The sequence below is a fragment of the Silene latifolia genome, chromosome Y (assembly GCF_048544455.1).
Source record: "Silene latifolia isolate original U9 population chromosome Y, ASM4854445v1, whole genome shotgun sequence".
Classification (NCBI taxonomy): Eukaryota; Viridiplantae; Streptophyta; class Magnoliopsida; order Caryophyllales; family Caryophyllaceae; genus Silene; species Silene latifolia.
In genome coordinates, this window is record NC_133538.1 from 407,159,264 (window position 1) to 407,231,352 (window position 72,089).

Below are 72,089 nucleotides of genomic sequence, written 5' to 3' on the forward strand. Positions count from 1 at the left end.
ATATCCCTCGAGACTTGCATTTCCCTACTCAACACTTAGCATTGTTATTTACTAATCTACCCTTACTTAACCTAATGATGTACCACTATATATACTCCATTTGTAATAATCAAAGGATCAAGTTTCCTTAGATTAGATTAAGTCCTCTTAGACTAGATTAATCCTTTATTAAGAGTAGATTAGAATAGATTAGCATTTAATCTTTCCACAAATTACACACTAATCTTTCCTTAATTATTATTCAAGTTTATTATTGGGTAATTGAAGATTAATTGGATATTATTGGAGAATTGACAACTTTTCATCAATCAATCAAGTTTTCTTCTATTATTCTTTGCTTTATTATTTGGAATCATCTACATAGGTATAATTCTCTTTACCCTTGTTTAATTATTGTTAATCACTTTCATTTATTCATCATGTTTTACTTTGTTAATATGATTGACAACCTTATTAGTATGTTGAACTTGATAATGAGTGAGTAGTTTCCTTAGCTAGGGTTAATGGGTAATTAAGGGAAACCAACATGGGGAATTATTCATGCTTAATCTAATATGTTCACATAATTTATTTGCTTGCTTGTTGTGATTTCAACTTATGCACATGTTATGTTTGATGAAATGCGAGCCTATGAATCCTTACATTTTTTACCCATCACTTATCTTTTCAATGAAGCTTGCAAGACATAAACCAACTCGAGCCTCATTAGACCATGCATGTAGTTGAATAGGAAGGATTAAGTCGACTTGTAGATGTTGTACAATCTAATTGATTCGGCTCCGGGACCAAAACCTTCTTAGGGATTGTAACATATACACTAACTCGATCCCATCACAACAATAATTGTTTGCTATATAATTGAGAACATGTTTGTATGATCAACTCCCATGATTCCTTTATAAACCTATGATATCCTAGCACTTTTAGTCATTTGTTTACATCTTCCCTTTTGTTGTTTGTTTACTTTCCATTGCTTTCCTTAGATTAGAATCATCAACTCATTACAATTGGGACAACCCCAAGCACAACCATAATTAGATTGAACAATTTGAGTACCCCCGTTCCATAGATCGACATTGACTTAACCACTAACTAGTTGTTTGTTGAGAAATATCAATGTGTTTGACTGAAAGCCCCAACGACACTCTCATCAGTTTCCCCAATCAAATTCCCGAAAACCCTAATTTCACAAACATAATTCATCATTACGAATGTAACACATTAATCAAGGCCTAAATTCAACTAATTTAATCGACAAATTTAAAAATTACAAAGCGAAAAAGACATAAACCCTAATTTCACTAAAATTAATCATCAATATCAAATTACCTCGTCAAATTACCATGAATCGTTGTTGGAAGAATCTTGGAAGATTTTGATTGTCAAAGAGTATGATCAGAATGTTTGTGACGATCGAACGCAGAGGAAGAAGGAGCCAGAATATTGTAAGGTAAAACGGTGAAGGTAGAAGAGTGATGTTCGGAGAGGACGATCGGAGACGATGATCGTCGAAGAGAGAGAAAAAGAGATGAGTGAGAAAGTGAAAATGGGAAAGTGAATGAGACTTATGGGTTTGGGGGGATGTCCATTATTTTCAATTTTCTTAACCAACACTGTTCATCCCACCGTGTAATTTAGTCAGATCTGAGGGCTATGAGTGGTTCTCATTATCTTGACAATTCTGACAGGAACCCGAATATATATATATATATATATATATATATATATATATATATATATATAACGTTTAATGTTAACGCATCTAGTATAGATTTTATGATACCCATGATTGATTTTTTCCAATTCAAATTTCTTCCATCTCTTAGAGCTGCTATAAAGCTCTCAGGTAGGCCTTCTAAGGTTAGTGGTTTAAAAGCCACTTGAACCAGGCCAATATGAATAAATTTGTGATCTGACTTTTTATAAGGTTCTAAATCATGGTTATTTAGTAATTGTAGCAACATCTCTTCATTATTAAGTGAGACTGCTTCTTTTGTAGTTTTGACTATCTATTTTAAACCCAACTTTTCAAAGGTGCCTAATTTATAAATTGTTTTAGCACTTACTCTAGGAATAGTCCATTTATTAAGTAAATCCAGATCTTGAGGTATATCAACCTCGTGACTAATACTTTGTTTTTAACGGTTTTTTTATTGCCAAGAAAGTGTTTAACTATACTCATAAAGGTTAGAGCAACATTGTGTTGAACTATATCTAACTATTCCAATTAATTATCACCACCATGGCTCTGATACCACAAAGGGAGCTCAGCATACACCAATATCCAGCCAGATAGGTCAAGGTTTTTACAAAAAAATTAACTATCGTTTATTATAACTCAATGTCCACTTCACAATACCCCAATCGCCTATCTTTCGGCAGAACGGGCAAACAGAACGGACCTAAGAGAATATAATAATTGGTAGTAACAAAATTTTTAACTATCAACCGGACCATATCAGAGTATCAAAGCACCACCACCTTTTGTAATATTATTACCATTGTACTTTTAATTAATCGGTTTAGTAAGACATAGTGCAACACAAAGGATTTAGCCTACAAGGCTCATCCTTAAAATAAATAAGATAATTAAAAAGAAAATAAAAGTACAGAATTAAAATACTTACAAAATCAAAGGTTGTGCTCAGAAAAGGATTTTATTGATTAACGGAGATGGTTTTTTAACAAGAGAGAGAGGGAGAGAGCTAGAGAGAGGGGTTGGAAGAACCTGCCTCTGTAAGAAAACTAGAGCCCCCTTATATAGGAAAGTGGGGGTACAAACAAACAAAAACGCAAACGTAAGCGCTTACGTTAGAAACTACATAATTATACAATAGTGTAATAGCATTATAAAAATGCCTTACAGTATAAAGACTATAGCATTATAAAAATGCCTACAGTAGAAATAAGTCTTTTAACAACTGTTTTAGTTTTAAATAATTAATTTCCTCCTTGTAAAAAGGCTGTGATTTTATCAATTTGAGAATTGTCATCTGGGTCTTGAGCATCTTGCAGAAGAGTGCTGAGAGAATTATGGCTATTGTTTGAAGCCATTGATGTGTCACTTTTTGAGGATCTCTTATCTCCTTCTTTCTTCAGCTTAAGGGTCTTTTTTAGACCATCCATGTATGCTTTGATAATTTCTTCCTCAGAAGCTTCATGGATATCCATGGATTCATCATCATCCAAAATCTCAAGGAATCGAGCTTTTTCCTTTTCCCTAAATTCTTTATCTTCAATTTCTTTTAAACTCGTATAAGAGCTAATTCTTTCTTTAAGAAGTTCTATGGTAGGAGTGCAGTTTAACTATCCTTGGTCATTTTCTCTTACCATCGTTTCCCAAAACCGAGAATATGATCTTCGTTTGAGGCAAAAGAATCTTTGGTTATAACCTGTTACAGGTCAGGTTCTCCAGATCCATGGAATAGATAATTCTATGAAAAATCTCATATTCTCAGGAACCATATTATGTTTATCTTGTGCTGATGGTATTACCATCATCCATTTATCAAAATATTCTCTTAGAACGGATGGTAGAATATTCTCTGAGGTGCCATAAAAACGCCACCAATTAACGAACCATATTGAAAGGTCATGATTATAAACATCAGAATTAATTTTAATAAACCAAGTATGACTTTGTTTATCGTTTTCATAAAGAAATACCTTATCAAAGGCCTGGATATAATCCCAATAGTTATATTTAACTGGTGCATTTCTTATCACAACTGTTTTTTCTGTTAATGGAGATATTCCCCAGTCGTTCATGGATATTACCTGTCCAATAATTATTTTAGAGAAATTATAAATTTCCTTATTTGTCCCAGTAAAATGGGTAAAAGTGCAACCATTACTAGAGAGTATTGTCTCATAGAAATGTCGTGGTTTATAGGTTTCCATAGTATAACCATATCCTCTTAAATATCTATCATAGAGTATCCATGGCTTGTCTTCCCATTTTTTATCCGATTCATTGAGTAAGTGTATTACTCTTTCATTTTCATTTTGAAGCATTTCATCTTCGTTTTGGGTAGTGTTTTGAACAACTGAAGAAAATGAGGGGTTGGAAGAAGAGCTGGGAATATCAGTCTCTCTTCTTTGAATTTGCCTCCATCTTGTGAATTCCTCGAGCTCAGTTTGACTAGCTCCAGATAAGTCTACTGCTATTAGCCTCCTATTACCATATTGAGCTATGGTATGTCGAGAACTATTTCCTCCTCTATATGAATAGTTACCACGTCCTCTACCACGTCTATTAGAGGGGTCGCCTTTTTCATGTAAGCATTCTGAAAAGAAAAGAATATTATAAATATTCTCTTGTCAAAAAATCAGGAAGGTGATTATCTTCACCTTTCTTGTAAATAATTGTAAAATCGAAAGGGGCTAAATGGGCCTGCCATCTGGCATACATTTGTTTAGAATCATCATGTTTGAAGTCTTTTAGAAACATAAACTTAGCTGCTTTGCAGTCAGTTTTAATAATAAAATGTCTATTATATAAGTCATCTTGGAATTTTAAAACACATTTGACTATAGCAAGAATTTCTTTTGCTATAGTAGCATAATTTTTTTGAGCATTATTCCATTTGCTAGAATAAAATCTGACTAGAAATTCTTGTTTGCTGGTGGGATCAACCTGTTTTAAAATACCACCATAACCTATATCAGAGGCATCTGTTTCAATTATTTTATCCCAATGGGGATTTGCAAGAGATAAACAAGGTAAAGAAATAATTTTTCTTTTAATTAATCTGACAGCATTAGAATGCTCTTCAGTCCAAGGCTGGGCATTTTTCTTTAACCTTTCATAAAGAATTGCCGTGTCCTGGGCAATGTTCTTGTAGTAGGGGGAAATATAGTTTAAGCTTCCTAAATATCTTTGTAACTGAGTTTTATCAGTTATTTCGTCAGGAAATTTTGACCCGAACTCTATACTACGATTGATAGGGATTATATTTCCTTTTTCAATATTATGACCTAGAAACCTGATTTTCGTTTGAAATAAAATCATTTTTGGCTTGGATATTACTAACCCGTTATTTATAACAATCTTTTTAAAGATTTCTAAATGCTTAAAATGCATCTCAATAGTTTTTGAGAAAACCAAGATATCATCAATATAGACTATATAATAAAGTCACTGTAAATATTGAATATCTCATTCATAATTTTCATAAATTCTGATGGAGCATTTTTAAGTCCAAAAGGCATAACATGCCATTCATATTGTCCAAAAGGGACATTAAAAGCTGTTTTATAACGATCAAATAGGATCAATCGAATCCGCGATAACTTGATTTTAAATCAAATTTAGAGAATATGATAGAATCATATAGTCTATCTAAAAGATCTTCTTTGTTAGGTATTGGATATCTAATCCATTTTAAAACTTTGTTCAAGGGTTTGTAATTGATCACAAGTCTAGGAACTCCTCGTTCCTGTTCAGAATGTTTATTAACATAAAAAGCAGTACACGACCATGGAGATTTTGATGGCCCAATTAATTTTTTCTCTAATAAAGAGGTTATCTCATTCTTACAGAGTATTAGATACTCTGAATTCATTTTACATGGTCTAGCCTTGGTGAGATATTATCTTCTTTAAAATCATCCTCATAAGGTAAATTCACCACATGTTTCTTTCTATTCCAAAAAGCATTAGGGTGTTCTCCACAAATATCCGCGGAAAAAGAATCAGATAAAATTTTAATCTTGTCCTTTAATTTAGGATTTTGAAGACGTTCTTCAATAGTTAGTACATTAACTTCTTGTTTTAAAAACCCCAATTGGTTTTCTTTTAAGACCAAATGATCATACATTTGATGCAAAATCTTTAGATGAGGTTTTGTTATAAATTTAAAAGTTATTGTAGCATCATCATAAGTTGCAACAATTTTTTCCTTGTCTACACAAGTAAAAGGATAAATTTTATTGAGAAATGGGGTTCCAAGAATAACTTGGGTAGATAATTTGTTTTTGACTAAAAGAAAACTCAATGGAATACATTTTCCATCAATACAAATAGAAGCTCTATGAAGTTTAAATTTAATATTTAATTTTTCTCCTCCTGCATGAGAAAGAGTATGGGATGTTTTTTCAAAATACCTTGTAGGAATTAATCCTTCTTGAATAACATTTAAATCTGCACCGCTATCTATAAGAGCAATAAATTCTTTTGAAAAATAATTATCAATTTTTAGGATAATTTTGATATACCATTTTTGACTAACAACAGTCTCAAGGGTTTGAAGAAATTCATTATTAAGATTTAAAGAGTTCATAGTCTCTTTATTCTCAACAATTTTGTTAGGTATGTCAGAATTCTTATTAGTGCTTTCGGAATTTATCTCACTTTCTTGAGTCTCTTTATTCTTGGGAGCTTGGTCTAGAAGACTAAGAATTTCAAGATTAGATATTCTGATATCCTGACTTTTAGACTCCTTCTTTAAATTTTTTATTTCTAGTTTAAGATTTTCAATTTCAGATAAAATATCTTTTAAAGAAGTAGGGTGAGAATTTATTTGTCGTGTTTTTAAAAGATTATAAACTTCAGACATAGTATAAGGTTCTTTATAATCTGTTTCCGTACGAAGACTAATCTCAGTATTAGAAGTACTAGGTTCATTACCTATTTGTTCTATTATCTTAGACCTCATTTCAGGGTCTTTGATGGTTCTAAGTAATTCAACCCATTGATTATTATCAAGAACATTTATCTGATTTTCTTGAAACTGAGATACTAGATTATAGTAATCATGATTATTAATGTTATTTTTGTTACAAGATTCTCCCTTTAAACAAGGTTCACATTCTGAGCTTTCAGATTCAGAGAGATAAGAATCATTATCCATAATCTTAACCTCATTATTAGAGCTGGAACTAGATTCGTCAAATTCCTCATCAGAAACTAGGAAAAGTTTGTATAACTTGTCTTTTATTCCATTATCAATATCAAGACTAGCAATTTTATTTTTGGTCCAACAGTCTTTAGCAAAGTGGCCAATCTTATTGCATTTATAACAGACAACCTGTCTGTCTAACTTTTTATTTTTCTTATAAGATTTTCTAAAGGCTTTTCTTTCAGCCTTTTTATCCAGCTTGTCTTTAGAGTAATATCTCTTTTTTCTTTTTTATAAGTATTGTAAGAATTATCAAAATGTTTTTTCTTCTTATGGAAAGAAACTGGCACATCCATGCCAAATTGGTTACAAAATTCACCTAGTTGGTTTCTTTCAATCAAATTCTGGCATTTTAACTGTTGATTTAATTTGATCTCATTACAGAGATTCAAGCCTTCTTGGGTACAAGTGCCTATAAGTTTACCATAAGTATAACTATCATAAGGAATAGAGGTCATATTACCTCTGAGGGATTTTTTAACTTTTTCAGCAAATAAATTGGGTAAACCATCCACAAATTTAGCTTTCCAATGGGTACTATTAGATTCGGGGAGTTCCATAACCCTGCTAAGGAAAGTATCTTTATACCACCTAAAGTCAGTAAGTGTTTTACACTTAAGATTCTGTAATAAAGTTTTGATATTTTCATGATTATCAGAATATCATCCAGTAAAGTGTTCAACAATATTTATGGCTAGTGTATAAACTGCGTTTTCTTTTTCTTTAACATCAACATTGGTTGTAATGCTAAGAATAGCATTCCTTCCTGTGGAAGATAAATAATTGTCCCACCAACCTTTAAGTTGGCCAGTGAATCCTGCAGCTATCATCTTGGCTATATTGACATCAGTATTACCAGAACTTTTGCAAATTGTTGAATACATGAGCATTCTATGAATTTGATTATAAATTTGTTTATCAGTATAACCATCGATATTCCATTCATAGATAGATTTACCACTGTAACTATTATTCAACTGGTATTCTTGTTCTTCATGAAGAACATCTATGGGGGAAGGACGATTATAGTAATACAATCTCTGAGTAGGTTTATCAGCCCACTTTGTATCAAGTTTATTGAACTCATCCTTTATGACCTCCTTGTGGTCAGGGTTGTTATAAAAATGACTAGTGAAATCGTCACTAAGAGTTTTTAAAGATAAACTTTCCATTTTTTCTTTAAGAAAATTTTGAACTTGTTCGCTTAATTTTACTTGTTCTGTTAATTTGGTCTCCCATTCTGGCTTTTGTTTTAACACGAAGTCCTTGATTTCAGAAGGACCTTGGATACTAACAGTTGAAGAAGATGAATAAGAAGTTGACGAATAAATGTCTCCTTTAGACGTAGTTCTTTTATTTAAAAGAGAAATGATATTATCTATTTTTTCATGTAGAGAACCAATTTGTTCCCCTACTATTTTTAAAAATAGATTAGAATAGTTTTGTTGTTGTATTAAAACATTTAGATGAAAAGCTGTCATAACAGTATCTTTATTGTCAAATAATTTTGCCAGAGCAATAAAAGTATAATTTTCCATCCTAAAAGATTGTAAAGGAGGGTAAATATCATTTAACTCGTCTCCATTAGACAAAATATAATTTCTTTCTAAAACAGAAATGTATTGTTCTACATACGTAGCACAAAACCAAGGTACAAAATATGTAATTTGGTTATGAAAAGTACAAAAGTCATAAAATTCCTTTTGTATAGTTGCTTTTTGATTATCATCAAAATTTTTTAGGAACCATGTCCTAAAAATCTCCCATCTGGGTAGCTTAAATTCTTCTTTAATCTCATATCTAGCTTCAGATCCGAAACTAAAATCTATTATAGAAGTTTTTCTATCCATTACCAAAACTAAAACTCATTTGAGACATAGTCTCAACATTCTCTTCATTAGAATGTCCCCTTAATATATTATCTCTATGGAGTTTAAATTCATCCATTCTAGGTTCCTTAGGATCATCAAGAGATGAATCATCATCTCTAATTTCTTCTCTTATTTGAGAAGTTGAGTGTCTAGATGTACTTGGGTGATCTAGTATATAGTCACATGGAGATATATAAGATCTCACAGAATTATACCTAGTAAGCCTAGAAGGGCTGTTACTATTTCTTCTTAGCAATCTATTAGTTTGATTATTACCAAAGTTTAGAGTAACGGATCCATCACCTGCATGTGTTACATCTAAAAGATCTGTGTAAATAACAGGTTTAGGTGTCATAGCCCTTTCAATTTTCCAATTTCCAGGAAAGGATATTTCTTCCCATTTAATCCTTCTTCTGGTCGTTATATCAGACTTATGAAAATTAGTTTCTATGACAATGGTTTCATTAATTGGTTTATCAGCCAATTTACAACAAGGGTTCAGAGTATATAAAGGTTTAAAATATATTCTATAACATATACAAATAATTTCAGATCCTGAGCATAGTTATAACCATGTGTTTTAACGTTTAATGTTAACGCATCTAGTATAGATTTTATGATACCCATGATTGATTTTTTCCATATATATATATACATATATATATATACATATATATATATACATATACATATACATATATATATATACATATATATATATATAGGGTCAGGATTCGGTGAGAACCACTAACATAATGAGAACCGTGAGAACCCTTACTAAATCATCATCAAATCTTGTTCTAAAAGTTTTCATGGATCGTTTACCCTTAGTTTAGTTTATTCTAACACATTTTTAGTATAGCTAATCAAAAAAATTGATTTTATTAACAAAATGTAATCTTAATGTACAAAAATACAATTAGGTATACTAAAATGGCTATAGATGCACGAAAACCAATACTAGGTGCATGAAAATTGTTAGATGCATGAAAATGATTACTAGGTGCATGAAAATAGCAGGCTCTAGATGCACGAAAACGAGTTCTAGGTGCGTGAAAATTGTTAGATACATGAAAAATGAGTACTAGGTGCATCAAAATTAATAAAATGTTTCTCTTCTCGATTCCGAATAATAATTTATACTTTTTGGACCAAAAAATATGTTATCTAGACATAAAATTCTATGCTGAATCCAAATATGTTATTATTTTTTAGAAATGAAATCATTAAGGTTGAGTTCTCACGGTTCTCACTATGTAGGTGGTGCTCACCGGATCCCAAATCTATATATATATATATATATATATATATATATATATATATATATATATATCATTGCATTGTTTTAGAATGTTGTTAAAATTAGTTACATATCATATACATACACAAGATTAATTATGTTGTTATATTTTGATAGATGTTTAAAAAGGAGAAATGTTATCTTATGAGATACCCCAACGAGGATAACTCCTTATAGGAGCTTCTTATAAACGATCATCAAATGACGATGTTTGATTAATTGAGTTTTGGGAACTCATTATTATATATGAACCTCTACGACACGATTGAAAGGTTATCGTGATTATTTCCAAATTGGAAAATTCAAACTCTTGTAGAGTTAATTGAAGGAAATTATTATTGTCTTAACCTTAAGTTTGAGCATATGAGAATAATGATTTAAATGAGCTTCTTGCTAAACATGTGAAATTAGTTTATGGTCCAGAAATATTATAATGATTGGAAAATAATGTAGTCAAAGTCTACATTAAGGATGTCAATCCAATGGTTTAGCAAAGAAAATCACTGAATTTATTAAGTGAATTATTATTCAATATTTGAGTTGGTTCTCCAGTACAGATCCAATATATGGATGATTGCTACAATTTTTTTCCCTTTGACTGGGTTTTTGTCCCTATGGATTTTTTCTAGCAAAGTTTTTAACGAGGTAGCACTGTAAGCGCATTGTTATGCTACTTTTGGGATGACTTTTATTCTTGACATAATATACTATGTCATATATTGAGGAGAAATTCTATCGTAATTATGGAGGAATTATTTGAAATGAAGATCCAAGAGTTATTATGTAACCATCATATCCAGATTGTGAGTTCCGATGTATTATGATGATTGAAATTATCAAGAATTTCTACTAATTGAAGATATCAAGTTATCAACGAAGATGGATTATATTTTAACAATCGAGAAGTTATGTCTAAGCATGGATCATTTTAAGATACATCAAGTTACGTAATCATCAGGGGAGTTACACGCGTTGTCCTCTTTTTCCTTATCCATGACTTTGTTCCACTGGGTTTTCCATGAAAAGGTTTTAACGAGGCAACTATTATTATGCGTGTTTTAAGATTATTGTACTCTTTTCCTTTCTAGCGTTTTTCCCATAGGGTTATTCTAGTAAGGTTTTAACGAGACTTGGACATTCAAGGAGGAATGTTATGAAATATTATTATATAGATGTCCATATCTTAGAATACTCTAGAGTATATTATCTTATGAAAACTCTATCCCATTGTATTGTATATATCTATATATATATATATATATATATATATATATATATATATATATATATATATATATATATATACTTCATAATGGAATAAGAATATAGTTTTGTCTCTTTAATATTCACTCGAACTTCTCTCTACAATTCCATGCTCTCTTTATTTCACAACAAGTACTATATTTTTGAGTTTATGTGCATTTTTTTTAGCTTTTTGAAGTTTATTATAAGTAGATTTTAATTTTTGTCGTCAAAAACTCAAATTTAATTGAGCTTATATGTAATGTTTTGAGTTATAATTTAATTTTTTGAGATTAAGGTTTAAGTGAATGAACTCAGAAACCTTATAGTAAAACTCATACTTTTGAAAACAAAACTCAAAAACTTTATTATAATGCTAAAAAAACTATACAACAGGTGGTAGTATATCGGATGTATAAATTACTTACTACCGTATTTCCGTGTGTATATATTTGTCGAAAATAATATTTTGTGAAAAATGGTTTGCTAATGATATGAGTTGCGTTTTTATTCCCCTAATATTCTTAGGTCATCAAAAAGCAAATAAGGAAAAAAATAAAATAAAGTGAAGGAATAGTTTACTTGAAAAAAAATCGGTAGACTTTTAACATTGAGCTTAGAAAAGGTTGATTTTCTTTTTTAGAATTCTTGTAAAAGCCCATTTGGTAAAATAGTCGCTTTACGCTTGCATACAATCCTTGATTTTTACCTTCTTAAAAGACTAGACTTTAATTTACTCTCCATTTTAGTCCAGGAGAGTTCTTTTTAGTCCCATGTCTTAGTTAAAACAAGGTTTAAATTGAGGATTAAAGAGCAATATTTCAAGATTTATCTTCAATGGTACTAAATCATTATTGATAATAGAAATATAAGAGTGATATTTCAAGAATTTTTTCTATACATTGCATTTGGGGTTTGAATCTCCTTGGCTCTCCTCTAGCATTTTTTGTGATTACAATTTTAGATCTTAAGTTTATTCATTTTATACTATTCTTTAACTTTTTTGTTTGGGCTTTAAGGAAACACTCCTTTCTAATGATAAAAAGGAATTAAGAGGGTTTCTTGTTGTTGCCCTTTTACTATATGCTTGCTTCTTTTTTTTTTTTTTTTTTTTGGTAGAATGTAAGAATTCTCATTAAGCTCAACGACTATTACAAACTAAGAATATTGCATTACATTATATAGGATTAACTATAACCAAGCTAATCCATGCTCTATCACTTGCACTAACGGTATCCAATCTTAGTTGCTGAATCCTACTTCTAATTAAGCTCTTAATTTGTGCAACCAAAACCCTTGGACTCAGCAAAACTCCTTCCAATCTAGCTAAATTTTGTTGATGCCACACATTGTAATACACAGCCATAAGAGCAGCAATACAAACGCTCATCTGAATTGGCGCACAATTCCTTCTACCAATCCATATGATGCCATTGTCAGTAGGTACATTAATATGGAGCCACGAGCACACTCCCTGCAATATCAGTCTACTATACCTACATTGTTGAAAGAGATGGCGGACAGTCTCTTTTCCTGCATTGCATACACAACACTTATCATCTGAACACACTCCAAACCTGAATAATCTGTCCTTCAAGTTCAAAGAATTTCTGAAAATTAACCAAGCCATAAACCTGTGCTTAGGGAGGGCCCTGTTATTCCATACCAGTTTAACCCACCCTACTTTCTGTTCCTTATTTCTTATCCATTCATAACCAGAGCTAACACTATAGCCTTTCTGATCAGCAAGCCATACCGCCATTGTCATATCCATCTTTAAAAACATCCTTAAATTTACAAATAGCCTTCCAATTCCCACTCATATGATTTTTAGGAAGGTAGCTGTCCCATGGAGCGCCTTTCAGGTAAATTTGGTGAACCTCTTTAACCCATAAACTATTTAGCTTGCCAAAAATCCACCACACTAGCTTCCCAATAGTAGCAATGTTCCAATCTAAGATGTATCTTATGCCTAGGCCACCTTCAGTTTTAGGGGTGCACACATGTTCCCAACTTACTAAAGGTGTTCTCACATAAATACTAGTCCCATCCCAGAGATAGTTTCGACAGATACTATCAATTTTCTTCAGCACACCCTTAGGGATTAGGAAAATATTAGCCCAGTAATTAAACATAGAAGTTAGCACTAACTGCACCATAATCAACCTGCTAGCATAAGAAATCTTCCTTGCACCAATTGACCAAATTTTCTCAATTATTTTTTTAATCAAAACCTGGCAATCTTTCTTTCCCAACTTGCCAGCTGTAACAGGTACACCCAAGTATTTAAAGGGAATCTGACCTTCAACACACCCTGGCAGCCTAATGATTTGCTCTTTGATTGTACCCTGGACTCCATTAAAATAGATATTAGATTTTTGCTTGTTCATGTGAAGTTCAGAAGCTGCAGAGAAAGTGGCAAAGGATCTTAACAAAACCATAACAGACTGCTTATCACCCCCTAGAGAATAGAAGGAGATCATCAGCAAACATGAGATGATGGATCCTCAATCTTCCACATAAGGAATGGAATTTAAAATCTAGGACTTCAATAGTAAACTGCAAAATTCTAGTGAGATATTCCATAGTAATTATAAAGAGCAGTGGGGAGAGAGGGTCACCATGCCTCAATCCCTTTTTCCCTTGAAACAGTCTAAAAGGTTCCCCATTTAGTACCAAAGAATAAGAGGCAGTAGATACACACTCCATAATCAGTTGTGTAAAATGAGGAGGGAATCTTAATGCCACCATCATCTGACTCAAGAAGCTCCAATTAATAGAGTCATAAGCTTTATTGAAGTCCACTTTAATCAAACATCTCGGAGTTACAGATGCTCTGTTATAAAGTCTAATGATATCTTGACATACTAATATATTTTCTAAGATATTCCACACTTTGATGAACCCCCCTTAGGTGTGGCTAATAATATGAGGGATGACCTTGGCTAATCTGGAAGATAACAATTTGGAGATAATTTTGTAGACCACATTGCAGCAAGATATAGGTCTGAACTGTGTGACATTTTCAGGTAGATCAACTTTGGGGATGAGGCTAACCAAAGTATGATTCACCTGCTTAAGGAGCTTACCATGTCTGGAAAAAATCATTAACCACTGTGCACAGATCCTCCCCAATTACACTCCAGGAATCCTTATAAAATGCACTTGAGTATCCATCAGGGCCAGGATCTTTAGTACTAGGAATTTGAATCACTCTCGACATTAGTTACTAGTGTCAATTACATATTCCAATGCTCCTCAGTGAAAACCTGGCCTCTCTGCACTAACTGAGTATTAATATGTCTTAGATCTTTAGTCTCCCCTAATAATACTTTATAAAATGCCAGGAAAGCCTGCTGAATATGATCAGGTTCAGAATGCCAAATCCCTTGCTCATCAGCAATTCTGAGGACCTTATTCTTTTCATGTCTCCCTTTCATATAACTGTGAAAAATCCTGGAGTTGTTGTCACCCTTAGTAAGCCAGGTGGCCTTGGACTTTTGCAATAAGAAGCTCTCAGAAGCTTTCTGGAGTTCTTGGAATTCTTTTGCAGCTGCAATTTCAATCCCAACCAACTCAGGGTTAGTAGGATCAGACCTCAATTGCTCTTGGACAAATTCTAGATGCTGCCATGCTCTCATGGCATTATTCTCCACATTAGCAATTAGTTCCTTATTAATTCTCTTCAAAGGTTGTTTCAACATTTTTAGTTTTTTCACAAATTGATACATGGAAGTACCGTGTATTCTAACACCCTAGACAGACATACTTGATACATACTTGATACAAGGAATGAATTGCTCAACCCCACTCCACATGTTGATGTACTTAAAGCATCTTTTCTTCTACATTGCATTACTGGTTCTCTAAATAAGACATGGAGTATGATCAAAATAACCCTCCATATGGAAATCAGCATAATAATCAGGTCTCTGCAACAACCAGGTATGATTAACTAGAGCCCTATCCAATCTACTATAGACTCTAGTATAGGCTTTCTGCTTATTATTCCAAGTAAAGTATGACCCTGTAGCATCCATGTCAACTACATTACACTGATCAATACACCTCTAGAAGTAATCCATTTCCTCCTCAGTTGACATCCCTCCAAATCTTTCACAAGGTCTAAGAACAGTATTGAAATCTCCATAAATCAGCCAAGGACCTTGAATTTGAGTTTGAAAGTCACTTAACCTGGCCCATAAACTTTTCCTCTCCTGAACTCCATTAAATGCATAGATCATAGTAAGATAAAAAGACTCATTAGTACTTAATTCATTCACTGGCACATGAATAAACTGAGCACTATACTCAATGAAATGAATTTGGTAAAGACTAGGCTTCCAAAGGAGCCAAATCCTGCCACCTTTATGCCATTGAGCATTAGTAGATATACACCAGCCATTACATATATTCTACCTAACTATATTTAGAGAAGAAGGGTTTTACCTTCGTCTCAAGGAGGCCAAATAATCCAATATTATGTTGATGCAAGAACCACTTAATGTGTTTCTATTTTGCAGGACTATTCAACTGCCTTGCCTGATAAAGACCAGGCAATGTTCAAAGCCAAGACCTGAGCAGGAAATACTCCAAGTCAGGCATTAAGAGTATACAGACAGACACCAAGCAGGAGAGAAGCACAGAACAGGCAACTACTAAGCCTGACCTAAAAGGAAACTACATCAGGCACAAGAGAAATATTATCCAAGCTGACAGGCTACAAGAAAGACATGACCAGGCCATATAAGTAAGGTCCCTACAAACAAGGAAGACCAATTCAAAAGAAGAAGATGGAAGAAAGAGTCAAAAGCAACGGCTGAAATTCTGCTACAGTCAATTAACTACTTCCGGGTAAATAGGGCACGAGTCCTATTTACCAGGTAACCCTAAACAGACGAAAAGAAGCTACTTTTGGAGGCTAATATAAATAGAAGAGAAGATAAAAACAGAAGGGACATTGGAACATACACTGATATACTCATACTATCACTCTCATTCTTGTATTCAAAATATATTAAAGCAATATCATTTACCTGTCACGCCTGATACACCAGTACTCTGTTAGGATACTCAAAATCATAGTAACAATCTCTCCTGGCTTGGTGCCCGTGGTTTTTTCCCTTATTCCCAGGGTTTTTCCACGTATTTCTATCTTTACTTTTTACTTATTTATTTACTTAGCAATACTAGTCAGGCAAACTACTTGAGTTAGATCACCCCTCCTTAATTCCCCTGGCAGGACGTTTCTGTTCAGTGAAATCCCTGCCGAAACAATTGGCGTCCACCGTGGGGCATTTTGCTCAAAAATAATCAAAAACCCAAAAACAAACACAAAAACTTGAGAAATGACAGGAGATAACATTGAACAACAACTGGCTGCCGCCCAACAACAATTGTTGGAAATGGAACAGCTGAAACAGAAAATGGCCCAGGCTGAAGCTGAAGTTGCAAAATTAAAGGAATCAGAATCCAACCTTAAACTAAGGCTAGGAGAGAAAACTTCAAGATCAAAGTTGAAAGTTCAACCTGGCACACCATTCTCCTCAATTATCAGGAACATTGATTTCTCCAACTTTGGCACTCCTACTCCACCAAAGTCCAAAGCAGGAGAAGAAACAGACTCGGAGGAAATCCAAAATGAAGAAACCCCACCAGATCAAACCAACACAACAATCATGATGGCTATGCTCCAGGAAATCCAAAAACTCCATGAAAGATTTGAAAAGATTCATGGAGTTCCTACCCCAATTGAGGAAGCAAATCCAGAAAGTTATGGTGATTCACCCTTTGTGGATGAAATAGCAAGAATAGACCTACCAAAGAAATTTGTGGTTCCCTCAATGAGAATCTATGATGGGACCACAGATCCACAAAATCATGTAGCCTATTACAAGCAAAGAATGTTGGCAGCATCTATTCCCAGTGAACTACGACAAGTCTGCATGTGCAAGGGGTTTGGGACAACCCTGAATGGGTCTGCCCTGCAATGGTACATAAACCTGCCAAACGGAAGCATCAAGTCCTTTGCCGACCTGGTCAACTCCTTCAACCATCAGTTTGCCAGCAGCAGGGAACTAGAGAAGAGATCCAGTGACTTATACAGGATCAAGCAAAAGCCTAGTGAATCAATTAGAATTTACATGACAAGATTCAACAAGGAAAAGGTGTCAATCCCCAAAATGTGATGTTGGAACAGCCGTGGAAGCTTTCAGGCAAGGGCTACCCCTGGATATTTACTTCTACGATGCAATGACCATAAAGCCATGTCATACCTTTGAAGATGTCCAGTCATTAGCCATAGGCTATATTCGGCTGGAAGAAGATAAAGGCTACAAGGCAGACAACACTAACAACAATTCAGGATATGACAAAGTCAACAGAAAAAGTTCCAACCACAGAGGGAGCAGTTCCAGGCCATCCCCTTACACAAGACCTGACAGATCAGAAGTCAACTACGCACATGAACAACGAGGTAACTCCTATACTTATCCACCTATCCAAGAATATAACTTCTCTGTTGATATTGCAGAACTAATCAAGAGACTTGACAATATGGGAGACATTGTCAAATGACCAAAGAAGTCAGATAACCCCAACTCAAGGAAGGATACTACAAGATGGTGCGAATTCCACATGGATATAGGGCACACAACAGAAGAATGCCTGGGATTGCGCAGGCAAGTGGCCTACCTACTAAAGAAGGGATATTTGAAAGACCTGATGCCAACAAAGAACAGGGAAGATGATGGAACAAGAAAGAACCCAGAAAGGCAACAACGTGACCTACCCCCAGCACCACCCATCTATGAGGTCAAATTCATCAATGGAGGATCTGAAATTTGTGGCTTGACCAGTTCAGCTGCAAAGAAAATTGTCAGGGAGTCAAAAATGAAATCTCCTTTTAAACCTAGAAATTTACCTCAAATTAATTTTGACGATACTGATATGCAGGGTATTCCTGATCTACACCATGATAGCCTAGTTATCACCATGCAAATAAGAACTCCACGTGTTCTGAGAATCCTGGTGGATAGAGGCAGCTCAGTGAACCTGATCATGCTTGATGTCCTTAAAGCAATGAAGATTGATGAAAGTCAAATCATAAAGAAGTCCAATGTCCTGGTAGGATTCAGTGGAGAAACAAGGAATACACGGGGAGAAATACACCTGCCAACATATGTGGAAGGACTCTCCTTATACGAAAGATTTGGAGTCCTGGACTGCCTGTCCTCCTACAACGCCATCCTAGGAAGACCATGGATCCACAATGTGAGGGTCATACCCTCCACTTACCACCAATGCATCAAGATACCAACAGAATGGGGAGTAGCAACCATAAAAGGTGAACAAAAATATGCCCAGTAATGTTATACTATGGTATTGAAACCCTCCAAGGCAGGTAAGTCTCTCGTCTAGCAATTACAGTACCCTGTCAAGACAACTTATGTGGCAGAAACCAAAATGAAGACAGATCAAGTAATTTTAGACCCTGAGTATCCTAACAGGCATGTACTGGTAGGATCTGATGTCCCTGACAACATCAGACCAGAATTAGTAAGCTTTCTTAAAATTTAAATCTTCATGTTTTGCCTGGTCTCATTTTGATATGACTGGTATAAATGCAAATATCATTACACATAAACTAAATATTGACAAATCTTATAAGCCTGTGCAACAGAAAAGAAGAGAGTTTGCCTCTGAACGTAATGCTATTATTAATGAAGAAGTGGACAAACTACTGTATATGGGGATGATAAGGGAAGTCATATACCCTGACTGGCTAGCCAATGTGGTAGTAGTACAAAAAATTAATGGTAAATGGAGAGTTTGTGTAGACTACACAGACCTCAACAAGGCCAGCCCAAAAGACCCATTTCCACTCCCTCACATAGACGCAATGGTAGATGCTATAGCAGGACATGAACTCCTAACATTTATGGATGCCTCAAGTGGATTGAACCAGATTAAGATGCACCCATCTGACCAAGAACACACTGCATTCATCACGGAAAGAGGCATATACTGCTACACAGCAATGCCCTTTGGCCTGAAGAATGCAGGGGCAACATACCAACGCCTGGTTAATATGATGTTCAAAGATCAAATAGGGGATACAATGGAAGTTTATATTGATGACATGGTGGTCAAATAAAAAAAGGCTGAAGACCATGTCAGGGATCTGGAAACAGCTTTCAATATCCTGGAAAAATTCAACTTGAAACTCAATCCTTCAAAATGCCATTTTGGAGTTTCTTCAGGAAAATTTTTGGGATACATGGTAACCAAAAGAGGAATAGAAGCCAGCCCAGAACAAATAAAAGATATACTGGAATTAGAATCTCCCAAGTCAGTCAAAGACATTCAAAAGCTGATAGGACGAGTTGTAGCCCTGAACAGATTCATATCCAGATCATCATAAAGATGCAGATCTTTCTATGACCTCCTCAGGAAAAACAAGTCATTCAAATGGTTACCTGAAATGAAGCAGCCTTCCAAGATCTTAAAGCATACCTGACTACACCTCCACTACTTGCCAAACTAGAAAAAGGAGAACACTTGACGGTCTACCTATCTGTCACAGAGACAGCAGTAAGTAGAGTCCTGACCAAGGACATTGACGGCCAACAGCATCAAGTCTATTATGTAAGTAAGAGTCTCCTAGATGTAGAAACAAGGTATGGCCTACTTGAAAAGTATGTACTTGCTTTAGTCATGTCTTGCACCAAACTTTGACCTTATTTTGAAAGTCACCCAATCATTGTCAGAACTAACCTGCCTATCAAATCTGTCCTGAGAAAGTCTGAGTTGTCAGGCTAAATGGCAAAATGGTCAGTACAAATCAGCACCTATGACATAACCTTTGAACCTAGGACAGTGATTAAGTCTCAGGCATTAGCAGACTTCGTGGCTGAATTCAGTCCTACCCTAGAACCAGGCCTCATAAAAGCGGTCAACCACCTAGACACCCATAAATCAGACCAGGAATGGACCCTACATGTAGATGGAGCAACAAATATGAGAGGGACTGGCCTAGGACTAGTATTGAAATCACCACAGGGAGACCTAATTGCACAGGCTATTAGTTGTGAATTCAAAGCTACAAACAATGAAGCTGAGTATGAAGCCCTGATTGCTGGACTAAAGGTATGTATAGAACTCGGTGTAGCAAAGCTCAAGGTAAAAACTGAGTCTCTCTTAATTTCCAACCAAGTCAAAGGAATATATGCAGCAAAAGATTCAAAAATGATGCTTTATTTAGAATATGTCAAAAACCTTTTGGCCAACCCTGAGAGCTGACTGCTGACTGCATAGCATACAACTCTAAATGTGAAGCCTGTCAAATTCACTCTCCTTATATCCACCAACCATCAGAGCTACTACACTCCATCTCAGCCCCCTGACCATTCATGAAATGGGGCATGGATATAGTAGGCAAGTTACCTCAAGCACCTGGACAGAAAGTTTTCATGCTGGCCATGACTGATTACTTTTCCAAATGGATAGAGGTAGATTCATACAGGCAAGTCAAAGAGAAGGATGTCATATCATTCATCAAACGAAATATCATATGTAGATATGGAATATCTTTAGAAATAGTCTGTGACAATGGTACACAATTTGTGGGAAAAAGGACAGCAAATTTCTGTGCACAATGGAATATTAACCTGGTCACATCCACACCAGGCTACCCAAAAGACAACGGTCAGGCAGAATCCAGTAACAAAGTAGTAATTAGCTGCCTGAAGAAAAAGTTAAAAAGGAGAAAAGGAAAATGAGCTGAAGAACTCCCCTTATAACTATGGGCTGACATAACTACACTGTGGTTTCTGATACTACCGTATGGAGGAACTTTTATACGAAATGCTTAAGTGTTGAAATCCTTTACAAATTACATATCCTCAAAGATTTAACATTTGAATTATCAAAGTTTGAAAACAAATCTGAAAATTGAAATCACAAATCTCCATTGTTAAATTCTCTAAATTTGTGCACTTGCTTTTTACCAAAATGGTAAGGTTGGACTTGTCAAAGTTTTAAAGCTTGAAAAGTTTTTTGCCAATTTGGTAAAGTGTCACATGTTGAGTGTTTTGGAAAGAGTTTTCTGATTTTGATTAAAAACTTGTGCTTTAGTCTAAAACCTAATACTTATCATCATTCAAAGGCTACCTATTTTATAATTGATTTAATCACTCTAAGTTGTACTTCTTAGATGATCAAATCCACTATAAAGAGAGAGCCTTAGCATAATTTATTTCTTAAGACTTTCCAAAGCATTTATTGAGAAAACTTGCAAATTATTTGTGCATTTAAAACTTTGTTCTTTAAGTATTTGCAAAACGTTTTTCTGATTTAAAAGTTTTCGTTTGTTTTTCAAAAGCTGTAAACCTCTAAGTATCAGTTCGCTGCACTGTGACATAATGAGTTTGTTCCATGATTCTCGTGTTTAAGTCTTAATCATGATCTCCATGTTCATTAAGTGAACCCTTGAGATTCAAAGACTCTATAAACCTGTGAGATAGAACCCATAAACTCTTGAAGCGGAATAACTTTAAGTTTGAGTGCAATCGGGGTAGATTAGCGAGTTATTTTCATTGTAAGGGTTTAGTTGTTTGAATAAATTCCTAAACAAGCAATAAAATAACGGTTGGACGTAGGCCTCGGAGTAGAGGCTGAACCAATTTTTAAAACATCGTTTGTTTGTTCATTTACTTTTACGTTCTCTTACTTTGCTCTTTCTCTCGTTTGTTCTTATTGCCAGTTCTGAGTCACAGTCATCAATACTGTGACATAGAACTGTTGTACCTTCTTGTGAACTTACATTCTATTAAGTTTCTCAAGTTTTGTACTTCAAGGTTCTTCACTTACGTTATTAATTAACTAAGTTAAGAACAAATTTTAAAAAGGTACGCCTAATTCACCCCCTCCCCCTTTTAGGTGTTTATCGTTCCTAACTCTTCAGGGACTAGAAGGGGCACTTGCCACCAATGAAATGTGTTCCACTATGTACAAGAATGAACTTCCAAGATACCAACTTACAATAGAATTACCTGAGAAAGCTGAGTAATGAAATTGGGCATATTGGGTTTGCTATCTCCGATTTGACCAAACGTAAGAGCAATAACAACAGCTGCCAGGAAATTTGTAATGGAGTAATCAAGGTAGGTATATGAAGCCTCCCTCTTCTCTCCAGAAGAGTAAGAATCGCCAGTCGTGTCCCTAACAGAAGTAGGGATAATAGCATGTAGGCGATGGCTCCTGCTTTGCTCTCGACCAGAAACATCTTTCAAGTTAAATTTTCCTACAAAATTATAACCACTTTTTAAGTTCCAAACAATGCTGCAACTTGCAACTGATAAATCATAACAATAACTTTCCACAGGGACGGAACACAAATTAAGAATTAAATGGCAAGTTCATGGCAAACGTCGGTCGTGGGTGGCAACTCGTAAGCTCATCATATACATCCGATCGTCTTATTACATAAACAGGATGAAACTAGTCAAATCTTATGACACCTTAGCCGAACTAGAAATCCTGAATGACACATGTCAAAGAGAACACCACAAAACACCTTAAAAGACGCCCATGAACACAATGAAGCACATGCCTTCTTCTAATTTAAGAACTATGGCACACGGCCAAAAATAACCGGGTACAAGACTAAATTTCCATGCCTCGTTTCAAATAATCACACACATAATAACTACTAAGAAAATTGACAAAGACTATTCCAAAATGTCACTTAAATACAGTTGCTTTGCACGGTTAGAACTTGTTATTCGTTAATGGTTGATTCAGTCATTCAACTAGTCCATAATTGTCAAGGTTTTATACAAGAATTTGTACGTAAATCTTCGCTTTCTTTCCATCCACTAATACTCCCTCCCTCCGTCCAGCTCAATAGTTATTTATTTCTATTTTTAGGTATACCAATCAATAGTTATCTATTTCCCTCTTTGGAAGTCTTTTGTGGACCATCTTTCATATGCACGTGGGGTTGCAGTTTTGTGTGGTTCAAATTCAGTCATTTCCTTTTTCTTGGTCCTTGTACCAAAAGCAATAGATAACTATTAATCGAGACGGAGGGAGTAGACTATAGCATACTTTTGTAAGTTATTAACCACCGATTTTGTACCACTGCAAAAAAAACGCGGGTTAGTTACGGCCCTACCGACGGAAAAAAGAGGCTGTCAGAAAACACGGGTTACTGGCGGATTTGTGACGGAATTCCCGTCGGTAACGTTTCCTGGCGGACATTCTGTCAGTAACTATTGGCGCGTTGACAAAGTCAAAGGCGCCAAAAAACCTGTGACGGAAATTTCGTCAGTAATTCCATAAAACTGACGGAATTTCCGTCATTGCTATTCACACGCAAAAATGGAGTACAGCTGGAAAGCATTTAGCATAACTGACGGAAATTCCGTCAGTATTTTGAAAAAACTGACGGAATATCCGTCAGAGGGTCAATTATTATTTGAATTCAGTTGTGACAGGGTGGCACAATAATTGAGACAGTGACGGATATTCCGTCAGAATCAGAAAAAAAACCGACGGAAATTCCGTCGCTTTTTCATATTATGTGACGTGTCCACTTTATGAATTATTGGTCGATAAAGTTGTTCGATGACGGAATTTCCGTCGCTTTTTGGAAATACGACGGAATTTCGATCGATTCTATTTAACTGACGGGATTTCCGCCAGTCCTTCCTTTTATCTCAAACACGGGGTTCATTCATATCACTTTACCAATTTTCCCACAAAATCAAAATCGCCAAACCCTTCTCCACCACCTTAAAACCCGACACCACCACCACCCTCTTCCACTTCCGGCGCCGCCACCACCACCAACACCACCACGCCGTCGCCATCACTATAAGGTAATTTTATTTGTTTTTCTTCTTTTTTCCTTTCTCTTTTTCCTTTTCCTTTAATTATTTTTAATTTTTTTTTTCTCCATAGCCTCCCGCCGCCACCCCTGCCGCCACTTTCCTCTTTCTCATCCTTCTTTTTCATTTTTTTCTTTGTGGAGCTAATTAGGTATTTCTCTTTTAATTTTTTTTTGTTTAATTATCTTAATTGAATTAGAATATTAGTTATTGTTTTAATTATTGTTGAATTATTGTTGATGTTGATGCATGTTGACTTAGGATAGAAGCCAATTTTGTTTAAATGTATGTTGTGACGGTTTTAATGTATGCATCTAATTTTTTTGTTAATTAGATTATTGTTAAATTTTGTGAAATGTTAATGTTTTTAAAATGATAATTAGACTAGATATGTAAATTGAAAAAATTATTCATGTTTGTTTTTAAAATAATAATTAGACTAGATATGTAAAATGAAAAATAAATCATGTTAGTTTATGTTAATTGAAAAATTATTCATGTCAGGAAATTAAAATACCGACGGAAAAGCCGTCAGTATGGCCTTAATTTTTCCATCGGTTTCCCGCGTTTTCGTTGTAGTGTACGGTGATTTGTGCAATTACATATGATGTTACTATGATACTTGTATAAAACCGTTTTACAAAATATTGTTATCTCCAAACTCTGGGATTACGTGTTACTTGGTAATGACTAATGAGTATGAACAATCCAAGGCCACGCTCAAGCACGTAAAGCAAGAGAGTAAACTCGACACAAGTCAAGCAAGACTCTAAGCTAAAAAGCAATTGGAATAGGCACATCCGACGAGTAATAAATTAGTAAAACAAAAATTACAAATAGATAAAAAACTAACTTGCACCATTTGAAAGTTACTTCCTCCATCCCAAATCCCAATCGTCTATTTTACATTTACATAACACTCCTTCGGTCCCGTTCATTTGTTTATCTTTGATTTTGGCACAAATATCAAAGAAAGAGCAGGGGACCATTCATTTGATGACAAGTGGACCCTAAAATGAAAAAGGTGAACAAATGAGTGGGACGAAAGGAGTATACATCTAACCGTGACTAAAGAAAGTAAATAAATGATTGAGACTCAAAATCTCAAATACTTCGTAGCACTAACTTGACAGTTGACAGTCTTGACACTACTTTTGAGCAGGGAGGAACTACCTAGTAGCAAGGGATAGGGTGCATAGCATGCGACCCCAAACCGTCCGAAAATAGTTATGCTCATCAATTTTTGCTACCCAATAATCCTTTTTTTTTTTACAACTGTAAATAAAGGTTCTACAGTCTTATGGTTTGTCGGGCCAAGCCATGTGCTATAACATTAAGATGTCTCGGAATAAAATTAAAACACAAACAATGAAAAGAAGCATAGAGTCTTCGCAGGTTCTCTAGCAGATTTGTGATCAGGTGATTTTCCTTTTCAACTCCCACGATCTGATTAATAAGTTGTAAACAGTCAGATGAGATATCAAGATGAAGGATACCCCCATTATAAGCCCATAGTAATACATCTCGAATGCCCAGCGCTTCCGCTTGCAGTGCCGATTCGGCTCTAGTTCGCGTCTGTCTCCGCACAATCTCCTTACCCGTGTTATCGTATGCCACCCATCCGACAGCCGCCTCATACTTCCGTACCCGGCTAGCATCCACTTTCATACGTATCATTGTGCATTGTCTATGGTTACCTATCATTCTTACAGGATGTCCGTCTCGTATCTCCGATAGTCTAGTTTCAGACGACTCCTCATGCCCTTCTCCCGTGGTCTTATGTAGATTTTTTCCTTCCACTTGATTACATAAAATCCGTACATTTTCGCTAACAGATTTATATAGGTAGCTAGAGAGCTTCTGCGGGTACGTTGTCATGCCTTGAAAAATGATATTGCTCCATAAACCCCACAGGATCGCCGCAAAATTTATCACACTCCACTCCCCTTCTTTCCTACTAGACAAATAGCGGATCCAATCAATAATCCAATCGGTAATATAATACTTGTTATCACTGCATTTTCGACTCTGATTCCTAACTATGATCCTGCCCATATCCTGCTGGAGACCCCGCAGTCCCTGAACAAATGTTCTGCATTTTCGACTCTTTTTGGTTCCTCTCCACACATGCCGCAAAAAAACATCCATCTCCAAGTTGCGCTTTTTGAACTCTTTTCCTATAGGTAAGTGTTGGTAATGATCTTCCATAAAAGAATTTTCCATAACTTTGGAACTGGTAGGTTCCACAGTCGTTTGCTGCAGAACTCCCTTCCCCGGTCACCTATCCTAGGTTTATCCTTGTATGATCCCTTCCTTGCCATGTACTCTCCAAATATTAATCCATATACACTCTTTACTGTGTATGCCCCATCCTTCGTGAGTGGCCAATAAATCTCATCATTTGTCCGTACAGCACACAAAGGAATCGCAAGGATCCGTGCAGCATAATCTTCTGTAAACAGAGCCCGTACAAAAGGTTCATTCCACCTACGACCAGCCTGAATAAGATGTCGCAGTTGCAAATTGGCCATCTGAACATTATCAAGGTCCAAGTAACAGTCATTTGGTTCTGGACATCTGCCCCCTACCCATTTTGAAATCCAAACGTTCAAATTTGATTCAATCCTCGGTGTCCATCCAATGTTCTCCATGACCACTTCTAGCCTATGGAGGATGTTGCGCACGCCCCACGATGAACCTGTGCCCTTAACTGGTCTCATCCCTTCCATAAATACATTCCCACCAAATAATTTTTTTCGGAAAATCCTACAAAACAGTGATGCTTCCCCCGATACTAATCTCCGCCCATGTTTGGCCAGTAGAACCTGGTTTAGACATTCAACGTTCCGAATTACTAAACCTCCCGCACTCTTTGGTAAGCTCGGAAAATTTTTACTACACCAGTGAACATTTTTTCCTAATCTACATCCCGTCCACCAAAATTGTGCCGAAAGAGAGTTAATCTTTTTTGCCACACTTACCAGTATTTTGAAGACCGGTAGAAAGTAATTTGAAAAATTGGATAGAACCGATGAGATTAGGGTAAGTCATCCCGCTGATGATAGAAAGATCCCATTCCACGAAGAGATTCGTTTTGTCACATGCTCTACAAGTGCTTTAAAGATGCCTTGCTTTGGTTCCTGAAATTCTGTCGGGATTCCAAGATATTTTCCAATTCCTTTATTCTTCGTGATATTTAAAGCCTTCATAATCTGTTGTGCTTTCGCCGAGGTAGTATTAGGATTAAAGATGATTCCTGACTTCTCCCAGTTTAATTTTTGTCCCGAGGCCTCATAGTAGTCAGTGATAAGTCTCATGAGGTGCATTGTCGTCTCCCCTTTATCATGGCAAAAGAAAACCGAATCATTAGCAAAGAAGAGATGTGTGATTGGCCGTACTCCCCTACATAATTGGAGCCCATGAATCAGCCTTGATTCATGTGCATGCTCAATATTCCCAGAGAGAACCTCCATACATAGAAGAAATAGGTATAGGGACAAGGGGTCGCCTTATCGTAGCCCACACCATGGTCTGAATTGGGGTAAAGGCGCCCCATAGAAAAGGACCTCATAGGTTACCGAAGTAACGCAACTCATTATGAGCATTATCAATTTCTGTGGGAAACCAAACTTGGCGAGAACCCCTCCAGGAAATTCCACCTAATCCTATCATACGCTTTGCTCATATCAGCTTTAAAGGCACATCTTCCTTGACTTCCTTTTTTATGGTTAGAAATATTATGAATTGCCTCAAATGCGCCAATAAAATATTATCGCTAATACTCCTCCCTGGTAGAAAGGCATTTTGTTTTTCACTTACTAAAGAACCCATTACCTTAGCCATCCGATTAGCTATGCATTTTGTCACAACCCGCATCAACACATTACAAAGGCTTATAGGTCGATAATCAGATACCTCTTCTGGATTCTCCGTCTTTGGAATAAGTGTAATAAAAGTTCTATTAACCTCTCTTAATACCCTACCAGAGTTTAAGATGGATAACACCGCCTTTGTAAAATCGCCTATAATCATAGACCAGCATTTGTGATAGAAAATTGTTGGTATACCGTCTGGTCCCGGAGCTTTGAGGGCCCCCATTTGAAAGACGGAGCAGCGTACCTCTTTTCCCGTAAACGGTCTGTCTAATCGATCCACCTCATCTTGAGTAACCTGATGCTTCAGATGCTTGAGAACATTTTCAAAAGAGGACATGTCCCTCATCTCCATATCATTCCTAGACGACATAAAAAGATCCATAAAATTTTTCTGGAACTCGCTACTTACCTGTTTATCGTCATAACTCCATTGACCATTTTTACATTTTATCCCATGGATGTGATTCCGCCCTGCCTTTCCTTTTACCCAATTGAAAAAATATTTAGTACAGGTATCTCCGTCAACCATCCATTTTATCTTTGCACGTTGTGTCCAGAAAACTGCCGCAGCCTTGGCGAACTTTCGTACCTCGTCGTTTACCTTAGTATATTCCTCATCACCTGCTCCCGTAATAGCTATATTCATTCTGTCTTCCAATTTTCGATCAAAATCCTACCATTTCACCCTTCATTCGGCCCTCTTATCTAGGGTCGATTTCTTTACACTAGTCTAAACCCGTGCCACTTTCCTAATCATCCGATATGCCGGAGATCCTTTATAATTTATAGTCCATACATTGCGAATCCGTTCTAGGCATTCCTCATACTCCAATATCCAAGCATCAATCTTAAATGGTTTTTTTCCTTCACTTCTTGTAAGATTCAAATCAATTTCGATCGGAGCATGGTCTGAAATTTGTATGGGATAGTGCTTAATTCCCGTATTTGGAAATAGTGTGAACCAATCCTTTGACCCCATTGCTTTATCAATTCACTCATATACCCGCTTATCACCCTTACGATTGATGCACCATGTAAATCGTGGTCCCTTAAAAGGAATATCCATTAGCTCATTCCTTATTTTCCATAAGTTAAACTCATAAGCTCCACCAATTGGTCTTTGGCTAGAGCTTAGTTTGTCACATCCAAACTCTACTTGATTAAAATCCCCCACTATAAGAAAGGGGTATGTACATGTTTCAATCCATTTCTCTACTTCCATTAGAACGGACAAACGCATACTTAAACTCGGAGCACCATAAAAGAGCACAAGGTATCATAATAGTCCATTATATTTCTCGACTAATAAGATGATAAAATTATTTCAAGCCTTAACTAATTTCATCTTAGACTCCTTTCTCCATCCGACCCAAAGGCCACCCAAGACCCCCACGGCATCTACTCCAAAATGTTTTAACAAAACCCAACGATCTATGTAAGGGAAAATTTAGCATAAACATAAAACAACACGAGAAATGTTTACTACTCAGACCTTCATTTCTGGCTTCAACCCGCTTTCAAGACACTCAACTACTCTAGTAACGAAAACATAAATGTACCTAAAAAATCAAGTAAGAAAAAAAATAAAGTACCTAACAATCAAAAATGGATGATAAGAACACGGCACATAAACAGCAGGCACATTCCTCTAGACTCTAGAGCTTAACAGAACCCAAAACACTTGAAAAAAAGTGAAAAAAATATGGAAATTATAAATGTAAGAGAATATCTGTCGATTATAATGGAGAAAAAATTGCAAAATGACGGATAATTACAACACCGTCAAGTCAAGTACGTACGGCCCAATAATTTAACAAAATGACATTTTACTTTTGTTGCGTGCTTTTTTGTTGCCATGACAAGTGTAAGCTCCAAATTTGCTTGCGTTTACGGCTTTTCTGGTCATTTGCATTTTTTCTTAAAACTAGTATGAAGGCACGCTACGCACGTTTGCATCAATTAATTATATGTATTTTGAGCCTTGATTACATAAATAAGATTAATATTGTACTCCATATATTATTAACATGCATTGGTGATGGTAACACAAAATGTGTTATTTTAATGTTTAGAAATTTTTGGATACACCGCATGTATCATGTCATCGTACGTCATATCCAATAAAAATATTAGAATTTGTCACACCCTACATAAATAATAAAGCAAAATATAAATGAAATATGAATACGGGTTTATTATTAGTCAGGGTGTACGCTAATCTTGTACACCCGGTATACGGTGTATCTTAGAATTTTTTTGTAAGTTGAATTTGTCCAAACAATTTATACGGGTTATTTACGATCATAAATAGGAATGAATAAAGACAACATAAAATCGAAAAGGACAACAAATAATCGGGACAAATGGAGTATTTTATATTGGGTATATGAGGAAAACAAAGAATGTCTAAATTACACCCATCTTTTAGAGAGGGTATATGAGGGGCAAATTTGGCAGGTGGTTAATTTGGAGGTAAGGACATAGGTGAAATTGCGAGGGGCAAATTTGCCAGGTAGTAAAATTGGAGGGAAGGACATAAGTGAAATTGCGGAAGGCGGAGTAGGAAAAGATACGCAAAGTCAGGCAAATTTACGCAAACAACTTGTTTTAGTCAACCATCACCCTTTTTTATATAGGTAATAGGATAAATGTGATCGATGATTGATAGAAGAATGGAACAAGTACGAAACGAAAGGTACTCGACCGTGTTTCAACCAATAAACAAATTTTTCAACAAGTACTCCCTCCGAACAAATAGTAACATAAGGAAAAGGGAAGTGATAGCGCGCCATCGGATGGTACCAAAACTCGGCGCCACCCTATTAAAATATTGATAAAATCACAAAATGAAATCTCTATTTTCAGATTTGCTAAAGGGTAGAAGTGTAACTTGCACTAACAAAGTTGGGGCAATCTAGCAGTAACAAGTAACAACAATTATAAACTCAATGCTTAAACAAACAAGAAAAAATGGGTGATAGAGTCAAATATGTCGTGTCAATTGTGTCCAAATATGATATTTATTCGAGTTGTGAGGACAATTTATGCACTAATCTTTGACATACACCGGCCTATTCCATTTGCATATAGTTTGGGTCACATTGAGCTTTCTCTTGGTTTACACATCTCACAAGGCAAATTCAAGCTTTTATATCAATGAGTCGAGATGGAGATTTCATTTTGCACTAACCGAGACATGAAGTTCAACTAACCAAGCATAGTCAAGTGAAGACGTGGAAGCAAAGGATCAAGGTTATGATCGAATTTTGAAGAAGGACTGCCGTATCGGGCGCAGCCTGCGCACATTGGGCAGCCTGCGCCCTTCCCCGGAGCCTGCGCGTTTTTAATGAAACGCGGGCCTAATTTTTTGAAATTGGGCTTTTGTGAGACGGTTTAACCTAGATTCTTGTGCAGCAATATAAATACCCAAGCTTTTGAAGAACATTTTATCTAGTACTTTGCTTTTAATCTTGTAAAGATTAGACCTTAATCTTTCCACAAATCTTGGGTTGTAAGATGACTATGGTTGGCTAAGTTCTTCTTACTTGGTGTAATTTCATTTTAAAGTTTCCAACTTTGGTTTTGTAAGACCTTCTAATCTCTCTTAATTTATCTAATACTCCTTCTTTGTGCTTAATTTCATATGTTGAATGAGTTTATGTTTGGGTTGGCCATCCATGCTTATTGTTGTTCAACTATTGCAAATCCTAAAGAAATGGTTTAATCTATCTAGTATTGTCTGAAGCAAATTTGTTGTATGTTGATTTGGTTTAAAGGATTCATACAACAAATAGGAAAGTTTATGTCTTTTTCTCATTTGTATGGTTTAATCTTGTGAGGAATTGATCCTAGTTTCATCTTTTGGTTAAATCTTAATGCTCATGCTTAGTCTCTTTTCATGATTTAATGACTTGTCAAAGCTTGAAGGGTGCATGTAGATGGTTTAATTTACATGTATCAACATCTTAAGATGGCACTAGTAGAAAAAATTTATTTGCGGCTCCAAAAAATAGCTATTTGAGGCGTTTTTGGTGTAGCAGCAAATGGAGGGGCCGCAAATAAGAAATTCATTTGCGGCGTTTAAAAAATGCAGCAAATAAATCCTCATTTGAGGCGTTTTTTCCAAAAAAAAACGCAGCAAATAGTTCCTCTTATTTGAGGCGTTTTTTTCAAAAAAACGCAGCAAATAGCATTTGTTTTGAATTTTTTTTTAAACACTTAAAAAAAGCTAAAAACAAATTAATAAAATCAAATAAATCAATCCAAACAAAAGATTTATATATAAATAATCTTTAATACTCCCTCCTATTCTCCATTTTGTTCCCCTTTGTTATGGGCACAAGATTTTAGGAGGAGAATAAAGTATGAATTGTGTGAGCTGGGTGAGTTTAGTGATAAGAGAGATGAATGTATAAATAGGAATTAAATAAGAAATTGTGAGTTGGGTGGGGTTTGGTGATAGGAGAGAGGAATGAATAAATAAGAATTAAATAAGGAATTGTGAGTTGGGTGGGTTTGGTGATAGGAGAGAGGAATGAATAAAATAAGAGTAAAAGTTTTCCAAAAAAGGAAAGGGGAAGAAAACCTGAATAATGCGTTTAAGGAAATAGGGAAGAAAATGGTGAATAGAAGGGAGTATAATTTTATACAATATAATCTCACATAATTTTAGTAAATATTCTAAATTCATACATTAAATATAAATAAATCCTCTACAATACTCTAATGGCTTGGCCATAATATATTTTCTGTACAAGTCCCACCAGGAGGATACATCGGCATTATAGGTCCAACAGCAGGTGGGATTGCAACAGGTCGCATTTGAGAGAACTTGGCCTGTGTAGGAAACAACATAGCTCTCACAAGTTATAAACGAATCGTCTGATTTTTCTTAGAATGAATTTCACACAATTTTTTAATAGATCCGCCCTTTCTTCATTTGTGGAACCAAAAGTTGCGTAAATAAACAATTGCATATGTTTAATCAGACTTGACAAAGAACTAAAAGAGAAGAGGAATGGGGTCCTCAAGGCTTCAAGGTTTATTTTTTTTATGGGGTTACCAGGTATGTGAGGAAATGAGATCTCTGATGCAATAACAATTATGTTATTTTTGTCATCAAACAACATCAATAAGTCCATTCAACAGCCTGAAGCAACTGATCTAACATGAATTTGAATAAAGATAATCTAGCAGGTCAGCAACACTCAGCAGCAGCACCAGTTAGCAGCCCTACTACCGCTATTATCCGCGTATCAACTACTAGCACTACCAGTACGCAACCTACAGTTCCACTAGTACGTAATCAACAAACTAAAATTTAAAAATCCAAAGGTTTTCAATTAAGCCCAAGCAAATCAAACTTCATCTAGTTCTACGCTTTAACTAAATCCCCAGAACTATATCCAATATGCCACATTAAATGTGTCGAAGACAAAGAAAGAAATGAATTATACCTCATTTTTTTAAGAGTTGCAGCCCTTTGTTGATATTCCATATAAGACAAACGTAAAAGGAAAGCATACAACTGTGTTGTGTTCTTGTATCCTGAAAAACAAAAACAAAAGCATATTACTTTTACAGTGATCAATTTACTTTTCATTAGTTCATTACTAATCTTTTGCCATTAGTATCTAAATCATTAAGTTAACTGAAACAATTCCCTGAAATTTTCAGCAGCTTAGGAATCGTCATGATGTATACATGAGTAAACTTTTCTAGCCTACAATCAACAATCTAGAATAAAATTAAGGATTATTTAATATAAATACTCTGAACTATGATGGTCCTTCTCATATTACTCCAACTTTTATTTTAACTACCAATATTACGTACTATTACCCACTTTAACTTTGAATAGAATTAGTTTAACCTTTTGTAGCAGGTTTTTATAAGCTTGGGCTCACCTTTTTTTTTAATACCCTAATTCCTTCATCATCTTCATTCTTCCCTCTTCACTGTAAAAAAAAAAAAAAAATCACTCTTCAAAAAAATCCCTTCATTGTTGACGACACTTAATCTCCCTCTCTCACCTTTTTAATTCCTTCATCATCTTCATTTTTGTCTTTCCTCCATTATTCCCATAATGAAGCGGTCAACATCATCTTCATCGTCTTCATCATCTTCAAATAAAAGGGACGTTTTTTGCTACCATAATCTTCACGCGGTTGTGAAGTTGGCGAATAAAGGCTCAAATGTTGGAAAGAACTTTTATGGATGTCCTTTATGGCCTGTAAGTTTAATTTCTTGGTGATTTTCATCATTTTCAATTAATTGGTTATCTTCAAAGAAATTTTTAAAATTAAAATTTATGTTGCCTTTTGATTATAATGTAGAATGGATGTGGTTTTTTCCAATTGGTGGGCGAACTGAAATCGAAAGAAGGCGTTGATATTGAGGCAAAAATGAAGAAGATGAAAATGAAGAATGAGAAATTGAGATTGGAGGTGAAGATGTTGAAGGGTGAAGATTTTGAAGGCTGAAGTAGACAAGCACTCAAAAGGGGAGAAAATTGTAATGGTTGGATTAATATTTTCTTGGATTATATTTGCATTTAGTTGGATGTTTAGGAAATGAATGTAATCTTTTGAATGTAACCCTTGTTTAGGAATTGAAACAAGTATGTATGAAAACAATTTATCCAAGGAATGCAATTTCATTTGATAACAATGAACTTGTTCATTACATTCTGCAAAATCTGTCTACTGCATTCTTAAACGAAGTCTAACCAAATACAACAATTACAAAACAATGTGTCACAGTCATACTCTATTACAAAAACCAGTGTCTTAGTCACCAATACATTACAAACCATTCTTCAAAATCTGTCTTCACTTCATATCTTCTACTGATTTTGGTTGACTGATTGTTGAGTACATGGTCCCTCCATAATGCTCCTTGGTCCATTATTACTACCCATAGCCTGTCAAGAATTAAATTATTAGAGCTAAAGCATTGCTGAACATTCTGCAATGTTTATGCTTTCTAATGTATAATCAAAGTAGAACAAAAGCATTGCTGAACTTACATTTGTATAAGCATGACCTTGTTCATCAATCAATACTCCAAATCCTTGTGGGACCTGCAATATCACCATATCAAGCTGTTGAGATACTACTTTTAATGAAGAATCATAATTGAAAACACTAATAGAGCATTGTAGAACTCACCCTGCCACTTCTTCCACCTCTGCCATTTCTTCCTCCTCTTGCACCTCTACCTCCAGACCTTATGACTCTGCCTCCTCTACCAATTCTTGTTGGTTGTGCTGTTGCATCATGATGACCATTAGAGGCAGGTTGTGGTTCCCCATTGCTCTCTACCCTAGGCTGATCCCAGGTCTTCCCATTGGTTTTTTTGGAGGGGGCGGGGGTTGGTAGTCTTTGTCAGGGCACTTTCTTTTGTTGTGTGTTTTTGATTTACAAACTGAACAGGACATCTCAATTTCATGCTTGGTCAACTTACCTAGTTTTTTAGGGTTCTCAAAAGGATCTCTTCTTCTTTTTCTCCTAGGCCTACCAGGTCCAACTTTAATGGGAGGGGGATTAAGTGGCAAGTCTACCTTTGGCCAATATCTCTGGCGTGGACAAGGACTAATAGACAGATTGTAACTGAGAAGATAAGCTTCTCTTTTATACATGTCATCCACATAGTCTTCAGCATGACCACGTATACTAAAGATTGCTGCCACAGCATGGAAACATGGGATGCTAGTTAAATCCCATTTCCTACATGTACATGTCCTTGCTTCCAAGTCAACAGTCAAGCATTCAATCCCATGTGTTACCGGGAAAAGAGTAGGTTTTGATGGTAAAGCTTCACATTCAGAAGACTTATCCTTCTCCACCTCAAGCCTTGCTTACACTATAGGACAAACAACATGAGTTGATGACTCCATTGCTGTTTTTTTCTCCATCAGCCTCTTCATCAGTGAAGTCCTTATCTCTTCAAGCATGTAAATCACATGTTTTGATCTAGCATTAATAATGTAGGCATTAAAAGTTTCTGACATATTGCTAACAATCACATCATTTTTTGTGTGTGTTTGGATGAATGCCCTACAAAAAAGAGGTGGTTTACATGCTATGAAAGCATCAGCAGCCTTATGGTCCACAGCTCCAGAAAAGTAGTTTCATTTCATCACCTTTGTAGGTCTTGTGCCAGTTAGCAAAGATATGCCTAGCACATTGCCTATGTTCTGCCTTAGGAAACTCCTTAGCAACCATGGTTATGATACTCTGCATAGAAAACAAAGTGTTATAAGTGACCCAATATACAAGTGATTGAAACTGAAATTATAAGTAATGAACACTGAAGGATTTAAAACCAACCTGATGTTGATCTGAAATAATAGTCCATCCCTCTCCATCTTCTTCTCCCAAACTGCTTTTAAGTTGTTTAAAAAACCACTCATAACTTTCATTGTTTTCTCCTTCAACAACTGCCCATGCTAAGGGGAACATCTGTTCATTACGATCCCTACCAACAACAGCTATTAACTGTCCCCCTAAGAAAGTCTTCAGGAAACAAGCATCAACAGATAATACCTTTCTACACCCTAACAACCACCCTTGCTTAAGGGCATCAAAACAAACAAAGAACCTCTGGAAAACAGCAAGATTTGATACCACATTAGGGTTGGTATACAAGGTGAAGACACTACTTGGATTTCCTTGTTCAAGAGCTGCTATATAACTCCCTATCCTGCTGTAATGCTCTTTCATTGATCCATGGAGCAATTTGTGAGCATAGTACTTAATTTTATAAGCAAAGCATTTCTTAATTAAAACTTTATATGCTCTTCTCACAGTTTCCATGATGTCTTTGGCTGGCCAATGTGGTTTGGCTTTGAAAACATCAAGAAATTGTTTAGCTAACCAAGTAGATTTTAGCTGCCTATTACTCTCCATTGTCCTCGACAAGTGTGATGAGGATCAACAGTCTTTACCGAAAAAAGATGCTAACTTATTATCCCAACTACCATAAAGTTTGAAAGGACAACCACTTCTGCATCTTACCCTAAGTTTTTTCCCATGTGTTTTATCACTAATATCAAAAGTTAGATCCCTACCTTGAGCAACAACATACCTTGTCACAGCTTCTTTAAACAAATCTGTGTTAGGGAACCTAATTCCTACACACCATTTCAGTTTTAAGAAATCGGTTCTCTCATTAACTACGAGGCACATGTCTTTGTTTCTTTCTTTTACCGAGACCCTCTCCTCATCACTTTCCCCGAGTGTCCTCCTCGTCTCCACTCTCATCATAATCACCGAGGTTACCTCGGCTACCTTTGAAGTGTTAGGTAAATTAGATTCTTCTTGACCGGTGAGCTTACCAAATGCGACTTCAAGCTCTAGTTGATGTGCAATCTTGAAAGCATTTGCATTCCATGCCTTTGCCCTTAATCTTACTTGTTTTAGCTCCTCATCATCATCATCAAACCCAACATCATCATCAGCTTCTATGTCTTTCTCATCAACTAACTCTTCTATTACACTATCATCGTCCCTATCATCACTATCTCCTACATCATCTTCAGGCTCATAACCTGGATCTTCTTCTTCAGACTCACTTATTTCATCATTCCCCTCCAACCAGTTCAAACAATTCTCATCAGCTCTTTGTTCATAATCATTAAATAGATCTACTAATGTGTAGTCATTGCAGTCATAAGATGACCCAGGAATGTCATTCAAACTGACATGATCCTTAGTAACAACAATAGGAGGTGGTGAATCTTCAATATGTAAGGGTGTTTTTTCAGTTCCTTTTTTAGGAGAATTGGTGAATCTAGGAGAGGATCTAATAACAAGAGAAGTTGTTTTAGAAGATTTTTTGGTGATTTAAAAGATGTTTTTTTGGGATTTTTTTAAGGTTTTCCAGTTGTTTGAGAACATAGCTTGACTGAAGTTTCTTGTGGTTTATGTGTAGCTGACTCTTTGGGTGTTATAAATGAAGGGGATGACTCAGGTGGTCCCTCAAGTCCCTCAAGTGGTCCCTCAAGTGGTCCTTTCTTTTGTAAAGAAATAAAACTAACACTTTTGGCAGGCATCTCTCTCTTTGGTATTAATTTACTTGGTTTGTTAAAAACACTCCTATTACCAACCTCCTCTATCCACAATATCAACTGACTAATATCTTTCTCAGGTACCAAATAACATTCAATCACTCTATACAACTCAGCCAGATTACCAATAATTTGTGCATCTCTGTCATCAAATGCTCTCTTCAATCCCTCACTTGGATGCATGAAGAATATATCATCTACACCCCTCATAAACCCACTACATTTCTCAGCTTCTTCAAGCAATGTAAACCACCCCATCTCATCAGGATCAACCCCCACTGTCTTACAGGTCCTACCAAGGTTACATGGTTCGGGATTCGGTCCGATTCGAGTTCGTAGTTCGAGTTCGGAGTTCGCTACTTATGGTGAACTCGGTTCGGAAGAGTGTATTAAAGCTCAGAATTGGGTTCGCTTTCCAAAAATAACTTTCTTTAAATAACATAAAATAAATTCCAAATTACAAAACAATGTAAAATAAAGTTTCAGCAACAAAGATTAAACATTTTAGCAAAGCAAAAAGAAACATTGTTTTCAATAACTAGCTAAAATCCTACATTCCTACCCACAACGTAACTCTTCTAATCTAACTAATGAATCATCTAAATAATCACTCTCGGGATTTATATCCCATTTCTTCGACGGTCCTTGATTATAGCTTGTAGTGTAGCGAGATAGAAGCCGGATATTTGAATGAATGAACACGAGTTTATCCGCACGTGCTCCATTTAGACGGTTTCTCTTCGTATTGTGGATAAAGGAGTATGTGCTCCACACTCTTTCGTGGACGGATGAACTACTAATGGGTGTGATAAAACTCTCACCGCAATATCGGCCAACTCCGAGTCTCGGATCCATACGCATTCCACCAAGAAATGGGATTCATAATAATAGCATCGGCAATAGCTTCACGCGTCCCGAAAATCCCTTCTCTAGATTGAAAGGCTGATAATTGTTGGCGTAGAAGTGTTTTTTCAGCCGCGTCTTCACCAATTTTGTCAAATGCCTTTAAGACTCCGCTAACGACTTCTCGGTCCGCATTTGGTGGGCGCCTCGGAAGACCACCGGGTGCAGGGGTTTTCAAATAATTGGCATCGTAAAAGTGTGGGTTAAGTGCAAACCCAAGGCAATGTAGAGGTATATTCATTTTCTCCCATCGACTAACAAGTATGTCTTCCATTTTATCCCAATCCCCTGCACAAGGTTACATGGTTCGGGATTCGGTCCGGTTCGAGTTCGTAGTTCGAGTTCGGAGTTCGCTACTTATGGTGAACTCGGTTCGGAAGAGTGTATTAAAGCTCAGAATTGGGTTCGCTTTCCAAAAATAACTTTCTTTAAATAACATAAAATAAATTCCAAATTACAAAACAATGTAAAATAAAGTTTCAGCAACAAAGATTAAACATTTTAGCAAAGCAAAAAGAAACATTGTTTTCAATAACTAGCTAAAATCCTACATTCCTACCCACAACGTAACTCTTCTAATCTAACTAATGAATCATCTAAATAATCACTCTCGGGATTTATATCCCATTTCTTCGACGGTCCTTGATTATAGCTTGTAGTGTAGCGAGATAGAAGCCGGATATTTGAATGAATGAACACGAGTTTATCCGCACGTGCTCCATTTAGACGGTTTCTCTTCGTATTGTGGATAAAGGAGTATGTGCTCCACACTCTTTCAGCGGATGAACTACTAATGGGCTGTGATAAAACTCTCACCGCAATATCAGCCAACTCCGAGTCTCGGATCCATACGCATTCCACCAAGAAATGGGATTCATAATAATAGCATCGGCAATAGCTTCACGCGTCCCGAAAATCCCTTCTCTAGATTGAAAGGCTGATAATTGTTGGCGTAGAAGTGTTTTTTCAGCCGCGTCTTCACCAATTTTGTCAAATGCCTTTAAGACTCAGTTAACGACTTCTCGGTCCGCATTTGGTGGGCGCCTCGGAAGACCACCGGGTGCAGGGGTTTTCAAATAATTGGCATCGTAAAAGTGTGGGTTAAGTGCAAACCCAAGGCAATGTAGAGGTATATTCATTTTCTCCCATCGACTAACAAGTATGTCTTCCATTTTATCCCAATCCCCTGCATGTGTGTTATTGTTCACTATATCCTTCATCTCACCAATCATGCAATCCATTTTTTCATACACTTCACCCATTTTTTGCCCTTCCCCATCAGCAAATTTTATCATCATATAAAGAGGTTTTGTTATTTTTAGGACGTTCTCTACCTCATCCCAAAAGTCACTATCATTTATGTTAGCTGCGACTCTTCTCCCTAATTCTTCATCCCCTTTGATCCAATCTTTCCAACCCCTTTGAACAATAGTGATAGCAAGAGCGTCACGACACTTTAAAAGCCTTTCCAAAGAGCAAATGATGAGACCCAAAACGAGTCTTTGCCACTTTTAACAGTTCCAAATCGGAATGGGCGCGAAAAACAGAACTAGCATTTTGATGATTTTTGAAGTACTTAACTATCTCCTTTCCTTTTTTGTATGTTTCACTCATCCACCCAAAGGATGAATCAAAATCTTTAAATATTAAATTTGTTGTATGCACAACACAAGGAGACCAAAAAATGTGTTTGTGTACCTTTTCAATCTCCTTTCTTGCGGCCTTGCAATTTGCGGATTATCCGTAACTACCCGTAACACATTGGATGGCCCGATTTCATCAATTGATTTCGATAGGTAATTCGCAATATTTTTCCCCGACTTCTCCTGTCCCGAAAAATCATCGGCGTACATGAACATGGAGCCTCGGTTGTTTGAAGCGATAACATTGATGAGTGGCTCCCCTTTGACGTTAGTCCAACCGTCCGACACTATAGACGTTCCATAAGGACCCCACGTTTCTTTCACAAATGACCAACTCGTTGTCCACTTGACGGTATACTTCATCTAATACGCTTGTTCTTGCTCTATCAAAAAAAGGTGGTTTGTAATCAGAAGGAGCATTAGATAATGCTTTTATCATGTTAGTAAAATCTGGATTCCTTAGCACATTGAAAGGAATGCCATTGGCGCACAATGCTCGAACAATAAGAACATCGAGTTGTTGTCGCTCAACTGTACGGAATGATTCCGCAATAGGATTCTTTTGAGTTCCCGATTTTCCCACGTTCTTCGTTTTTAATGGTTGATTTGGTTAGTGATTGGGAACCACCACTAGACTCGCTTGCTCAACCATTGCTCGGATTCTTTGAAATTCGACTGTTTGCGCGACGACGCTACAACGAATGATTTCAGATTTTTCACCTGGTTGAGGACCAAAAAAATGATGATGAACTCTTGTATAGGAACTCGTGAAACTTCTTTTACAATGATTGCAGGACCATTTTTTCTTACCGATTTTGGTGATTTCCGAATACAAAGGTAATGGATTTCGGTGGTTTGTTGTTGTTTGAGGTTGTGTGGGTTCAGTTTGCATATCATCTTCATTTATCACAATAGTTTCATTGTGATCTTCATGTTCAACTTCAGTTGGATTTTCTTCTGCATCCAACCGTCGTTTGGTTCCTCTTCTTCCAAAAGCCATTTTTTTTTATTGAATTTTTAATTGGGTAGAAGACTAAGATGAGGGAGATGATTGTGAATTTGTGAGCGTGTGTTTAGGCGGTGCAATTGAGTGAATTGACGGCTATATAATATTTTATAGGCTTAGTATTCAATGTTGTTGTTGGGCCTTATTCTATGTGTAAACTTTTGATGCTTCGTATTCATATTCTAGAATAATCTTCTTTCAATTTATTATTAATTATTTAATTAATTAAAAACTAAAAAAATCTCCTTTTAAATTTTTGATGTCTTATTTAATTAAAAATAAAATGGTATTCTAATAATGGTATTAGTGAATCGACGTAACTTGTAACTTATACCATTCACTCGTTGATCATCTTTATAGATCAATACTACTATTAGTGAATCGATATAATAACTCGTAACTTATATAATTCACTCGTTGATCATCTTTATAGATCAATACTACTATTAGTGAACTGATATAATAACTCGTAACTTATATAATTCACTCGTTGATCATCTTTATAGATCAATACTACTATTAGTGAACTGATATAATAACTCGTAACTTATATAATTCACTCGTTGATCATCTTTATAGATCAATACTACTATTAGTGAACTGATATAATAACTCGTAACTTATATAATTCACTCGTTGATCATCTTTATAGATCAATACTACTATTAGTGAATCGATATAGTAACTCGTAACTTATATAATTCACTCGTTGATCATCTTTATAGATCAATACTACTATTAGTGAATCGATATAATAACTCGTAACTTATATAATTCACTCGTTGATCATCTTTATAGATCAATACTACTATTAGTGAACTGATATAATAACTCGTAACTTATATAATTCACTCGTTGATCATCTTTATAGATCAATACTACTATTAGTGAACTGATATAATAACTCGTAACTTATATAATTCACTCGTTGATCATCTTTATAGATCAATACTACTATTAGTGAACTGATATAATAACTCTTAACTTATATAATTCACTTGTTGATCATCTTTATAGATCAATACTACTATTAGTGAACTGATATAATAACTCGTAACTTGATCATCTTTATAGATCAATACTACTATTAGTGAACTGATATAATAACTCTTAACTTATATTAGTGAACTGATATAGTAACTCTTAACTTATATAATTCACTCGTTGATCATCTATATAGATCAATACTACTATTAGTGAACTGATATAGTAACTCTTAACTTATATAATTCACTCGTTGATCATCTTTATAGATCAATAATATTATTAGTGAACTGATATAATAACTCGTAACTTATATAATTCACTTGTTGATCATCTTTATAGATCAATAATATTATTAGTGAACTGATATAATAACTCGTAACTTATATAATTCACTTGTTGATCATCTTTATAGATCAATAATACTATTAGTGAACTGATATAATAACTTGTAACTTATAAATTGTAACTTATAAATTTTCAACCTAGTCACTACCGAGTACGGCGTACCGAGTACCGACTACTAGTGAACCGACGTAACTCGTAAATTTTCTCCTTTTTCCACTACGCATTTACTTTTGTGAATCGAATACGTGGTCGCAAATATACTCATTAACCTTTCTACTATAGACGAATAATTTATTACTCTTCATTAATTGATGTGTAAAATAAACCGATACAACAAGTATAATACTTTGTTATTAAACTTATTAATTTGAAATAAAAAATTCAATAGATGTAGGCCATATAGCTTATAACCATTGATTTAAGAGAAATACAATAGTATTATTGGAGTTCACTTATTGGTCATGGACTCATGGTAACCCATTACCAAAGATTATTCCTTATTAGCACCAAACAAAAAAAGATTATTCCTTATAACTTATAAGGGTTTATTTATCGGACCTGCAAAAGGACACGCGTCCTTAGTCTTGAACTTTTGCCCGTATCCTTTCAAATTCTTCTCTATTTTCTAGCATATGTCGACAATATAAGATACTTCTTCTTTGCCCCATTGGAGGGCCAAAAAAATGTTCATGAATTCTTGCATACGAGGATACGAAAGTACAATGACAATGTTTACATGTCCATTTCCTACCTTCTTCTCGTATAACTTCATCATAAAGCGGTTTTGTAGTAGCCATTTTTTTACGAAATTATTTTATGTAATATGAAAATATAGAAACTATTGTGATTAAGCATATTTATAAGTGTGTCTAATACTCTAATTATGATACTCCCTAGCATAGTTTTTTCCGTAATCTTCTATTTAACCCCTCAACCACTAAAAACAAAAGAGTAATATTATCCCACTTTCCAAGACTGACTAAGTCAGTCACTCTTATCAAAGTCATCCGTCATCATCTTTATCCTTTCATCTTCAATTTCATCTTACTCCAACAGTCCAACTCCCTTCCTCATGTTCTGTAAAAAAAAAAAAAAAAAAAAAAACAACAAGCCAATAATTGCTTCATCTTCGGTCTTCCTCCAACAGTCCAACCCCCTTTCATCTTCAATCTTCATCTTCCTCCAACTCCCTTCCTCATATTCCTTTTTTCAAGCCAATAATTGCTTCGAAATTTTAAAGCTTCGGCCTTCGCGGACTTATCTTCTTCATGGAATCAGATCCTTTCAACAATGGCGTCCAACAATCCAAGGTACCATACTAACATTAATTTACACTTCATTTTTATCCACTTTGCTTCGCTTGGGCTTGTTTCTTCTTCCGGCAAGGTTCGCCGGAAAGACCGACCTGGTCCACGAATTCCGCCGGACCGTTCGCGAACGAACCCAGATTCGGTTCGACCGAACTGGGTCGTGGCTCGTGGGGGCGAACCCCGAACCTGGTATCCTTGCCCTGCATGTGTGTTATTGTTCACTATATCCTTCATCTCACCAATCATGCAATCCATTTTTTCATACACTTCACCCATTTTTTGCCCTTCCCCATCAGCAAATTTTATCATCATATAAAGAGGTTTTGTTATTTTTAGGACGTTCTCTACCTCATCCCAAAAGTCACTATCATTTATGTTAGCTGCGACTCTTCTCCCTAATTCTTCATCCCCTTTGATCCAATCTTTCCAACCCCTTTGAACAATAGTGATAGCAAGAGCGTCACGACACTTTAAAAGCCTTTCCAGTAGCAAATGATGAGACCCAAAACGAGTCTTTGCCACTTTTAACAGTTCCAAATCGGAATGGGCGCGAAAAACAGAACTAGCATTTTGATGATTTTTGAAGTACTTAACTATCTCCTTTCCTTTTTTGTATGTTTCACTCATCCACCCAAAGGATGAATCAAAATCTTTAAATATTAAATTTGTTGTATGCACAACACAAGGAGACCAAAAAATGTGTTTGTGTACCTTTTCAATCTCCTTTCCTGCGGCCTTGCAATTTGCGGATTATCCGTAACTACCCGTAACACATTGGATGGCCCGATTTCATCAATTGATTTCGAAGAGGTAATTCGCAATATTTTTCCCCGACTTCTCCCCGTCCCGAAAAATCATCGGCGTACATGAACATGGAGCCTCGGTTGTTTGAAGCGATAACATTGATGAGTGGCTCCCCTTTGACGTTAGTCCAACCGTCCGACACTATAGACGTTCCATAAGGACCCCACGTTTCTTTCACAACAGCCAACTCGTTGTCCACTTGACGGTATACTTCATCTAATACGCTTGTTCTTGCTCTATCAAAAAAAGGTGGTTTGTAATCAGAAGGAGCATTAGATAATGCTTTTATCATGTTAGTAAAATCTGGATTCCTTAGCACATTGAAAGGAATGCCATTGGCGCACAATGCTCGAACAATAAGAACATCGAGTTGTTGTCGCTCAACTCAAGCATGCGGAATGATTCCGCAATAGGATTCTTTTGAGTTCTGATTTTCCCACGTTCTTTTTGTTTTTAATGGTTGATTTGGTTAGTGATTGGGAACCACCACTAGACTCGCTTGCTCAACCATTGCTCGGATTCTTTGAAATTCGACTGTTTGCGAGCGAACGCTACAACGAATGATTTCAGATTTTTCACCTGGTTGAGGACCAAAAAAATGATGATGAACTCTTGTATAGGAACTCGTGAAACTTCTTTTACAATGATTGCAGGACCATTTTTTCTTACCGATTTTGGTGATTTCCGAATACAAAGGTAATGGATTTCGGTGGTTTGTTGTTGTTTGAGGTTGTGTGGGTTCAGTTTGCATATCATCTTCATTTATCACAATAGTTTCATTGTGATCTTCATGTTCAACTTCGATTGGATTTTCTTCTGCATCCAACCGTCGTTTGGTTCCTCTTCTTCCAAAAGCCATTTTTTTTTATTGAATTTTTAATTGGGTAGAAGACTAAGATGAGGGAGATGATTGTGAATTTGTGAGCGTGTGTTTAGGCGGTGCAATTGAGTGAATTGACGGCTATATAATATTTTATAGGCTTAGTATTCAATGTTGTTGTTGGGCCTTATTCTATGTGTAAACTTTTGATGCTTCGTATTCATATTCTAGAATAATCTTCTTTCAATTTATTATTAATTATTTAATTAATTAAAAACTAAAAAAATCTCCTTTTAAATTTTTGATGTCTTATTTAATTAAAAATAAAATGGTATTCTAATAATGGTATTAGTGAATCGACGTAACTTGTAACTTATACCATTCACTCGTTGATCATCTTTATAGATCAATACTACTATTAGTGAACTGATATAATAACTCGTAACTTATATAATTCACTCGTTGATCATCTTTATAGATCAATACTACTATTAGTGAACTGATATAATAACTCGTAACTTATATAATTCACTCGTTGATCATCTTTATAGATCAATACTACTATTAGTGAATCGATATAATAACTCGTAACTTATATAATTCACTCGTTGATCATCTTTATAGATCAATACTACTATTAGTGAATCGATATAATAACTCGTAACTTATATAATTCACTCGTTGATCATCTTTATAGATCAATACTACTATTAGTGAACTGATATAGTAACTCGTAACTTATATAATTCACTCGTTGATCATCTTTATAGATCAATACTACTATTAGTGAACTGATATAATAACTCGTAACTTATATAATTCACTCGTTGATCATCTTTATAGATCAATACTACTATTAGTGAACTGATATAATAACTCGTAACTTATATAATTCACTCGTTGATCATCTTTATAGATCAATACTACTATTAGTGAACTGATATAATAACTCGTAACTTATATAATTCACTCGTTGATCATCTTTATAGATCAATACTACTATTAGTGAACTGATATAATAACTCTTAACTTATATAATTCACTTGTTGATCATCTTTATAGATCAATACTACTATTAGTGAACTGATATAATAACTCGTAACTTGATCATCTTTATAGATCAATACTACTATTAGTGAACTGATATAATAACTCTTAACTTATATTAGTGAACTGATATAGTAACTCTTAACTTATATAATTCACTCGTTGATCATCTATATAGATCAATACTACTATTAGTGAACTGATATAGTAACTCTTAACTTATATAATTCACTCGTTGATCATCTTTATAGATCAATAATATTATTAGTGAACTGATATAATAACTCGTAACTTATATAATTCACTTGTTGATCATCTTTATAGATCAATAATATTATTAGTGAACTGATATAATAACTCGTAACTTATATAATTCACTTGTTGATCATCTTTATAGATCAATAATACTATTAGTGAACTGATATAATAACTTGTAACTTATAAATTGTAACTTATAAATTTTCAACCTAGTCACTACCGAGTACGGCGTACCGAGTACCGACTACTAGTGAACCGACGTAACTCGTAAATTTTCTCCTTTTTCCACTACGCATTTACTTTTGTGAATCGAATACGTAATTCGCAAATATACTCATTAACCTTTCTACTATAGACGAATAATTTATTACTCTTCATTAATTGATGTGTAAAATAAACCGATACAACAAGTATAATACTTTGTTATTAAACTTATTAATTTGAAATAAAAAATTCAATAGATGTAGGCCATATAGCTTATAACCATTGATTTAAGAGAAATACAATAGTATTATTGGAGTTCACTTATTGGTCATGGACTCATGGTAACCCATTACCAAAGATTATTCCTTATTAGCACCAAACAAAAAAAGATTATTCCTTATAACTTATAAGGGTTTATTTATCGGACCTGCAAAAGGACACGCGTCCTTAGTCTTGAACTTTTGCCCGTATCCTTTCAAATTCTTCTCTATTTTCTAGCATATGTCGACAATATAAGATACTTCTTCTTTGCCCCATTGGAGGGCCAAAAAAATGTTCATGAATTCTTGCATACGAGGATACGAAAGTACAATGACAATGTTTACATGTCCATTTCCTACCTTCTTCTCGTATAACTTCATCATAAAGCGGTTTTGTAGTAGCCATTTTTTTACGAAATTATTTTATGTAATATGAAAATATAGAAACTATTGTGATTAAGCATATTTATAAGTGTGTCTAATACTCTAATTATGATACTCCCTAGCATAGTTTTTTCCGTAATCTTCTATTTAACCCCTCAACCACTAAAAACAAAAGAGTAATATTATCCCACTTTCCAAGACTGACTAAGTCACTCACTCTTATCAAAGTCATCCGTCATCATCTTTATCCTTTCATCTTCAATTTCATCTTACTCCAACAGTCCAACTCCCTTCCTCATGTTCTGTAAAAAAAAAAAAAAAAAAAAAAACAACAAGCCAATAATTGCTTCATCTTCGGTCTTCCTCCAACAGTCCAACCCCCTTTCATCTTCAATCTTCATCTTCCTCCAACTCCCTTCCTCATATTCCTTTTTTCAAGCCAATAATTGCTTCGAAATTTTAAAGCTTCGGCCTTCGCGGACTTATCTTCTTCATGGAATCAGATCCTTTCAACAATGGCGTCCAACAATCCAAGGTACCATACTAACATTAATTTACACTTCATTTTTATCCACTTTGCTTCGCTTGGGCTTGTTTCTTCTTCCGGCAAGGTTCGCCGGAAAGACCGACCTGGTCCACGAATTCCGCCGGACCGTTCGCGAACGAACCCAGATTCGGTTCGACCGAACTGGGTCGTGGCTCGTGGGGGCGAACCCCGAACCTGGTATCCTTGGGTCCTACCCATATATACCAAAGAATGTTCATCCCTCTGAAAGTTCCCTCCAAACCACAATTTCAATGTCACTACCTAAATAATAGCATGAACATAGGATCATCATCAATTAATTAAAAAGTCGCATACAAAAGCCCCGAAATTAGGGTTTATATAACGCAGATTAAATTCTAATAAATGAAAGATTGAGAAAAATCATAGAAATTATTTGTAACCATACATGAAACAACAACAAGCAATAAATAATCAAAGTTTGAAAAAACAATAAAGGGAGCAATGTACCTTTACTTTTGTCATTATGCGAGATTAAATAACATCAGCAATGGCGAAATTTATAGAAGATGAATTTAGGGAAGAGGAAAGAGGGGAAGTTCAACAATGGCGTCTTCCTTCAGCAATGGCGTTGAGATCAAAAGGGAAGATGAAAAAGAGGAAGGTTAAAAGGTAAGAGAGATAAGATGAATCAGTAAATTGAAAAAGGGGAAAGATGAATATGAAAAAGGTGGGTTTTAAAAACAAAGGTTACCTGTTTATCAGGTAACTAGTCACCCCATTTTATTCAAAGTTAAAGTGGGTAATAGTACGTAATATTGGTAGTTAAAACAAAGGTTGGAGTAATATGAGAAGGACCATCATAGTTCAGAGTATTTATATTAAATAATCCTAAAATTAATGACAAGAGTAAGTTAAAAGACAAAAGCAAACATGAAATCAATTTTTCCCCAATTCTACAAAAATCAAAACCCTAGATGAGAGATAAAAGCAACAAACTTTAAAAAAAAAAGGCCAAAATTAAAACGACTACAATATCAAAAACAACCGCAATACTGAATAATGGAAGAAAATCAAGAAATAGTCAGACGTCACGCGATACTACAATTGCAAAGGAATCGATAAATGATGAGCTGAAAGAAATGGAAGACTTTGAAAGTTACAGGACAACCAAGTCATGGATTCTCTAGTCCCGGTTAGAGGATTCCTATATTCCATTTGGGAATAAGGTTCCACGTACTAGTAATTGAAGGAATACATCTTGACGAGTACAGAAGGGAAGTCAAATTTCTACAATCAAACAAATTCCATTAGTGACAAATGACAATGATCACATTTTGGCGAGTATAATTATCAGAGGCAAACAAGTGTATGTCTGTAAGAGACAAAGAAGGGGACTAAAAGACTAAATCAATGCATGAGAGGGAAAAGCCAAGTTAAACTAGACCATCAATGCATAGCTAACTACTTAAAGGCTGAATATAACACTTAGATTTCAAGATAGTTTGTCAAGAATGAAAAAAATTGAATAAAACAAATTGAGTATGAAACTAAACCCCTAACTTGTATACATGAACAAAGACAGAAACATGAATTTACCTAGTTATAAAGTCAAGATATAAGAGCGAAAAAGAGTAATATGATTGCAGGTGTGAAAATTTGACAAAAAAAATAAGGGAAAAAGAAAATCAGAAGAGCCCATCACAAACTATAGCATTGAGGTACAAACATAAGAAATATATGCAATCATGAGGATGAGACAAGTAATTGTATGGGTGGTGTGCCAATCTGCCCTAACACAAGGAAAAAGATGGAGAATTTAGAATTTTTTGGTTAATTAGCGTTAATTAGCAAAATAATTAGATAATAAGGGTTCACTTGAAACTATTTGGGTCTATAGTGTGCACGTCATCACTTTTTATTTTTTTTTCCAATTTTTATATGAAACCGCTAAGAAACTTAGCGGTTTTACAAAACGTCATCGTCCGAATATTTGTATCTGTTTTATTTAAAAAAAAAAAAAAAAAATTGAAGAGCAAGGCCGCTGAGAACTTCAGCGACTTACTACAATTTTCCAACAATTTTCAACAACTTCCATCAATTACCCTATAAAATGACGTAATGATATGATAAGCCGCTAAGATTCTTAGCGGTTTTGCCTTTTATATATATAAAAAAAAACTAAGTGAAGCCGCTAGGTTTCTTAGCGGTTTCATATAAAAATTGGAAAAAAATAAAAAGTGATGACGTGGACACTATGGACCCAAATAGTTTCAAATGAACGCTTATTACCGAATTATTTTGCTCATTAACGCTAATTAACCAAAAAATTCGAGAATTTAGGAGTTTGTGAGCATGCTAATTGCTGCATATGTGCAAATGTTTAACCAATAACAAATACCTGCATCACATTTAAATTATCCCAGGGTACCTTTCGAGTGGCTAGTTCCCATAGAACATCACACTACAAATCTTTATCATACAAAAAATAGCTGACGCAAATACTTGTCCATTTCAGAGAAAATATAAAGACATCACAGCTCATACAAAGTTCAAATGCAATACAAAAGAAAGGCAGACCAAAAAAATCTCTTCACTTTACTAGACCAGGGCTACTAATTTAAAGATGACGGGAACTATGATAGAAAGTGCTAAGTCATGGGGACATGGGAGGATATATACCTTTTCCTCCACTGGCAATATCAAATTCATCATCTCCTTGAAAAGCACGAGAGTTATATCCGTGAGATAGCAGCTAAGAGAGCAGCCAATAATAATCACCTGACAATTAGAAAGGAAAGTATACATATTTAGTTCCTCCTCTGTACCATTTGTGAGAATAGAATAAGAGCAACATATTTTAAACCATAAAAGAGAATAGAATAAGAACAAAATTTGGATGTTACCATTAAGTAGTGAAGTTTTCCCATCTGTAATTATGAATTGAGATCTTTTTTAGCCTCGGACTGTAAAAGGAGAACAATAAAATCTCTCTAACACAACCTTTCTTTGAAGACAATATATTCCAAGAGTTCAAATAGGCAGAACATTAGAGCTATTGTCAAGAAAGCAACTTGCAGCTGCTGAAACTCACCTGTTAGGCCTCAAGAACATGCTCAAATGCAATTGGCTGCTGTTAACTAATCCTGCAATTTTTCAGAGTATGACAATTCCTTTTTAGTCCTTACTTGTATACTTGAGTATATTTAGCTAACAAGTAACAAAAGCCATATAAAAACTAAGTGCTTTTTTTTGGCGTTATGGTTAGATTAAGGAGAAGGGGCTTTATATGGAAATCAAAACTTTACACATACTTATGAAGTTATCATCTTCCCATTAAAATAAAATGTGACAAAATCAACAAACCATAAAACACAAGTAATCAAATGAACCTTAATATCTTGGGAGTAACATTTAATTATGAACCCATATACTCTTAACTTAAAATCATGAAAGTATTAAAGCAAATGTTAAAAAGAACAAGAGAGAAAACTGGAGAAACCAATGTTTAATGACCATATGGTTGAGCCGTTTAAAGCCGACGGAGAAGCACATCTTGTGTTATAGCGATGGCCATTCCTAGCAACCAGTTAAGACCCCTTCCCGGCTTCACCAACGACATCGTGTAAACATAATTATACAAAGAATCAACAACCGTTTTAAATTTGTACAAAAATCCCAATTCAATCGTAAACCCTAATTCAAAACAAATATATCTAACTCCAGAATTGGTTCTGAAGAAAAAAACAAATAAATTTAGAAAAAAATATAGGTATTAGTATGAATTTAACTAACAATAATAAATTGCGAGGTAGGAGAGACGCATGATGGTAGGATGACAATTGAAAGTTAGTAATTGCTTAATTGAAGAACTTACATGATGGTAGGAGACATGTAGGTGCGAATCTCATTTTCTGGTGGGCGATTCATAAACCCGTAACATCAAATCGAATCTGTTCGACGCCAAAATTTAAAATAGAGCAATCACACTATGATTAGCATTAGATAACATCAAATAAAAACTTAATGCTACCAATTAGCATAAATTTTGACTTCAATAAATAATTATCCAAAACCCTAATTAAAAACAATTACTTTAAAATTGAGAAATTATGCCAATTCTAAGATAAAAATTAAGAAATCAAGAGGAGTAAAGAGAAGACTCATACAGGTCCGCACGTCGTCGTACTTCATGCCATCAGGGATCGTATACAAGTTGACTAGAGCAAGGGGGTCTAAGGGAATTTGTATTTGCTGTGGAAGTGTGATGGACGAGGATCGAGGTGTGGATAGTGGTGGTGGATAAAGGCGGTAGTGGCGGCGGTGGTGGGCTAGTGAATTGTTTCATGTTGACACCAAGTATTTAGGGTCTTTACCAAAAGATTTGTCAAAAACTACCTAATATTTACCTCATTTTTGTAAATACTATCTAAAGTTTTTAATTTTGCGAGCCCTACGTTTTCTTGACTTTTGTCGGACACTACCAAATTGAAAAATCCGATCAAATTAGACAAAATTATAACTCGGAAACATTATTTTTGGCATTGAACATACATTATTTACCTATATTTAACCACCGCCAACTGTTTAGATTAGCTACTAACATATTTATTTCAATTTTTTTTTACTACAATTTTGACTAGTTTGGCCGAGATTGTGGCTAATTTGGACAAAATTATGATTAATTCGATTGACATTTTGACTTATTTGTCGGAATTTTAGTTAATTTGGAAAAAAAAATAGTCGAATTTGCTCATTAATTTCAATTTGGTAGTTTCGACAAAAGTAAAAAAAAATATTAGGTAATTTCTCGCAAAATTAAAAACTTTAGGTAGTATTTATGAAAATAAGGTAAATATTACTCTCTCCATTCAACTCCACTTTACATGTTTGCTTTATCACGTTTGCCAACGCGACTTTTACGTGGTAAATACTTTTAGTTACGTATTTGCAAAAATTATAAAAGTTAGATAATTTTAATGTACTCTTAAAGACGAATAAAATAAGATCCCACATGAATATATTTTAACTTATGTATCGAGAGAAAATTGAAGTTGAATGTCCGCTTGTGAATAGTGTGCAAAATAGAAACCTGCAAAGTGGAGTTGAATGGAGGGAGTAGGTAGTTTTTGACAAAAAAACTCTTACAAAAAAAAAACTAAGTATTTAGGGTGATATTGAGGGAGCAAGAGAGAGATTGTGGTTTCCAAATGAAATAAGGTACTAGTTTTAAACCCGTGCAAAATTGCACGGGTATGTATTTAGTACGGTATGAATGTTTTTTGATGAATATTTTATTTTTACATTTCTATTGTAATTATCTAATAGTTCTATATCAGTGATCTACATGTTTAATGTAGATCAGTGATCTAACTGGAAATGAACATTCTCGACGTTTGTTGAAGAGTAAATTTACTCGATAGCCTATCATTGTCACCTACCATTTTCGGTGTGTGCGGCTAGTAGTTAAGTTGCCGAGTTTTTAACTGTAAGTAAATACTCCGTCATGAATTTTTTTTAAAAATATATCGTACTATCTAGTTTTAAAAAATTATGCCTGTAATTTATTCGCATTATATGTAATTCAATCCCGTAATTAAATATAAATCCTTCTCGTAATTATGTAATTTTATTGTTATTCAATTTTTTTGTAAAATTATGTAAATTCTATAATTTGTAATTAGTTTCATTTATTCCGATTTGTAATTCATACCGCTTATATGCCATTAATTTTATTTATTCGGAATGTATAAAATTATTCCATAGTATTATTTCATAGTATTTGTTCTAAGACGAAATTTGTCGCATGTTTGTATTGGCGGAATTTTGAAGAAACAAATACTTTGCACACTAACGGATCCCAGCATAACATGAATTTTGTTTTAAAAAAAAAAGATTTTACTAATGACGTGGCACGTTCTGGATTGAGTATTGTCTTCTGAATTAATAAAGATAAGATTTATGTCAAAATTTATTTTTACATGGGACATTCTAGATCTTCTTTTAATTTTAATTAATTTTCATATGAATTTGTTGTTATGTTATCTTTTTACTCTTTGAGCAATTATGAGTTAAAATTTTGGCAAATTAAGAGCAATATTGTTCATATTTTTTTCATCAAATATATCGTTTTTTAATAAAATTATTATTATTATTATTTTAAAACAAAATCTAGTTTTTCATAGAATTTGTTCTAAGACGGAATTTGTCGCATTTATGAAAAGACGGAATTCTGAAGAAATAAATACATACATTGCACACTAACGGGTCCCACCATAACATGAATTTCCAAAAAAGGAGGGGGGGGGGGGTTGCATTAATGACGTGGCACGCTGTGGAATGAGTATTGTCTTTTGGATTAATAAAGATAAAATGTGATCAGTGTGACCTCCGCATCTTGTTTTGGAGTTGGATTGTATATGCGGCGTTTAAGAGGAAAACGCCTCATTTGTTATATTTGCCGCGTTTTTTTCAAAAAAACGCCTCAAATGTAGTATTAGATTTTAAAAAAATGAATGTGTATTTGCCGCGACTTGCTTAAAACGACGCCTCAAATCAAGAGCCGCAATTTAATATTTTTCTACTAGAGTGGTAGTATTGGGTGGATAATTTTAAGAGAGTAAAAAGGGTCAAACTTTGCTAATTGTTGGTTACTAAGAAGAAGTTACACCAAGTTCTCTTTAATATTGAATTTTCTTGCATACAAAGTGTTTGTCATAGTGCCTTGTTAGAAAAGATTGCAACTTTCTTTTACATTCATGTTACCAATCAACTCAACTCCCCTTTGGTCTATGTTCATCTATTGTTTGTCATTGTTAATAACCAATGTGTGTTTATAAAGTCGATTAGTGAGTCTTAATTAGTAGTTAGAGTCTTAATTAGTGTTTAATAGTTTAAAAGTCGAGTCTTAGTTCAACATCCTTCTCTTGGGTTTGACCCTTACTTGCACTATATTACTTTATTAATTAGAGTAGTCTAGAGTTAGTTTGGCTTATAAATTGTTAATTTGGTAGTTTAATTCTAGTATTGACGACAACCGGTCTTTTCCTATCAAATTTTGGCGTCGTTGCTGGGGAAGGCGACATAGCTAAGACTTGAATTTGGTTAGTTTACATTGTTTAATAATTGTCATAGAAAATCTTATTAATTGTTGTAGTTGGATAATTGGTATTCCTCACTTTGCTTGCTTATTACAAGTGAGGGGAAGTTCTAACTTGTTTTGTGCAAGTGTGTAGGACTGTTATATGCCTAGGTCTGAACACCAAGATAGTAATTTTGATTTGGAAGAAGAAGAACTTGGAGCCTATTCTTGGTTATTCTCAAATTCGTTCTATAATCGAACTCAAAGGGAAGAACAAAGTGAAGAGGAACCTTCCACACCTATATATCTCGGTTGAACCTATAAAAGTTGAGTATCTCCAAATGGCTAACAATACAAGAACCATCCGGGAACTAAGAGCTAGGAACTATGACACACAACCTTTATGCATTGCCTACCCACCCATGGGGGCTAATGCAAACTTCGAGTTGAAGGGCTACTTCATCCACAATTTACCCAAGTTTCATGGGCACACGGGAGATGACCCCAACCGACACCTTTCCGAGTTCCACATGATGTATGAGGGGGCAATACCCAATGGAGTCACGGAAGACCAATTCAAATTGAGGGCTTTTCCATTCTCTTTGCTAGATGTGGCCAAGGATTGGCTCTTTTACCTCCCACCGGGTACAATTCGTGATAGATCATAGATCCTAATTAGGCACTCTAATTAAATGTCAAATTATCTCATAATTTGTGTTTATGTGATCTATGTAACATGCATGCAATATAAAAGCATATTAATATAAAAGAGGAGGAAAACGATTTTCCTTACATTGAGAAATTGTAGTATTTGGGCACAACCAAGATCATCCATCTTGGTTGTTCTTGAGCTTAAAATAAATGGCAAGATCCTCCATCTTCAAGTGTCCAAAATAGAACACCTCCTTTCTTAAGCAACCAAGAACTTACCCAACAACCTTACTAATATTAACTAGATATTAATAAGATTACCCTTGATAATATGTAAATATTACTAACAATCTTAGTAATAATTATTCTTAACTACTAACAAGCTTAGTATAATGTTCATATTAATTTTAGAGAGATGTACCAACTTTGTTCACATGCAAAATGCACTAGTGAAGTAGTGTACAAAATGAACAACAATTTGGAGTATATGTGGAGGAAGTGGCGGGTGGAGTAGGGGAAATAGTGGAGTGTGGAAATTGTCTTATTTTATGTCCAATTACATATCACATGCAAAAGACATAAGATAACTTGTGGAAAAATAAAGTGTAATGATTATGTTTGTAATCATCCACTGCACTCCATTTACACGGTCCAATATCCCATTTACGGGTCCATTTTTGTAACACTCCACAAATTTTCCGTGTTGGCATTTATAATTTAATTAGCCATTTTATTATTTTATTTGTATTTTAAAATCGTTTTTATAAAAATGCAACTTTACATGTAAAATAATATTAATGTTGAAAAAAAAAATATCCGTCTTAAGTTTGTAGTAGGTCCGGGTTGTATTTTAAGGTAAAATCGACTTAAAATGATAGTTTGAGTCTAAGATAACTTTGGGCCTTCATCCTACTCTTTTCCCTCCACCCATATAAGAGCTTAAACCTTATCTTCTCCCTCCACCATTCATTTTTCAGCAACAAACACACAACTACAACATCATTGTTACACAACTTCCACCTCCTTCACTAAAATGGCCATAAAACCTTCGTTTCTTATCGGTTTTCAACGATTTTTGCGTCTATCTCTTCCTTTTCTCGCCCTCCATCTTCCTAGGAAAGAAAGATCTTGACTTTCCCTCACCCTTTCTTCTGGCCGTGACTTTTGTGGCACGATTTTCGAGGTCTTACTTGGGAACTCGGTTCTTGAGCTTCCTTTTGGGCAACCGGTATGGTTTTGAGTCGGAATCTTGCATTTTAAAGAAATAATGAGGTAACGGTGATGGGTTACTCGGTATTATGTCATTTGTATGTTTATATGTTATGTTTTTTTGTTATAAGCTAGTAATTGTGATTCTTATGAGATTATATGTGTAGTTGTTTAAGATGGATTTATACAAAGTTTTACTTGCTTAAATTGAGTGAAGATGGTATCTTTGGATTTCTTATGAGACGGGTAATTAGATGTGGTTGTTGTTATATGTCACTAGTATCATTACTTGCTTAAAGTTTCGGTTTTGAGACGGTTCCATTTAGCTTCCTAAAGTTGCATTTTTGAGACTATTTTGGGTGACCCGTGTTGGCCTGGAACCCGTCGTATCTGACCGGTGTGACTTCCAATGCCACTGAAAATATGACAGATGGACCGGCGTCGAAAAATTAGGTGGTTTAGCCACTTGAATCACTCGATTCGGAGTCCGTAAGAGTAAATGACGCCTGTTTTACCGTTTCAAGTTCTATAAATATATATATCCTTTGTGTATGATGGTTGTTTATGCTTTTTATTCGTATCATGACCAAAGTTTTCCCTTGCTGACTCGTATATGGTTATGGGTGGTTCGGATTTTGGTTTGTTTACGTTTTGCCTCGTGTTCCGTATTAGTTAATTCATTTGTTATCGGTTATTTATACTTTGTTCAAGTAACATGTAAATGAGAAATGAAACGTTTATTCATTACCGCTCATTATATTTTATAGATTGGGTTCACTATAATTTATATGGGGAATTTACATACTTCCTCCTTTTGAGCTTGTTATGTTTTAAATGTTGGACTTCACATGATTACATGGTTGGACTTTGCATGATTAACTTGATGGATTTCCTGTGACTTCAAGTATTGGGTTTTTATGACTTGTTTGATGGGATCATAAATGAGTCGCTTGAGTTGGTCACATTTATCCTGTAGATTTCACATAACGTAAATTAGTCATTATCGCTTATTATATTGTATTTAACCGGCATGTTAAATTATAAAATGAAATATTTATTAACATAATGCAAGTATGATATATTTATTATAAATAGTTACTTGTAGTGAGTCGTATTTTTAATAATGTCTAGTATTGTTCAGTTGTGAGAATTTTGGTCGTATCGGATACCAGAGGTGAGCCATAGGCCCTCTAGTTACAATATGATCGTCGGGATTGATGTTCCCATCCGTACTTATGGTGATGCAGGCCATAAGTATGAATGTGACATTAATAATTCCGTCCCTGGGTCTTGGTCCTATCGGATACTAGGGGTGAGCCATAGGCCCTCTAGTTGCAATATGATCGTCGTCCTACCAGGAGGTTGGAGTCTAGGATGTAGTCTTGTGTGTGGTATCTCGGATATGCTTTAAAGGTAGCCTCTGAGTCGGATACTCCGTCTGCACTTTGTGTTGGTCTTACACTTGTAAGAGTCGTATTCTTGTAGAAAGGCCATATTACCATCGTATGTGCTTGACATACATTTACGCCCTACTTGTGCTGTTCTGGCAAGTACGGGTGTGGCCTACTTGTGCTGTTCTGGCAAGTATGGTTTTGGGCCACTTGTGCTGTGCTGGCAAGTGAGTCTTATCCTAGTCTTTCCGCCACTTTCGTGCTATTCTGGCGATTGGGGTACTCGATCTCCATGAGTAGTCGAGTCTTGGGTGCGTGCTGTGCTGGCGCATGTCGAATCGGGATGTACACCCGAGAATCTGCAGATTTAGACTAGGATCGTATCATTATCGTAGTCCTACCCGGGGAAATTATAGTCTAAGAGTAGTAAATTTCTTGCATTATTTGGATGGTTACTTTGGTCATATCTCCTTGAAATACGTGCTCGTGGCTAAGTGGTCGTGTATGTTTCCTTGTCTTTCTTCTCCATTTATTTTATTGTTGCTTATGCCTTACTTACTTGTTTATTCCATCATTTCTTTTATCCTTGTTGGTTTAAACACGTATGATCCCATGTTTAGTTATAAGTCGATTCACTCATAACTTATCTAATATGATTATTTGTTCATGTTCTTTGTTATGTACGTTTTGACATAATGTGGCTGGGAGAACCCTGAGTTACTCCCCACTGACTGTGGCTTTCATGTTTACATGAATGACAGGCTTGTGAAGATACATTTGTGGGGTTTAGACGTGTGAGCTAGCGAGCACCTTGGACTAGTAGTCGGTTTAGTAGAATTGCTTATACTCAACTTTTATCATTTGTCATTCGAGGGATATATTTTCCCTCACATTGACTACCACGTTTGTATAATTTAAATATTTATTTTCGCATTCTCTAATTATGTTTTAGGTTTTAATGAGCCCGCGCTTTAAACTTTAAAAGTTTCAAAAAAAATTCCTAATTTTCGCTTGAATTTATAAGTTATATTTTCCGCGTTATAGCAGGGGTTCACAATTTTGGTTCTTATATTTGTCGCACAAATACGTGTAAATTTTATTTAAACATCGTTTCATGTTTAAATGCTTCCAATTAATTTCGTCTAAATCACTCCGTAAATATACGTGTACCGTTACACATATTATTTACGTACTAATATTAATCACATTAATCAATTAGTACTACTAGTTTTACACCCGTGCAAAAAAATGAACGGGTCGTAACAACAGATGTTAAGTGTTCAATATCGTAATAATATAAACTGTCCATAGAGACAATATTGAATTTAATCGGGCCTCTTATTTATTATTGTAACCACATATAATGAATTGAGCTTCTTTATTCAAATGACGGTATTGAAATTGTAAATATGATATTGTCGATGCCTGATTACTAAATAAATGTTTTGGGATATTCTCTCGTGTACCCCTCAACTTCTTCATTTTCTATGATATACCCCTCTTTTCATGTAAGAAAACTTTGACCGTCAATAACTCTTGGCTACAAGTTCAGAATACGATAAACTTTTTTTTCAAATTGACCGTCTTTAAGAGGTCTTCCGTGTGAAAAAAAATTCACCGACGTTTCAACTCATAGTCGGGAATTATGGTCGGTCAAAGTTTATTCGTTAAAAAATGTCTGACCATCCATAACTACCGGCTACGAGTTCAAAAAGCGGTGAATTTTTTTTTCAAATTGAAGGCCTTGACGAGATAATTGGTTTGAAAAAAAAAAATTACCATTTCCTGAACTCGTAACAGAGAATTATTGTCGGTCAAAGATTTTTTATGAAAAACGAGGGGTACACAATAGAAAACGAAAAAGTTCAGGGGTACACGAGAAAATTAGTGCTAGTACTTTTTTATAATCATTAAAATCTTTACCATGTGTATTTTTTTTAACATTATAATTATATCAATCTTCTTCAAATTTTGCTAAATTTTGTATATTTCATAAAATTATGAATTATAATTATATGAATGTGCTTTAATTCTTATCAAGACTGGCATTTTTTTTGTATAGGAATGTTATTTAGGTACATATCAATAAGAAAATCAGTATAAATAATTTGTAATTTTATCCATTTTGTAATTTTTTTTAATTGTTTTCATTCAGATGTATTCCTAACATTTTAAGAAAATATATATGTATAATATGTAATTATAAAAAAAGTTAAAACTAAAATTAAAATATCGTAAACTCAGTAGTTTGAAAAGAAGAAAAAGAAAGGCAAATTAAATGAAATATAAGAGAGGGGGTAATTAAATGCGTAGGATGAACATGGGGGGTCCTACCTTAAATTTTTTTCTTTTTAATCTTAAAAACCATGGACCAATAGAAGAGCTTTATTGGCTTCAACTTTTATAGATAAAGGATTTTAGTGAATTAATAATTAATTGACTAAAACCCGTCTCATAAAATTTATTATTTAATTATCGCATAATTAAATAATAATTTCCGCGCCTCGAGTTCACAACTCGATATCTCTCTAAATTAATTAATCAATCGACTAACTTTTTAGTCTATTTATCAAGGGCTAATTTAAACTGTATCTCATACAATTAATTAGCTTTCGTGTTGGGGTTCGTTCCTTTAGGTGTGACTGAAAGGGATCAGCTGAAAACCGCTGTCTCACGACAGTAACGTCAAACCCTAGTTGGCCAACCGTTACCGATATACGTTGATCAGCTGACTAGTATTGCCAATGAATATCCCATGCATATTCCTTAATGAGATTTAATTGTAGGAAATATCAGTATACTTCCTTTAAGATTATTAGGATTATAACGAAATTATGATTATGAATACTAGTCATAAATGAAATTGCATAAACAAAATAGAAAAGATTAAGAAACAGCCTTTGGTCCTAGCAAAAATGGCGTAAGAACAATATCAAAATGATATTCGCCTAATCGTTGCACCCAAGATGCTCCGAGAAATGCCCCTCAAATTGCTAGAATGAGATCCCCAAATTCACTAATTAAGTTTAGGGTTTTTTTGTGTTTTTGATGAGAGAATATTAAGTCAAATTGGAATGAGAAGAAATGATCTCCTCTTTTTCCTTTTTGTAACCGTGTATGAGAGTCCAAAGGGGAAGATTTTTATTCTTCCTCTTTTCTCTCTTTATTTCGGTTGTTCCACCTACCAAAATAAGGAGATTAAATCTTCTTATTTTGGTAGTTTTACATAATGTATATAAAGTGTATTATTTATAAATTGTCATTTATTTTATTCCGTATTAATAAGTCTACACACAACTGCTTGCAGTCGAATTATTAATGACGGCCTGTATTAATTTATTATGACAATATCGTCTAATATATACTTTAACTATAAATATCGCATATTTATAATTAGCTAATTAAATATAACCGATTACGTTTAATTACGAATTAATATCTTAATTCGTTCAAGCTAACATTATATACATTAATTAAATATAACTGTTTATATTCAATTTACGAATTGTGATTAATTCGTCTCACTAATATTATTTAATTAGATTAAATAATCGTCTCATCAACACATTGACTAACTGTTTAGTCAAATACATGGACTAACCTTTTAGTCATATAAGGCATCAATGTGATTACATTTCCATAATCACATCTCTCAAACACATCCTTTAGGTGTGACTTTTAGGGACCAGTTTATCACCGCCATCAGTATGATAATAACGTCAAACTTTCTAGGAAGCCAACCGTTATTAAGTTATCGTTAATCAACTGATAAAATACGAAGTATACCCTTGTGAACCTATAAGAGATTTATAAACGTTATCAAACTAATTGTGGAGGAGACAAGCTCCAACAATCTCCCACTTGTCCTCACAAGTGTATGTGCGATAACCGATTCTCATATCCTAAAATTTCTCCCACTCAATGTAAAACAATTTGCAAAATCCGTATTCACAAAGGTCGTATTTTACAAGTGGTCAATATCAAGAGTGGTTTCCCCGACTAGAGAGTAACTTAACTGATAAACGAATCATCATTCGAGCATGGCCATGCATTTCAGTTACAACTCCTCGAGTGGCCCTGAGAAATAACTAAACCTGATAAAGGTTGGATATTTTCTTCAACTCGAATCCTGCAGATATAAGCACAGTATGAAATGACCCAGAAAAAATCCGCTTGGCCTCCCGTTACGGCAGACCATGAGAAAGAAACCAAAGTCACCCAAAAACTGCCTTAATCTCAAGAGACAGTCGATAGTCAAAAGAATCGACTCTAGGAACACAATGGACGTCCAATCCACGACCTGGCACCGAATGTTATTAAACATTTAGGACTCCATTACGTTGTCACAATTTTTGTCCTACGAGATATCGTTATAACTCGTATCTGTGATCGATCAACCAACTGTTTGACTTATGGCTCGTTGAACCCACCATCAATTGACTGCACAATATAATAGCCAGAGTTATCAACTCATGTAGGCGATTACGGACCAAAACAAATAGAATGTAATTCAGTTCACTTTGTGGCGTTCAATGTTGTCAGTACAATCCATATGAAAAACAAAATATGAAATAAAACGATGAAGTTATAAATAGTATATAAAAAAGATAATGTATCGAATCCATAATCAACTACTACAACTTAGGAACACGTTTAATTCCCATGGAAATAACGTGCCCTTCATGCTTATCATAATTCAACGGTTTAGTGAGAGGGTCCGCGATGTTGTCATCCGAAGCTATCTTGTCAATCACTATCTCCTCTTGCTCCACGTAATCACGTATCAGGTGAGCTTTCCGATGTACATGTCTAGACTTGTTGCTAGACTTAGGCTCCTTAGCCTGGAAGATGGCACCTCTATTGTCACAATAGATGGTGATCGGGTCATTCGAACTAGGAACTACCGTAAGTCCTTGTAAGAATTGAAGCATCCATATAGCTTCCTTTCTTTGCTTCGAAGCGGCATAGTACTCGAATTCAGTAGTAGAATCTGCTACAACATCCTGTTTGGAACTCTTCCAGCTGACCGCAACACCATTAAGAGTGAAGACGAACCCGGACTGAGATTTTGAATCATCTCAATCCGTTTGGAAGCTAGCATCTGCGTAACCGATTGCGCATAGCTTAGTATCTCCTCTGATACGTCTGTCGTGTACCTATCAAAAATAAACTAACTAGACTAACTATATAGCTAGGGAAGTCAGGTCGATCTCCTTAGGGAGGCAAGATATCTGTAGAGGGAAATATCTCCAGCTTGAAACTGGTAATCTTGGCCCTCAGCTGATTGGTGCGCTGTGGAGGGAAATATCTCTTGTAAAAGGCACGAGCAAGAGACTCCCAATCTGTAACTCCTGCAGCTGTGCGGTCCAAATCAGTCAGTCACTCCCTGGCTGAGTCGGTTAAAGAAAAAGGAAACAAAACTTCCTTAATCTTGTCTTAAGTTACCCCATTTGTGGCGGGGATAGTAGAACAGTAGTCTGTAAAGACCTCCATGTGCTTCCTCGGGTCTTCACCTACCACACCTCTATACAGATTTCTTTCTACCAGATTGATGTAAGAAGGACGGATGTCGAATGTATTCCCATCCTCAGTCTGGAGATTGAAACCCTTTGGAATTGAGGATGCTTTAGATACTGAATGACTGGAAAGTTTTGGCATCTTTACTTGTTGATCGGCAAAAATAGGAATGTCTTCTGTGAAAAGAGAATGATGTAGCTCTGGCTCGAAAGTACTCAAGTCTTCCTTTCGTGATTTTCTCTGCAGACGGAGTCTATACCTGAATAATCTCTCTGGCTCAATCACCAAACTAACTCAAACCCGTCGACACGGCATAAACAACACTGAAAGAAAATAAATAAGAACTGCCTCAAGGAATAAGAATTCCCTGAGACGAATGAAATAAACGAAAAAAAGAAAGATAGGGCAATTGCCTCTCCGGCAATGACGCCAAAATTTGATACGTCTGTCGTGTACCTATCAAAAATAAACTAACTAGACTAACTATATAGCTAGGGAAGTCAGGTCGATCTCCTCATGGAGGCAAGATATTTGTAGAAGTCCGTCTATTTGGTCACAAATGGGGGGGTTGTTTAAATTGTTTTCTAAACTAAAGGTTTAAAGGAAGAGTAGTAGAGAAAAGAGCAGTAAAAGCAGGAAAATAGATTTAAACTATCAGATAAAGAAAGGTCATGTCAGGAATTCGGTTCACTACGGTAGTCCAGTGACTCAACTGTAAACAACTTAGACAAATTAATACAAGAGGGATATGGAAAGGTCCTTTCGGTCCACTTTCTATCCTAAATTACCACTAACTTAACTTTCAACCTCGTCAGGGTAGTCTACTGTTCATAGCAGGCCTATTTAGTCCAATCTTTCAATCTAGGATTAATTTTAGCCAGATTAAAGGGATGACTCAGAAGCGTGCACTCAACTAAGTCGGTAAAATATAATTAAATTGCTATGGTGACATAATCTCACAATTAATTCATCTAAACTATTTACTACATCGTCACATTTCTACCGTAGATCCCCTAATCCCAACATGAAATAGATTTAGCTATTCATATTGCTATTAATACTATCAAAACTAACAGCAGATAAATAACCAACATTCAACATATTAAAACTATAATTAAATTGCATAAAAAGTAAATTAGGGCAAAAAGTATATAAAGCAAAACGAAGAATTAAAGCAAATGAAATGAAGTTTATTATTAAGAAAGGAGAAAGAGATTACAATCGTGCGAATCCGGCGTAAAGAACAATCAAATCCGAGCGAAATAAATCCCAAAATAAAGTTACAGTGAAGGAGGAAATAGTACGCAGTCTTGAATGATAGATAACTTTGATAGTATAAAATTAGATGCTAATAACCTAGTAACGTAATGCTTAATTAGAAAAACAACTAAGTCCATAAACTAAAATAAATTCACGGGCTAATTAAAGCCCACGCCAGCAGAAACCACTCGATCGAGTGGAATAAAACCACTCGATCGAGCAGAACTCAGCATAATCTACTCGATCGAGTAGAATAGTTACTCGATCGAGTAACCCCTCTTTCATGCACTTCTGGATCGAGTAGAAAAGCACTCGATCGACCAACCAAGGATGTAAAAACCACTCGATCGAGTAGCAAAACCACTCGATCGAGTCTTCTGTCTTCAATTCAGCTCAAATCCATGCCCGACTGCCTCGTAAACCATGCCTTCATGCTTCCCAATGTAGTATCTCACTCAGGAAAATCCCGTCTCCTCTAAATGCATGCAAAAAGGACAAAAAAGGGTACGATTCCACTACTTTCGCGTTCATTTCTACAAAAATGGACAAAACGAACCAAAGTAGCCAATTCGGGGCATAATACTATATAAACAGTACAAAAATGCATAGAAATACGTGCTAAAATAGGCTAAAAAGACTATACAATATGCACGTATCAAATCTCCCCAAACCGTACCTTTACTCGTCCTCGAGTAAACTAAAATGCAAATAATGAAACGAAAATGAAAACTCAGAGCTAGCTTAACTTGTCTACTTGAACCAATTTAATGCAACAAAAACTAACAGTTATAGCTAAGCAGTCAATACGCAAACGAGTTATAGGCTGTTCAGAAATATAGCCAACCTATCGACCTTGCAAGACCAGCAAAATCGGACTCTCTCGTGGTCGCTCTTCTCTCATGAAGCAAAGGGTGAATGTTATATGTAAAAGAGAGAAGGAAAGACAGTCACTCACCTAACTGCGACCTACATAGCATGCTTGCAACAAAAATGAAAGACAATTCAAGTACTAATGCACACACTCCAACAAATAATGTCCGTCACAGCCGAGGGCTTGCAAAAAAAAAATATGGGAATAGTGAGGTTCAGGTGAGAAAAGGCAAAACAAGTTATGGTAATGTGGAGGTAAAAGCGTCAAGCTAGTTCCTAAACAGGACCATATAAGACCATCCGAATCTCAACTGACTGAAAAACTAAGTACAAGTGCCCTTTATTTGGCACACAGCTCACTAAACTCATACACAATCTCCTCAAAAATATGGAATAATAATGGAGGAGTTAGACGGTCACAAACTTCCCTTTTTTTTAACACCGTCTAAGTGAATCATATCAAACAAATCAAACCTCTTTTTTTTTTCTTCTTTTTTTCTCTTTTTCACGTGAATCAGCCTCCCTTTTTCATTTTTCATTTTTTTTCTTCTTTTTTTTTTTCTTTTCCTTTCTTTCACGTTTTTTTTTTCTTTTTCAATTCTTTTTTTTTTCTTTCCTCCCTCCTCTATTTACACCAACTCCATACAAATAAATACGAGCCAAACTGCAGACGGAAAAATCATACCACAAAAGACATACTAAACTAGCTTGACTAGGCAGGCTCAGTTTGGGATGTAGCTAATAGGTAAAAAAGGCAAGTTTTGGCTTATGTGGAGCTAAATGGGTGAAAAATATAAGGAAAAGGGAAAAATTGCAAGCACCTCTCTGTATATGACACCAACCACGAACCCGAATGTGTGCATTTGACAAGAAATTGAATGTCATAAAAGTGCAAAAATGATGAACATGCTATGCAAGGAGTACTACTCTCAATTCCTAATGAACCGGTCATGAATGTCACCAATTATGGGCTCTAAAACTCAGAATTTTTGGAGTAGTTTGCCAATTTATCAGGTCAAGTCTAAACAGTCAGCTATATTTGAACAGAAACTCGTAGACTATGCGTATGACAAAGCTAATAACTATCAAAGGAAGTGCAAGGCTCAAGTGAAAATGACAAGTTATAGTGCAGTTTCATCACGGAAATCTACCGTTCCGACTCAACCTATATGCAAAAATAAACGTGAATATTTTTGGATTTTTTGAAACTCTCTATGTTTTTTGGTTTTTGAATTTTTTAATGAAATAAATAAACAATGCAAGCTGAAATAAATAAACGTGAATGCAAAACAAATGCAAATGCAAACTCAAAAGGATGCAATACCCTCCCCCAAACCAAAACGGACAACGCCCTCGTTGTCCTCCAGCATACACCAGCAGATATATACAGGGGAACGAGAATATACAACCAATAAAGAATAAAAACAATGAAATAAAAAGGAGACAAAAATAAAAGAGTAAGATATACATACAAAACACGAACTTCCCCAAACCAGCCAGAAAACTGGGGAAGTGAGTAGACCAGTAGCTACTCATCAGCCTCCTTGTCGCGGATGTCCTCCATCCTAAACTTCGGATCCTCCTCCTCCTCTCTCCTCCTCCTATGCTAAGCGCGAGCTCTCTCCGCAGCCACCGCTGGGTCCTCGTCCTCCTCCTCCTCCTCCTCCTCAGCAGACTCCGGGTACCCCTCATCTAGGTACCGGTAAAAGGAAGGGTGTGGCCAACCCTCTGGGATCGGATGGTGTCGCCTCAAGTGGTAATCGTACACAGGGTGCAAGGTAAGAGCTAAGTCCCTCTCCACACGAGCCTGTCGCTCTGCAATCTCAAGCAACAAACCGTCACGGCGCCCTTGATCCATGACCGCGGACGCCACAGAGGGTGGAGGTGGTACGAAAGTAGCCGAAAAAACCAGCTGTGGCTGTGTCTGGTCGGTGGGTGCAAGAGTATGAGTGGGAGTGGGTGTCGGGATGGGAGTAGCCATGGAAGGCTGGGTACTCCCAGAAGGTGTGGACCCCTCTCCTGTCTCAAGTCGACGCCGCTTCTTGGCGGCGGGTAAAGTGGGAGGTGGTCGGAGTGAAAGGTGGTAGTCCGGTGAAGGTAGCAGTTGGTCGCCCCTAGCGACAGTAGGCAAAGGGGATAGACGGGGGAGAGTGTCAAAAGGTAGGTCCACAGACAAGGAACCGTCTATCTTCCATGTCCGTAGTACGTGGTCGACCAATCTTTGAGAAAGCATGGCATCTAGACTCAGATACCTCTCTCCCTCGAGGTACTGCAAGTCAGGAGGCCAGACGGGGAAAAGGGAACGGGCAAGAATGGTGGCTATGCCACCGCAGGCAATAGATCCCGTCTCCTTCAGCCCCTGGGCCTGAAAGTACTGGGCGGTCAGGTAGGTAATGTTGAGGGTAAAAGGACCCTCACAGTCAATGTTCAGTTAACCGCCCAGGATGGAGAGCTCGGTGTTGGTGATGTTGTTCGGCTCCTTTCGGCCGAAAATGGTGCTCCCCATCAACCTAAGAAAGTGACGGGCAGGGGGAAGGTGGACCTGTGCGAGCTTTCGCTCGGGAAATGTGGTCTGGGTCAAGGTCCTCCAAAGCTGACGGATGACCCTCCTAGGGGCGGTTGCGTCGCCCGTAGAGGAAAGGCCAAGTCTGCGACCAAACTCCTCCCAAGTCATCGGAAAAGTCCGGTTGAACAATCGGAAAGAAACTGAAGAACTAGTGGGGGCAGCATCGTGTGCCCCGGAGGAGAAGGTGAAGGAGCTGAGGAACTCAAGACTCAGCTCCAGGAAGGTACGGCTGCTCATAGTGATGAGTCCGGCCATCCCCGTGCCCCGTAGAAGCTCACAAACTGACTCGTAGATGCCGAGTCTCTCAAGTGCCAGTTCATCTAAAAGCCGGGAAGGTACAAACTCGCAGCCTAGGAGGTGATAAAACCTCTTACGATGTACGGCATTAATAAAAATTACCTGCAGGTAGTCTGGGTGAGAGTCGAGGGAGTTATCCCTTCGAACAGTGACCGTGCCAGAAGGAGAAGCAGCTGAAGTGGAGGGAGCGGCAGAAGTAGAGGTAGCAGGAGCTGGTGTAGAACGGGAACGTCCACGACCTCGGCCCCGACCTCTAGAACCCGAAGTAGAAGCCCGTCCAGTGACGGTGCGAGGAACTAGGGCCGCTCTAAAGGCAAAAGAACAGCTGCAATCGCAGTGAGTCCGCCACAGTGTGAAAACAACAATGGTGAGTAGTAGAGGCGTGGTCATGTTGTGGCCACCATCGACGAAGAAAGACTAGCAAAGAAAGTGCTAGCGGTGGTAGTGGCCGTATCGAAGTGGCAGTTTAAAAACAGAGCTAGCGAAGACTCAAGCAATTGGGGTAAAAACGATCTGCGGCGAGAGAATAAGAACACAGGGGCTGCGGTACTAACAGAAGTGGAGGCGGTGGTAACAGCAGGGACCACCGTCACAGTCAGGGATGGACTAGAAGTCGAGCTAGTGGAGGGCAGAGAGCTAGAATCTATCCTGTATACAAAGGGCATGGGCATTTGATAAGAAAGGGCACAAAAACAGCGTGATAATCGGCCTGAAAACAACAGGAAACTCCCCTAACCAGTCGAAAAAAATCGACATACAGCACAAAATTCCCAACATTCCTCAAAAATTTCGAATAAAGATATGTAAACAACGATAGGGGACGGGGTAGCAAGCATCAACAACAGCAACTAAATAACAAAAGAAGTTGACTATGCATTGGGCAGCAGTAAAAATCAAGCTTGCAGTTGAAAACCTGGTTTCAGTCGAAAATTTCGACTGTAAAGACCCCTAGAACGCAAATTTCGCGCAAAATTTGAATTAAGCATGTAACAAACAGTGAGGCATAGGAATTAAGCATCAAGTAAGGTAAATTAAGCATGGAATCGAAATTATAATCGAAAATTTCGACCCAAAACGGAATTCGAAACCTTAATTCCTAATACACTTCATGAAATGCGAAATAAATGAAATTTAAATGCTTAGAAGTATAAGGATCACTTACTTGATAAGAATAAACCTACAAATTGCAATTAATCTTCAAACAACAAGCAAAAATGGCGATTTTGGATCGAAAAACCGCAAACCCTAATCCCTCTAATAAACCGTGTAAAACACCACAAATCAAGGGGAAAACAAGGGACTTTGAATGATTAATTAGCAAAGAGCAAGTTGTAGGTGACGGCTTTGGCAAATGGGCAAGAAATATGGGGATTTGGGGATTTTTTAATCGCAAATAGGGGAGTTAGTCGAAAAATTGGGGGAAGAATGAAAATAGAACCAAAAACAAAGAAGTTAAGGAGAAACTCCCTGCGTCCCCTGCGTTTTCACTCGATCGAGTGGTTTAGAACTGCTCGATCGAGGACTCTACGGATCCATCTACTCGATCGAGTAGAAATTTACTCGATCGAGGACTCCCCATTTCTACTTTACTCGATCGACTAGTATGGTATTACTTGATCGAACAGAATCCACTCGATCGAGTACAAAAAGTACTCGATCGAGCTCTTTTTCTCGTTTAAGCTCTTGAATTCGTCCTTCTTCCTTTAAATTTGCGTAAAATTCCCCCAAACCTGCATAGAAACACTCGCAAAAATATCCAAAAATATCAAATACGCAAAGTAACAGTCTATAGTCTCTATCTACGCTAAAAATTGTCTAAATTCTAATTGTCCTAATTAAAAGCAATAAAAGAAATTCAACGGAAATTCAAAAATTGTTTATATAAGGTGGTACACGGGGAATTTCCCCGCTCACTTCCCAAAGCAATTCAGTAGCCCCTCGGAGGGCTCCTGACTGGACGACGTCACCTCAGCAACATTGATCGTCCTTTTCAGCTTCCATGAGCTTGAACTTGAATCATTAGGGGGGGGAATAGTTCACATCCACATATGCGCGAACTTTTCTCACCCTTGCTCCTTTCTCACCGGCTGTAACACTGTCACTCCCAACTTGACTGACATTAATTGTACAATGCCCTTTGACCGTTCCTTCATTGCTTTCATCTGTACCTGCAGCAAGGAAAACAGACGAACTTTCCTCCTTTTTGCTCTTAAATTGAGGCGGAGGGATAACAATAGCAGCACAATGCTCCAAATTTTCATTTGGAGTGTCAATAATAGGGTCAATAGAAGAGAGGGCATTGCAAGACTGAGCTTGAATGGGAGCCCTACGGAACTTAGACTGATGGAATATCAGCTCCTCGTCCCCAACCTGAAAGGTCAATGTCTTGCCCCCGACGTCTATTACTGCACGGGCAGTAGATAAAAATGGTCTCCCTAAAATAATAGGGGTATGTGCATCTTCAGGGATGTCAAGTACAACGAAATCAACGGGAATAAAGAACCTCCCGATCTTAACAGGTACGTCTTCTATTACACCTAGTGGCCGTGATATGCTACGGTCGGCCATCTGAACAGTTATGTTGGTGCAATTGAACTTTGTCAAACCAAGTCTCTGAGCTAGAGAC

General features: G+C 35.9%; 2 protein-coding genes and 2 long non-coding RNA genes across 14 annotated transcripts; all 4 read right to left on the reverse strand.

Moving 5' to 3' along the window:
• Positions 1-12,488: 12,488 nt before the first annotated feature.
• Positions 12,489-14,534, reverse strand: LOC141632281 (uncharacterized). The gene is made up of 4 exons (XM_074444841.1): positions 14,424-14,534; positions 13,933-14,065; positions 13,192-13,772; positions 12,489-13,085 (listed from the first exon to the last, which is right to left on the reverse strand). The coding sequence occupies exons 1-4, from the start codon at positions 14,532-14,534 to the stop codon at positions 12,489-12,491; spliced, it is 1,422 nt and encodes a 473-aa protein (XP_074300942.1).
• An 18,051-nt stretch (positions 14,535-32,585) lies between these two features.
• LOC141633063 (uncharacterized) lies at positions 32,586-33,573 on the reverse strand. The gene is made up of 2 exons (XR_012537874.1): positions 33,533-33,573; positions 32,586-32,912 (listed from the first exon to the last, which is right to left on the reverse strand). It is a non-coding gene; the product is annotated as an uncharacterized LOC141633063 (long non-coding RNA).
• A 24-nt stretch (positions 33,574-33,597) lies between these two features.
• On the reverse strand, positions 33,598-52,989 carry LOC141633062 (uncharacterized). 10 transcript variants are annotated; one of them, XR_012537873.1, is made up of 6 exons: positions 52,791-52,989; positions 52,499-52,574; positions 51,716-51,767; positions 51,528-51,587; positions 51,304-51,402; positions 33,607-33,812 (listed from the first exon to the last, which is right to left on the reverse strand). It is a non-coding gene; the product is annotated as an uncharacterized LOC141633062 (long non-coding RNA). The 10 variants fall into 10 exon arrangements; XR_012537867.1 differs by having other exon boundaries at positions 51,716-52,228; XR_012537869.1 differs by lacking the exons at positions 33,607-33,812; positions 52,791-52,989 and adding exons at positions 48,422-48,924; positions 49,132-49,238 and having other exon boundaries at positions 51,716-52,228; positions 52,499-52,784.
• LOC141633061 (uncharacterized) lies at positions 34,537-36,986 on the reverse strand. 2 transcript variants are annotated; one of them, XM_074445548.1, is made up of 4 exons: positions 36,407-36,986; positions 35,246-36,313; positions 35,104-35,147; positions 34,537-34,998 (listed from the first exon to the last, which is right to left on the reverse strand). In XM_074445548.1, the coding sequence occupies exons 1-2, from the start codon at positions 36,983-36,985 to the stop codon at positions 36,179-36,181; spliced, it is 714 nt and encodes a 237-aa protein (XP_074301649.1). In that variant the 5' UTR covers position 36,986; the 3' UTR covers positions 34,537-34,998; positions 35,104-35,147; positions 35,246-36,178. The 2 variants fall into 2 exon arrangements, with proteins under 2 accessions (XP_074301649.1, XP_074301648.1); XM_074445547.1 differs by having other exon boundaries at positions 35,104-36,313.
• Positions 52,990-72,089: the final 19,100 nt, after the last annotated feature.

Bases quoted from the DNA above. Each gene is read 5' to 3' on its own strand.
- LOC141633061 (XM_074445548.1), bottom strand. From the start codon at position 36,985: ATGGAGAGTAATAGGCAGCTAAAATCTACTTGGTTAGCTAAACAATTT. The intron at 36,314-36,406 runs GTTGGTTTTAAA...TTTTCTATGCAG, and splicing joins TTATTTCAGATCAACATCAG to AGTATCATAACCATGGTTGC.
- LOC141632281 (XM_074444841.1), bottom strand. From the start codon at position 14,534: ATGTCGAGAGTGATTCAAATTCCTAGTACTAAAGATCCTGGCCCTGAT. The intron at 14,066-14,423 runs GTTAATGATTTT...TTCTTGAGTCAG, and splicing joins GGGAGGATCTGTGCACAGTG to ATGATGGTGGCATTAAGATT. The intron at 13,773-13,932 runs GTGACCCTCTCT...TCTATTCTCTAG, and splicing joins GAAAAAGGGATTGAGGCATG to GGGGTGATAAGCAGTCTGTT.